The following is a 72,089-nucleotide window of genomic DNA, read 5'->3' on the forward strand; positions in this document are numbered from 1 at the left end:
AAAGCGATAATACCACATTGGCTACAGTCATGGGCGCAACTAGGGTAAAATTTATGGGAGTGCTAAAATCTAAAGCACAATATGAGAACCCCCCCCCCTTGTTTTAAAATCAGAAGTGTTACTGTCACCGATAATGTAAAAATCGGTACAGAAAATTTGGGAGTGCTAATTTTGATTTTGGGAGTGCTAAGCACTCCCAAGCCCCCCCCTAGTTGCGCCCATGGCTACAGTTAATGGTTTTCAGTTAAATAAAGGTATTTATAAACATTAAACGTATATAAAACTACCACGCCTGGTAAAATATGCGATTCATTGGCAGTAAAAACATAATATTATATATTAGGAATAAGTATTTTTGACCATGGAATCTAATATTTATCCGTTCTTTTATATTCTTATGTGCGAAAATCATTTTTCTTATAAGGTTTTTAATATTATTTTATAATTAATTATTAAATTCATAACATTAAATCGTATAGTAAGTGTATGATATAAAATATAATGCATGTATTATGTATTGTTCACGAATTACTATATTCCATATAAATAGGTAAACATTGTAAAAAAGGAATAAAATTGATTTTATAATACTTAGGTATACATCGAAGTATTGGATATTATAGAAATTAAATATCGTATTCTTGTAAAAAAATATACCAATACTAAAGATTCTATATATAATGTATTTTTTATTGTATGGAGACGACATGCACAAAATAAACGAATTTTTAATTTAATTAACACTTTTTTTAACCTTCTATAATACCTTCTATATATAGATATGTAGGTAGTGAACATAGTATTGTATATTTGTATCCGGTAAAATGGTATATAGTATGTAACTATATATAGTTATAATTTAATATTTATGTAGGAATAGGTTATCTATATATACGATATAGTGTGAGAAACGATCATGATTTGATGCAATTCTGCAATTCAGTAGTAGATATGTAGGTAGTGAACATAGTATTGTATATTTGTATCCGGTAAAATGGTATATAGTATGTAACTATATATAGTTATAATTTAATATTTATGTAGGAATAGGTTATCTATATATACGATATAGTGTGAGAAACGATCATGATTTGATGCAATTCTGCAATTCAGTAGCCAGCATGTTAAAAACTGTTAAAATTTAAAAACAATAATAATACGAATATAACATTATACGGTACAGTAAATTATGATATTCGTCGCGTCGGGTGGTTGATAAGGGAGGGAAGGATCGACGACGGTGACAGGGTGTTAAAAAAATAATAATAATAAAAAAACTTTTTAGGGATTTGAAATTGAATATCCGGTCGCCGCCACAGCCACCACCGCCGCCGTATTTAATCCATCATTTATGCGACGGCAAACGGCATACGTTTAAGTGTCGATATGTCCCCATCATCGAGTAATTTTTTCTCTCTCATTCTCTCTATCTCGCTCTTTCTCTATATTTTTTTACCCCCACGCATCCCCTCACCACGACGCTAACGTCGATGGTCCTTCGGGGGCAATGGCTGCTGCCACCGCTGTTGTTGGCCGCCGCCACGCAGTATATACGAGCCTTTCGTCGAGCAAAATGGCCGACCGACTCATGCACGCACGCACGTACAAACGCATACTACACATCTAGTACGCCTCTCCACTACCACCCCTACACGTCCTTACCTACACGTCAACATCAGCAGCAGTAGAATTTTCCCCTACTTTTATTTTTATTTTTTTATTGACGCCTTTTTCGCTTGCGCTCTACAAGCCAATTGTTTCCCTACATAATTATTTTAGTATATATAGCCATCACCACCTACATAATAGAATATACGTAGATGATGCATATATATATATATATATACGATATGCATACGTGCCGAGTTTCGTGTCTCCGGTATAAAGATATTTACCATTCAATTATAATTACGATTATAATATATATATTTATATTATATATATGGGTAGGTAGGTGTGCGTATTTACGCCTATTGTAGAATCACTATACCAGACGATACGACACGGTAGTCGAATCGCGTATTCATTTCTTTTTTCACTTTACCGTCTCCCCTTATACATGCGTAAAGGTACCTATGCCACTTTACCTATATGTAAATACGGGTGTGCAATAATCCTATGTACGTGTATGTGCGGTAGAAATGTGTGTGTGTATGTGTGTATGGAAATATGGTAATTCACACTGTAACAACGGCACATGCGATGTGTATGTGTATATAATATATATATATATATATATATATATATATATATATATATATATATATATATATATATATATATTGCGACTTGTGTAAATGAACTCGAAAAAAATCGTATACGACGCACATATGTATGTACATATGTATAAAATATTATACATATATGTGTGTGTAAGCGAGTGCGCGCGTTTAATAATTGTCTGCAAAAACCTTCCGGGTCCATCGAGTGCGGAAATATTACTCTGCAGTTTTAATAACTACCACGTCATCAATACACAGTAAAAAAATAAATAAATCATCAATCCTGGGTTAAGGGATGGGCGGGGGAGTTAAATATACCAAGAGGGAAAGAACATAGTATTTTTATTTTATTTATTTATGTTATATATTTAAAAAAAATCTAAATCGTAATAATGAATTTAAATGAAAATAAAATTTAATTGTCGACGACAATATAATATCTTATCCAAAACGAGTTTCATATTAAGAAATCTGCGGAAAAGTTATAAAAACCTTAAATGAGTAATGCTTACGAATCGATCTATTTATCATAAGACACTCATGATTTTTCAGAATACACTAACGTTTTTGAACATATTTATTTTATATAATTTAAATTCATATCAAACTAACAATTTGAAAATAATTTATAAATTGTATCGTTATATAATATTGTAAGTTTTTTACTTTCATGAATGACAATCGGCAGCATAAATACACTTTTTGTTTCATATATCATATTTGCTGCTGATCGATAATTTTATTCGAAAAATGTTGATCAATAAAAATTCAAAAATTCTATAAATTACTGTAAATTATAATTATTAGTACTGATAAGTTTCATAATATACGTATACGTGAGGTGGATTTTTATAATATAGTTATAAATTAAGTAAAACCTTAAGTTTTTTTTATTTGAGTTAAATACCTAATGTTATTAACCTATACATCCTATACCTAGTGCTTTATATGTGAACTAAATTTTATTTATAATCCACATGATTAATATAAATGACCCAGAAAGAGGTAAGTAGACTTCACTATTCATTGGAAATAAAACTTCACTTGCTATGGTCTCTAGCTGATATATAGTTAAGTTATTATATTATGTACTAATTCAAATAAAGCTGTAAAAAATAAATAAGAACAAAGGAAAATAGCAATTATTCAATAAATCAAAATTTCATAAATACGTATACCTAGTATACGAGCCGTATATAATAACAATAATAATTATTATTATTTATTTATTTATTAAAAAGTACGGGATGGTGAGCTACCAATGATTACTTTACAATGATATGGTTTAATATAAGATATACCGCACATAATATTATATTCTTAAACTCAATTAATAATGCAAGTATAATATTTTTAATTTACAATAAAGAGAAATTGAGTTCTACATTGGCAATCAGTATCATTGTTATAAGAATTTACGCTGATAACGCTATAAAAAATAATTATGATTAGCTGTATGCAAATTATATGCTACAGAAGCACATTTCAAGATGGAGCGTACACTAAGGCACTGTATAAAGAACAGTACTTAATAAGTGCTATTCATTTGTACTGAGCATACACAAGTTTTACAAAACCAAGAATGTTCTACGTCTTATAAGGTACCTACTTTCTTAAGTGAATAAAATGTATATTATTGTATATAAAATATGAGGCGATGCGAGCGCGTATGTCGGATCGACGATAAATATTTCGAGTAAATATACACAATTAAGTTTTACCTATACACACATGTGAGCTGCACATTTGGATAGAACCCATATAAGCACTATAAGCACTGTGTTCTAAAGTCGTGATGGATATTAAATATAACACACACACACATTGTATATATTCTACATAAGGTAGCTGTTGATGGTGGTTAGGGGGTGTGATACATATAGGTAGGTATACTGTTGTAGTATATACTGTTATACTAATTATACATGACTCGTCGACTCAAAAGCATGCAAATTGTAGGGCTACGCACCGACGTTCTATATACACAAATTATGTGTGTGTAGATGGGTGAGTGGATGCGTAGGTATATAATACGTGTACCTATGTATATGTGTGTAGGAACGCGAAGTTGGAACTCAATCAAGAAGTCAATTTAAAATCAAGTACCAAACCTACAATAAACTGACGAGCTTAGTATTGCTGCAGAATCTACCAGTATAGCAAAATATGCGCACAACAGGTAATTACGTTATGTGTAAATATAAATCGAGAAAAAATTGTTAATTTGAAAATATTATGCATATATTTTATAGCCGGATATATTATAATATATACTGAACGAAAATATATAAATGGTATGTTATGTATCTTAAAACCGTTTACATACAATTAACCTATGAGTATATACGACGTGATAACTGATATTATGTGTATATTAATTGTATCGGTTGGATAAAAGTGTGGCATAACGTTTGATTGAGTGTTAAAATTACACTGCACAATAGTACCTATTCCATAACGAATGCTATTAGCTAAATACTTTAAGCACTAACGAGTAGTGAATAAGAAAGGAACATACATAAGAGGTAAGCAAATAAAATAATATATATAAATATATACCTATGTATCATGCAAACATAAAACCTTCTGTATATGACTTAAAAATTAATAATAAAAAATAGAAGTAAAAAATGAATGTTTTTAATTGTCAATATTTTTCAATTGCGTTAGAAAGTAACGAGCAAGTGAACAAGTATACCTAAATATCAAATTTATTCACAAATTTCTATGGCGAGTGTAAGTTATTGTTAAATGCATCACCATCGTTTATTTTCAAACAAATAGTATAATGAATATTAACTCGATATATAATATAATATATAGGTAACTCGATTAAATAGAAAAACTTTGATCAAATATATATAAAGGCATTATACAAGTATGGTACCGGTATTCTAATAAAATTCTTATATTAATATTACAACATGGTACATAAATCCTTGATGACTTCATCGCAATAAAACCAAATGTTGAATATATATTAAATTTTATATAGTACCATAAAGTATATGGTATATATTAATATTACATAAAAACTCAAATGTTTTACAATATAAATAGAAAGATTAAAATTTAAACCAGTGATCCGGTTAAAATTTGTCATGATCTAACTTAGTTACACAATATGAGATAGTCAGTGTGTTTAGATATTTTTTTTTATCTAGATAATATATTAATATATCTAACCTAACCTAACAAAATAATAAAAAATTGATATATTTAATTATAAATGAAATGATTTTGTTTTACACTTTATTTTTAAAACATAATATATGTACATATATATATTTCTTATAATATATAAAATATAAATTCTAATACTAATCTTGTATGATATGCATAATATTATTATTTTAAATCACAAATAGGTAATTATTTACATAACATGTCAAATATACTTTAAATTAGCATGTAAATTCTACACAAACGGCTATAAATTCATAATGCTTGTATCTTAGAAATCAGTTGATACTAATTTTGAATTTAATTTCTAGAAAGTGATATACAATTGAATGTAGCTAGTGCATTAAGCACTCAAAGCACTGAATAATTATTAATTGTTAGTAACAAACTACTGTCCGTTTTGACCGTTGCATTGTACTGCAATATGTACGGGTATATAATACGTTGCAATTTTTGTGCGAACTCTCCCCTCAGCGCACATTATACGCAGGTAGACGCAATAATAATAATAATAATAATAATATATACAGAATAATAATATAATACATAATATTATTTAGATGGCAAGTTGCAACAAAAGGCGTCTATCTGAGGCGTCTCCACGAAATTCTCACCGCCCCCGACCCCTTGAAATATAATTTTATACACACACACAACATATATGTAATATAATAATATATAAATGCACGCATTATACACAATCGCATTCTATTCACCCGGCTCTCACCTACACGCACTCCCACGCCGGTTATACAAGTACCCACACCTACAATATTTTATGTATGCGTATGACCATAATATAATATACAACAACCGGCTCACCGTTTCGTGGGAAGAAGTATTACCATCGTACGCGCAGACAAGTCTCCCCCGCAACTGGTCCACGTCTTTAGCGCACAATACCTATCCGCGCATAAATTAAAAGAAACAAAACCCAGACCCTGTGAACCCATACACGTGACTGTACCTTTACTAACTGCGACTATCTATTGCTCTCCATAACACATTTCATTATTATTATTGTTGTTATCGTTTCATTCGCCTACGCGACAACATCGTTAACGCACGCTTACATCGTCTTCACCGTCTCCGCTCAGTTCTGCAATTTCCGTTCTCGTTATTATTAGTCTTATACCTAATACCGTTTCTCATAATAATAATATTTTAATATACCTAATAATAATATCACGCTCAATACAGTATGCCAGTAAAACGTCGTCAAGAGTTGTGCCAAAATCTTTTTTAATATCACGTAATTTCCGCCTTCTAGCAGAGGTGAGTGAAACATATAATATATTTTATATATATATATATTAATTGAAAAATAATATAGTAATAAGTTAGGTTAGGTACAAGTGAATTCCGATCGATATCGATTAATAATAAATCAAATTAAGCAGATGATATAAAATATATAAAATTATAATTTTCGAAAATTTCATTATATTTTCAGAATAAAAACTTTAAAACTATTTCACTATATTGTAATACCTATCTGATAATTTAATGAGAAAATCATATTCAAAACGATCAAATACATAAATCAAATATCAATAATATACGTAATAATCATTAAGTAAACCTAATAATATGCTTCAATAATTTTACCCCTCCAAAAACTATTATAAAAATAACAATGCGACCCGTCCTGGCACACGAGCTACCTATACTGTGTAATATTTAAGTTGTTAAATCCCGCGGCCGATTTCGGGAGGGTTCTCCAGTTAAAACCAGTTAATAGGACGGCACGCGTTCACCTCTGACTCGTGGCCCGCGCTTTGGGTCGTTGCGTATACTACACGCCTATATTATATTATATTGTAATATTATCGTGTGCGCAGGTCGTCCGGTTCGTACCCTTTCGGACCTCGGAGTCCGGTTTTCAACAATGCATCGCCGACGGTATCATGTTTTCATCATTCAAGTACAGGAAATCTAATATTAAAAGGACACAACACCATCTTCGTCTTACAAGTGCGTAACCTAGCAAAAACTGTTTTGCACGGGAAAGAACCACGAAGTCTACAGTTATAACTAAGAAACCAAATTCTCACCATGAAAAAAGAAGAAGTGTCTCTGTGTAATATAGTTTTTATTTTTTTGATATCATTTATACAAAAAAAGTTCTTATTGTTTCATAATACATTACTTTTGTGTTTTTAAAGCATGAATAACTTATTTTATATTTGTGATATCGAAAAAATAAAAACGATAGCGCACAGACAAAATTATCCTTTTTATATCGTGAAAATTTCGTTTTTTAGTTATAATTGTAGCTTTCTCGGTACTTTCCCGCGCGAAACAGTTTTTGGTATGTCACGCACTTGTAAGATGGAGACAACACATGCGGATGTGGTGTCATCTTAAATGTTTTCATATTATTATTCTAAAAACTCGTCATTGTTATCACCACAGCAGTGTAAATAATAAAAATAATCAAAGCACCGACCGAAGTACCCACGCGTAATTACACCGCTTAAGAATACACAGATATTTTTAAGGTGATAAATGATTAGCTTTAGCAAGCAGACACGATCCAAGTACCACTAACGTTTTCTATACCATTGAATTGAAAAAAAAAATATAATAATAAATATAATAAGCTGATCGTAAAAATAAATGAATTTATAAATAAAAACAGCTACATATCCACCAATTTTCGCTTATATTAAAAAAATACAATTAACCATGACTTCTCCTTCTTTGTTTCAAGCATACAGCACACAATAATTCTCACTGGGTTAGTAAGGTTAAGTTACATTTTAAATATCCCAAAAATAAATTGGTATTAACTTGAAACATAATATTATTCCATGATAATCTATATTTTATTAATTCTCAAAAGAAAATGTACTATGATACCGTTTAAAAAATGTTAATAACAACTTTGTTTAATGTATTGAATTTCTATTGTTTCATTTGCCATATTTTAACTGATGTGTATAAACTACTAAATTATTTCCTCAAACATAAGTATAAACAGTATGAACTATGCATTATATAATACAATGACTATATCAAATTATTAAGAATATTCCTATAACTTAATTTATTCTTTAAGTATAATATATATGTAGGTATATGTATGTAGAGTATATGTTGTTCCTATTATATACAAACCTAAATAATTTTTTCGATTGATAAATGTTTTATTTCTAATTTCATAATTTTATTTTCAGGAATTAAATATATCTATTAAATTCAAACAAAGGAATATTTAAAGAATGTACCTATTAATTCATTAAGGCACTAAATCAATAAATTGAAGGCAAGTCTTAATAATTTTTTTAACTAGATACTTAATAGAATATTAAAAATTGCCCATGAAATGTTTAAAATGTTTTGATTAATTTTAATGTATTATAAAAACATGAAAGATTTTATTATGCGTCATTCGTGATAAATTGTTAATAAACAACTTGTTTTTAGTAATCCAATATTAAAAATATTATGAAATAGGTAGGTATGATAAAACATTAAACGGTTATTAAATTTTTTTTTAAAGTACTCAATTACAATGGCTCAATCACTATAAAATATGGGTGATTTATTATCCAAAAACATACAGAAACATCGCATGGAATATTCATAAAGCATTATTTAGAACAAACAAGTATCGTGATCCATATCGAATAATTTTAGGACAGTCGGGATGATAAAATATATCGAATTCGTTATGCAAAACAAAATATAATAAATAATAACATATAAATACTTACATATTCATATATCATATACATTGAAAAAAAAACTTCAAATTTATGCCGGAAATGGAAATTATAATCCCGTTAATATTTTTTTTATTTCAGTGTTAAATCTAATAATATAAACTACCATTATGAATACTATATATTATGCAGGTACTCTAGATTTAAAACATCTTTAATAATTTATCTCTATTATGTATATTAATTAAATATTAACAAATTTTCGTAAAACTCTTGTTCTTGTGCCACAAATCTCAATATTTAATGACTCCCATTACATAAATCTTATGACCAATATTTTACCATAAAATATAATATTATATTATATGGTATGTACCTTCCTATATTATTATATACTTCATGATTTACTACCATACAAACATTGATAGGTGGTTAAGTTATTTTTATAATATGAAATGCGAAATAGTTGGTGTATGACATTATACTACAGACAATACAGTATACACTGTAATATATTAATATAGTACTTCAACTATGAATTTCTATCTACACCATTCTTAAAATTTGAAAATATATAAATCTACTGCAGCTGAAAGCAACGACTGAGACAATTGACAAAACAAAATTAATTCCAGGGTGTTGTTAATCGTGCATGCATATTCATATTGTATAAATGGAGGACGAATTTATACTGCAGCAGACCAAAAACGTAATTATTTATAATAGGGGTTTTTCGACGTGTTTCGTTATATTGTGCAGCTTATTCCGGATTTCTGAGAGGAATAAATAACGGCCGGTGGCTCGGAGGTTTTTCCGGTTGAATAATGTGTCTCGCCTAGTTTTGCCACGAGTTGAATTAGAGACACATAAAGAAATGGCAGGACGTTTTTGTTGGACAATAATTCTGCCAGGGCCAACGAGCTTTTACCCGGGGTTTCTCGCAATAAATTAAACGGAAGTGAGCTAAAAAAAAAAAAACCGCTCGGAGCAGAAAAAAATCGCATATTAAAAAATCCTGCTTACTGTAGCGTTACGTTAATGACTGCCGGGTTGAAATTCTTGCGCACAAGTGGAGTAGGGAGGAGTGAACCCTTTTTTTCTGCTAACGGGGCAGGGTTGACTGTGCAAACATTACGGCGTTATCTTCTGGTCCGGGCAAAAATAAATCGCTTTGAACTGGACCGAAAAAATCGAAAACGAAACGAAAAAGGGTAGGAAAAAAAGCCCTTAGTTTAGCGATCCTTTACAGAGGGACCTCGGTCGACGTGTGGAAGAAGGGGTGAAGAGAAATGTAGGAGTGTGGTGGTATTACGCCCCTATCCCTTAACAACACAAGGGTAGTTTTTAGGGTAGAGCCGCTGTAGCGTCCGCCATCTTTTAGTCGATAACGCGGGCTGTGTGCGGGAGCTGTCTGCGCAGGCTCGCGGAAAACGCCTGCGAAAAAAAAAGTTTTCCTGGCAGCGAAGAAGTATGATGCTACCCTGCCGACCTCTCCGGTGTGTATTTTCATAATATACATGGAGTATGTAGCCGTATAGTGCGCGTGTACGATTAAATTCTCCGAGTCTTATATATTATAATATCTACACAACAGCCGGGGTCGTGGATTGTAATAATATTTTATGCACATTTGGTCCTTAGAGGATTTTTTTTTAAATATATATATATATATGTGTTTGTTTTCATTGCGCTTGATAATAATTGCGATTATGATAATGTCTGCGTCCGTCGCATTTCCCCATATTACGAAGGTATATGCATATACATTATACAAACGCATATCGTTCTTTTCTCTCTCTCTCTCGCATTGTCCATCTCTCTCTATGTGTGTGTATATATATACATAAATGTGGGCATGCATATCGTTTCCCGTATTTCAAACACCCTGGATTATATTATCTGACCAACAGCAAAATGAAAATAATATACCCATCACGTTTACTCGCTCGCTAGATCGAGAGCTCTTAAAAATATGCTAAAATCGTTCAAAACGGCCTCGTGGATTTAAGAGGGTCAATTGAAGTATTATACACGCATACATATGATTTATATTATGTAGATATGTAAATTAAACAGATACAATATCTACAGATAGAAATTATGGCCCAGCGTGAGAATCCGATTCTTTTTTATATTATAAAATGTTGTATATTTGAATAACATATTTAATCAAATTGAAACCTTAGAAAAATTTAACAGATTATAAATAACAGAAGACAAATAATTTGGTATAAATATGTATAAATAAAAAGCAAAATGCCATATAGTTTGGAATGACGGAATGCAATAAAATATTAATATTATGCTCGTTATTAATCAAAAATACAATGTGAAATGGATAAGATAAGGTTAACAAGAGGTTTCGAAGAATAATATTCAATAGCATTCATAAGAGACTAAGTATAAATTAATGTCTTATTTTGATCTAATTTCCATCATAATTTATTCATACATATCAATTATAATAAATATGTTATAGTGAATATTATAATTTCATAAATGTGATTCATAAATTAAATTTTGTTTTTTACTGATTAAATTAATTTAACTAATTTAATCATTCGAAGAGCACACAGAAATAATGTTTATGAAAGATTTAATATATTTGAATTTATAAATAAATTAGGCGTATTCCTACGACTGGTCAAAATTTGGTACGTTATATTTTTATTCATACAATGTTATCAGTCACTGCAGCCTAACATTTTTTAGAGGCTTGTCTAATAATATTTCACTCGACCTGCAGCACTAATAAGTAATAACCCTATAAAGGCATTCACTGTCATATGAATTATAGCTTAAAATTTGTAGGGAATTACCTGTCGTAGTTAATACTAAATATTATAAATTTTTGATCGTCACCCACCCACCAAGCCATTTCCGTGTATCCTTTCCAATTATTGTAGGTAAATGTGTCAAAAATCAAAACATTAAAAGAAACGTATACTAATATTAATATATACTTAACAAACACGCCTGCCATTGGAAAATTCTATACACAAATTATTTGCCCATCATTTCATTATTGGTATATTTATAAGCAAACACCTGCCCTAGTTCTGGAAAACAGAAGATTTGTTAACTGTTTGAGTTAAGAATCTTACTATAAAATGTATTGATTTCAAATTGTTAAATGTTATATTAGATCAAAAGCATAAATATATTATTTTAAATATTTAAAGTTACAACAAATATTTAACAGGTATAGGTATATAGTGGAAGAATACTTAACTATATAATATTTAATTAAGTTAATACGACATTTGTATTATTATATAATTGGTTTGAGAAGTTTTTAGTGTATTTCATTATATTAAATTTACATACACATTTAACGAGAAAACTTTTTAATAATTATAAAAAACAAATTTTATAAAAACGAACTGGCTTTCATCGCTACTGTGGAATTTGAATACCTACTAAAAATCAGCTAGGGTATGCTAAATGCAAATACTCAACCAGCCGAGTCCATTAGTAATATATTAATCGGCTGAACAACATCCCAAGAGAATAAAAAGGGAAAAAGCGTTTAAATTGTCGATAATTGACCACTGTATATAATATAATAAATAAATAAATATTTTTAAAATATATTCATACATGTAATGTAGCATTAAAATATTAAAAACTATTCTTTAGTTTGTGTATTTACACAATTTAACGCATTAAACTAAGGCTATAATATAAATTAACTATTAGGTAGCTAGAAAACTATAAGAATTAAAAAATATTTCAGAATCATATTGTACAAAGACTAACTACAAATATTATACCTACATTATTGTATGAATTAATAATGTATATTGTGTACATACAATATATAGTTTTAGAATTATAAAGTTGCAATAGGATTAAAGTAAATGAGTAATGATAGATGCTGATATAAAATTGTCAACAAATAAAATGAATGATAAAATAAATTAAAACGAAAAAGAAACTATATTAAACCAGCATAAAAACCCGTGTAAAACTATTATATATTTGTATTATAAGTATAGTAGTTAAATAAAAATTCAATAATAAAATAGTAAAATTGGTCATCTTAATTAGACTTAATGCATTTTTAAATTAAATTATCTATAGATATTCTATTGATCACAGAGTATTAAGTTTAAACCACGAGACTATAAAGACATAAAGCTGGTATAAGTATATTTGACCAGTAATCATAAAAATTTAACTTACTGCAACTAAATAATAATAACAATTATTTTCAAACATTGGTTTATTTTGTTTATACCATATGCGTAAAGAATGTAAAAACTACATCATTGAATAGAACTGTAAATTATATTATGCATAATATTAAACATATAAATAAAATATTTTTTATGCCAAATTTCTTAGATGTTTAAGATAAGTTGAAATAAAGTGGAGGTATAATAATTTTAGATTATATTTCACATTTTACGACTTGAGCGTTCTCAGTATTGTATAATACGTACAGGCAAATCAAAATAAACTAGCACCTAAATATTTATTTATTTTATGATTAATCAGTAATCACCAATAAATAACTATTATTTAAATTAAAATCTCAAGTCGGTATCCAGGACCTCTAAAAATTTGCAAAATTAAGCCAATAAATATTATACCTTTATTTACAGCATTATTATACGCGTTGTCGCTTTTTTTTAAATCCGAATTTAAATGCCTATATAGTTAAATTATTATTAATCAATCTTTGATGAATGTTAATTTATCGGGTATTTTGTTCGCGAATTTCGATAGATTATTATTAAACAACAAATTTTTTATATTACTATAATTTTTTTCTTTCAATTATGTGACTATTTTAATATAACGTGATAGTCATGAAGAAAAAATGAACGTTAAACTAAATACAAAATATGTATATATATTGTTATAATTTTTGCAACCACGTAGTTTAAAATAAAAGTATATGCTTACCAGCTTACCTATAAATATATACTTACAGATATTTTGTATTTATTTAACTAATTAAGTTGCACAAAATTATGTTTTAAAGTTCTATCTCCCACAATCGGCTATTTTATCACTTCATTAAAATATTTATCGAATGCAGTAAAACAGGATGAAAAGACCTGACTCGACAATATGAACGGGTATCTTTTTTTGCGCGTAAAATCATTGATGTGTTAATGAAGTAGGGGATTGAGGGAGCTTTTTCGTTATACTAAAAGCCAAAAGCCAAAAGGCATAATATAAAATATATAGCTGATGAAATCTTTGATACCCAAGAGTGTTAAATATTACCTATAGCATGGCAGCGTCATAATTTGTTTCAAAATCGCACAATAACAGTGCTGTCATGCAAATATTTTTATTTGTATTTAAAATACACTTTATGTACCTAAACGCATTCAGTATTCACCTGAATACATGAATTCAATTTGTATATCGTTCAATACGCGTTCATTAAAAAACCAAACTTGTTTAAATCGCAAATGAATTTACTTGTTAGATTACCTATATCATGTTTATACGAAAATTAACCTAAATTGTTTTTAATACACGCCACATAATAATCATATATTTATGTATAATATACCTAATATTATACTTTTGTACTTAAAAGTATCACATTTCATATATCTTTATAATATTTCAAAGTATATGTTTTGTGTTAAACTATAACATGTATAAATAACGTAATAAAAAATGCAATTCAATAATTCGAATACGAAATAAAACTAAAATTTTTATTATTTTCCATCTGTCCAATTATATCTTTATCAACAATTTATAAATAAAAACAGTTTGATATAAAGAACTTAAAAAATAAATATTGAATGGACTTATCACCTGAAGTTTTCATATTAATTATTGATTGCCCACATAGCCATATTATTATTATACTATGTAGTACTAATATTAATTAATAACGACCTTTATTAATAATTATCTTATTCATATGCCAATATACGCCATACCTGCTAGTACAGACAGTACAGTTTAGGTAAATTAAGTCAATCACAAAAAATTTCTAATCGAGTTTTCATGTTTATTAATTTAATTTAAATATACTGCCCAAAATATTTAATAAAATTGTTGTTGTTTAACATTGTTTAATATTATGTAGGCGTGTAAATTAGTAAAAAATAATACATACCTAAATAAAATTAACGTTTTGGTCGTTATTGAATTTTAAGTTACCTCCAATGCGTTTAGTATATAGAAAAATTAAATTTATTGCCTTAATGTGACCTGTTTCCATGAAGTACACAGTTATGAGTTAATGTTCTAAAGAAATCAATAAAATATTTAAGTCGTATGGGCATGGGAATCTAACGTCTCCATAATATGACATTTAACTTTAAATATCGACATAACTAGGGATATACTAAATATCAATGTGGGTATAATGGGTCATCTCCTCCCCCCCCCCCCCCAAAAAAAAAAGACTTCCAACATGAAAAAGTATTTTCAATAAAAGTATAAAATATCTCTCTTCATTTATGTTAGAAGTATGTAATTTCAGCAGAATTATTATTATTATTATTATTATTATTATTATTATAAATACAAACCCTTCCAAAATAAATTCAGTGTACGCAAATGACTTATACAAGTATTTTATACCATTATATACTATATTAGGCACAACTCTAAAGTATTTTTTATTTTATTTCTGCTTGTAGAAAAAGATTCAGATTGTTAGATATTTAAATTAATTTAATATAACATAACTTCAAAAATTTTCAAGACTACAAATTATTTAAGTGCTTAAGAGGTACCGATGCCTACAGTTTCTAATAAGTTCAATATAGTCAATTTTCTTTGTATTCATCGAGTCTTGTAAATTTATGCGTAGTAAGTGATCATTAGTGTGAGTAACTGTATACAAAATAAATGGCGAAGTGCTCCTTACTTGTACATATATATTAATTACGCTGTACTTTACACACTAATTATAAAATATGTGAATTTTAGTGAAACGCTAAATTGTAGTTTCATATTTCTAATAATATAGTTTACTTAATGACATTATAGATGAAAACTTATCATACAAATTGAAGATATGTTTATCTATGTCTATACATGAATCGGTTTTCGATATTTTATTTTAAATGTCAAATATTAAGCTCTAAAACTTGTGATAATTTTACTTTTTAAATTTGAATTTTTATTTACAAATTAATTTATTTTCTACACTATTGATACAAGGTGTTTTTACTTTCAAACCACTAAAACTATTTTCCATAATGAATTCTTCCATATTATTCATAATAATGATGGGCAAAATAATTACTTACATACTAGATTAAATTTACACTAAATGTACATCTTGTTTCCAACGACAGATTACTCTCCATAATAATTTACTAAATACGTTCAATACATTAATAATTATTGACTAAGAACACTGAATAATAGCCGAAAACGAATTAAACGGCGCGAAAAAAAAACGATTTGGTTAGGAATAGGACGCGGAGCAAAATGAACAAAGACACTGCGAGACTGACCAAAAGAAAATAGTATACCCATCACCGGGTTATATAATAATAACATCAACTGGTTGCTGGTGATGGGTATACTATTTTCTTTTGGTCAGTCTCGCAGGTTCTTTGTTCATTTTGCTCCGCATCCTATTCCTAACCAAATCGTTTTTTTTTCTTTCGCGCCGTTTAATTCGTGGGCTATTATTCAGTGTTCTTAGTCAATAATTACTAATATATTGAACGTATTTAGTAAATTATTATGGAGAGTAATCTGTCGTTGGAAAACAAGATATACTAATTGTGAGTATTATCATTTTTATATAACATTTAGGGTAAATTTAATCTGGTATGTAAGTAATAATTTTGCCCATCATTATTATGAATACTATGGAAGCAACCAGGGAACGAGTATAATATTATACCTATCACAAACATAATAATAATTATTGTACATTATAATTGACCGCGATCGATTCCATCGAGCAGATCGCGGTTTATGACAGCGATCTTAGAACGTCTTTGAAGTTCCCAGCCCACGCCATTGTCATGAAAATAGCCCCTATATAAAACCGCATTGCTATATTGAATGGAATATTAGACCGCGACGAGTTTTCGGTCATGAAATATAATTAATTTATCGAAATAAGCTATAATAGTATAATAATATTACTGTATTGCAATAAGACGTCTTCCATATTGGTACGGTACCTGTCACCCGCAACCATGGTACGAGTACAATATTATACCTGTCTCAATAATAATAATAATTATTATTATTTTACATTGTAATGGACCGCGGTCGATTCCACCGAACACATCGCGGTCGGCGACGGCGACGGCGATCTTAGAACGTCTTTGGAGTTCCCAGACCAAGTCATTGTCATGGAAATAGCCGCTAAAACCGAAATTGTTATTAAATAGGATTTACCGCGACGGTAAACGGTTTTTCGTCATGAAATATAATTAATTTACCATTAATAAAAATACGTTATAATATTATTATGCAATTAAAGTGCAATTAAACGTCTTCTATATCGGTACCGCTAAACCGTTCTTAAAATTTATATTCTCAAAAATTGCCGTCTATTGGCGAACGCCAGTACTGCCACAAACGCAATATTTCGCGCAATCACTGCAGAAAGAATGAAATCAAAACCACGTTTGAGAATAAAAACAGCAGAAAATTAAAAATACAAACGCCAATATGTAGGTATGTACTATATATATATATTATTATTATGGTGATAAAAATGATTTAATATTATTGCTCGTGTACGTATGATTATTTTATTTATGGTTTTTTCCGATCACTTTTCGCCGATATTGTCGCATATCAAATGATCATGATTTCTGTATTTTAACGGCGGTCCGCAGTATCGTTTTCGGCACGTTAGGTATAGCATAGTCGTAAATAAGGGTGACTGGGGGGCTAAGCCTCCCCTAAACTTTGTATAGCCCCTCATAAAACTAATGTCATATATACACCACATTATAAGTGTCAATAAAATGTCCTGCAATATAAACCTGAGTTTCAGCCGCCCGAAATTTCAAACACTATAATATTTTGTGCCTATATGTTTATAACGACGCATTAGTCTCCGATAACCCTTTTCTCGTTTAATTCCTATCAGTTAGACGTAGTAGCCAGTAGGTGTGTGATATTATAATATAATTTATTGCACTCGAATAGTGTGTTAGTGGTTTTTGAACTTTACAGATGAGATGACCCTAGCGCCCAAACCGAAAAAATTACTTATCATTTTTCATACACGTTATGAAAAATGATACGCGTAATAAAAAGAAAACCCCTCGGACAAAAAAAACCTCCCACTCACTCGCTTTATTGCCGTTGTCGTTTTTAGATTTTTATTTTTATTTTTTTATTTTTAAATTCCACACAACGCAGTCCAAGTTTGTTCCGTATATATACGTACAGTAGCCCGGTTTATATATACATATTATTATAATATGCGCATATATGTATATAATATTTTCCACGCCGCGCTCGTCCCAAGTAATTAGTATTTCGTGACCAGCGTCCGGGGGCTTTGTAATTAGACCCTCACAAGAGGGACGCCTCTCTCAGAATCCCCGAGAGAGGGAAACATGGCAACTCGTTTTTCAACCTTTTCCCGACACTTTTCCCGGGGTCTTTTTTTCCACGTATGATGTAGATGTATATATATATATATGTGCTTCCGCGCGCGCGAGCGAATGTGTGCATGCATTTTCGAACTCGCCTGTACAGTGTGTGTGTGTGTGTGTGTGAGTACCCCAGACCGGCCACGCCCAAGCCCACCCGCTACCATAGCCGCCGACCGATCCCTTTTTTTTTCATTTTACCTCCCCTCCTCGGTCACCACCGCCACTCCGCCGCCGCGCCCCTAGGATTTTTCTCTGTAATTTTTTCCATACTCACCATCCCTCCTACACGCGGGGCGGCAGACTATGCGGCGCGGGCACGATATATACCTTCTCCGGTCCGAGTTTTTTAATAGGGGAAAACTTTCTGTTGGATTAGTGACGCTGCCAGTATTCGACCCGTCTGCAAAAAAATAAAATAAAATAAAATAAAAAATAAAAATCTCTCTGTAACTCACGCGCGCACACACACCATCGTATACTATCGCACGTGCGCGGGCGCGGAGAAAAAAAATTGTATATAAAGGGAAAATGTTTCTCTCAACTTTTTACCCTCTGCCTTTACTACACGGGGCCGCCATACTCTCGAAATACGCATGCATACCTACACGTGAATAATATATGTATATTGTATTTACCGTGTATACGGCGAACTGCGTGTACAAACGATTTCGCAGGATTTAACGATATTATAAATCTTTGTTGTGACCGCGAACGCCGCTGCGGCAACTGTTTTTAGGCTAGCTGATTGGCGGTGGACAAAATTTAAAAATAAAATAAAATATAAAAACCTAAATAAAATGTGACCGCAATAAAACTTACTACTTGGAGCAGTCAGGAAGTACATAACATAACATAATAATAATATATAATAATAGTAATAACATATACATTGTGTATGTGTGTGTATTTGTATAATTTGTATATCGTTGAGTCGCAATGCGTTACCAAGGGTTGAATCGTATTGTTTATGATAACGCACGCGTGTAGTATATACAGGCATACACCACACATATTATGTACATATTATGATATATATATTATATTTTATTATATATGCATATTGTGTATACTTATATATATATACACATATGTATACTCTCAGAACAAACCAAAGCTGTTTTCAATGAATACTTAAAATACAAAAATAAAAACCCTAGCATACACACACAGACACACAAGTAACTGACATGACCGTAGTGTACGTCGTGCGCGCTTGTGTGTGTATTTTTACCAGAATCATCGTATACTTAGCGTCGGTCATTCTGCGCTCGTTGATTATAACCGGGTCGTGGTCCTTTTGTGTTAATATACATACACTATGATACTGATATGTATATTCTGTTATACGAGTTCACACAATTCGGTAAAACCTTTTGTTTTCATACACACACTTTCACGTGCACATATACATATATATAGTATATATATATGTATAATGTATACCATACTCGATAACGTTAATGCGCGGACTATGATTGTTTTAAAGTTGTATTCAGCTTTATATATTCACTATATATATATATATATATATGTGTGTGTGTTTGTTATAATATAAGCACACGTGTGAGTTGAAATCCTACCGCACCGGCACCGCGTTCATAAAATATATTTTTTATTGTTTCACAAAATCCAGCTTGTGCAATAAAGAATTTAAAATAAAACAATTCCGAAACATAATAACAATACATACTTTGTACATTTGACTGCGGTTAAACAAAATTACAGTTTAATATTGAAACTTATACTTGAACTTAATGATTCTGCAAGAAATAATCGTAGATAAATAATAAATATATAGATATATATGATATTATGTCGATAATTGATAAATATTGGAAAAGAAACTATTTTATACGGTGCTATAAAACTTTAAATTTTACATACCTATTTTTTACCTATTAGATATAGTTTATATATGCTTACCTATATTAGATTAAAAACAGTATTCCATACCTCCCAGAAATCAATTTTCTCAGTATGTCAATTTTATTTAGGATAGATTATAATATTGTTATATACAAGTTATACTCCATCTCAATGGTATATAATATTAAAACCACATACCTCATGCAAACACTTTTAAACCTACATTATTATTTTCATTTTAAAATCATAATGGAAATGGATTTCCATTATGTCAATTAATTTAATTATCTACGTATTTAAATAAATTATTAGCTTACTGACTAATTTTTCAATAACAAGAACCATATAGGTATATGACCTATAAACTAGGTTTTACTAAAAAATACTTATAAGTATTTACCTACGTTATATATCATCGCGCACTCTATATAATTCATGAATAATTTTCCACCATGATATTTCAAAAATTATAAATAATATATTGATGGGGAGCAATATTTCATGTAATATACATAAATATATTGTATTAAGTGCCTATAAAAGAAACAATTTACTTTAGCATCAATGTACTAAGTGCTAATTCATGTATAGTTGTACTCGAATGACATAAATTTGTAAGTTCTAATTAGTATTTGAATTTTGGACTAAAATCACATTATGCTGCAGTATTCTAATCAACATTAATGTGAATATGAACATAGACTATACCTATATCATACAGAGACAAAAAACAACTTTGTATGCATTTAGCTTGTTAATTATATAAATATTAAACAATGGGCAGTATTTCGAATGATTTTGTATATACTATATATATACTAGTATACGTATTGGGTAAAGTGAGATATATTCATGATATTATAGCTAAATTCAGGATATTGTTCGAAACTTTTATAACGAACACGATACGATATCTCAAAATATCGTCAAATTATACCTGTGAAAGTATGAATAGTGATACTATTAACGATTGATGTGAGTAAAATCTTATGATTGATATGATATGATAAAGTCACAAATATCGGCTTAGGATTGAGGAGCAGTTTAATATTTGAAATATACTTATATATTATATAAACCTAAATAATGAAAAATACGAATAAAATAATTTTTCATTTATTTCCAAATTAAAATTTGTTCAAATCGGATAAATTACGAATCTATTATGTAAACATTTTCTTATTGTATATATATAATATTATATTCTCGTACATTTTATCATAGATTATTTGTCTACCGACTTCTTATTATTCAAACAATATAATATGGAATAAATTGCATGTATTATTTATGTAAACGTATATTCGTATTCTTCCATAAGCAGTAGATATGTTTTTCGTTATAAAAAACAAATTTAAATACAATAATGCCAAACTTAGAGGTTTATACTATTTACTATTTTTTCGAGTTATTATGCTTTAAAGCAGGCATGTCAAACACCGCGGCCCTTGGCTCAATTTGTTGTAGCCCGTGGCTACTTATATATTAATGAACAAAAACAAAAAAAATAAAATATTAATGCCGTTTCACATTCATCTTAGATTCTCAGGAAATAGTTTATTTGGTATAAAATATTATACTGTCTTATCTTCTGATAAACTGTAAGAATTTTTTTAATATTTTTTTTTTTTGTAAATTTTTATGTGTGGCCCGCATAGTCATAGCTTTTCAACATATTTGACTCACTTGATACTATATGAGTTTGACATGCCTGCTTTAGCGCAAAGGACTTGTAGCCCTAAAAAACACTAAATATGCAAGCATCTACCTATGCACTAAATGATTTTTTTAAACGATTGATTTAAAAATATAAATACATAATCTAAAAACAAAAACCTAAAATACGAATAACAATTACCTTGATATTATTTAGTTATAATATGTTAGACCATTATCATACTAATAAAAAATAACTTTTAGACCTAATGGAACTTTTATTTATTCGTTAACTATAAAAATAAAATACATCGTAAACAGGATGCGTAGTTCAACCATTTAGAAATACACAGAATATAAAATGTGAATTTGTCCGTGACTGTACTTATATGGTTGCGAAATGCGTATCGGTTATATTTTGTGCCGTGACAATTATTTATCTATAAATAAAATTAACAAACAAACCTTCAGCGCTTCTAGGAAACCCGTACATACCTAATGATATAATATAAATTAAAAATAAATTTAACTCAAACAAAAACAGTATGAAAACATTTAGATTATAAAATATAAATGCAGGATAAAATACCAAGTTACCTTTATCTTAACATTAAACGTTTTTGTTTCTTACGTTGCTATTTCTATGATGGTGTAAAACAAATATGTAAATGTTACAAGTCCTCTGCCCTACGAGTGAGTTATGAGTTATGAAAGTTGTATGTAACTATATAATACTAATATTTTATTATAAAAAGTAGACTGATACACAAATATAACCTTGCTGAGTGATTCACCAGGCATTGTTATTGATCATCCCATTTTTATTTATTTAATAATGAATTTTTAAATATTGTTAGTTACCTTAAGTTACCAACTTTAAGACTTTAAGATTTTTATGAAACTTTTTATTATTATTATTATTTATAATATATACCCAATTTATAGTAAATTAGATGATAAGAGTATGGCGAATATGTGGTGATAGAACAACAAATGTTTTATTGAATTTTTAGAATAAGAAACTACCTATTAGTGGCACTTGACTAAGATTTATGAAACTATAAATAAATTTACATTAGATACATATTAATTTGAATATAATAATTATCTTTATTGTATACATTTGATATTAAAAACATGTAAAGAAAAACTAAACAATTATTAAAAACGAACAATAAGCACGATCTCTGATTAAAATGAAAGATTGTAATACAAGTAAAAACTAAGAAATTTGTTTTTTACCGATAAATATTTTTAACAAAACTCATTTATTCGATAGTTATAAATTAAATATAATTATTAATAATAAAGAAACTATTTTATTTTATTTTCCCATCAATATATCAATTGTAGAATTTTTTAAAAAGTTGGTTAAATTGTGGTTTTTAAAAAAATACAAAATGCATTTAGATATTAATATGAAGTAAATTATTGAATTTTATACATACTAAAAATTTTTGACTAGAACAATAAAAGAGATTTTAAAAGGTGAGAAATTGAAACTTAATTTGTATAAAATTGTATAACATTTAAAATATACGCTGATCGAAACACTGGAAAATAAAAAGTTGGTGTTTAGCATTATAATTTATAATACAACAATAATTTAGTTTATTTTAAGTGAACAAATAGAACAAATGAAACAGAAAAATGTATTTTCTCCTTTCTCGTTATATATACAATACATCCGAAATGTATTTTATTAGTTACGTAATGCACGTATGTGTAAATACGAAGCAAACAGTTTAAAGCGTTGTAATTAACTAAATGTTAGCGTTAGGCATTGTGACGTCGATGTATATGAAAGAATAAAACAATCATTTCCCCGTGTCCAATAAGTGGTCCATAAAATCTGATTTTTAAATATTTAATCAAATAAAAATGCCGGAAAGTTTTAGCTACGGAGAGTTTGAAAATTACTGAGAATCCTTTTTTAATTAAAAACAATCCGAACAATTTATACAGAATATATATGTGTGTGTATTTATTTTTTGGCTTGGTATCGAAATAACTTTAATGTGGTGTATAATTTATCTAGTAAGTATATCATAATATATAATGAATTAATAAATTATACTTATAAGTTATAATTAATAAATTTCCGTGTATATTGTACATACAAATTAAGTGCATAAAACAACTACATCAGTGTAGTCACAGTAATATAAAACTGTTCATGGATTACGAAATTATAGTGTGTTTGTGATAATAATGGTTTTTCGAATGAAATTATTTTTTGGTCTAAGAAAAATTGTTGCTAGAAAAAATCATAATTCGAGAAATTAATAAAATACATAATTTTTTATGAACAATAATAGAATATATACTCGTATTATTATCAAACATAAAAAATAGGCCAAGTATTCTCTTATGACATACTGATGCTTTAATATGCAAAATAAATATTTGCTATATGAACTCTGTGTTGGATAAATCGTCTACATTTTTCATCCTCGTAAAGTTGCATAAAGCCAGTCAAAACCTAAAGATCTGCTTTCTATAGTTATGACTTATGTATTATAACGACCGCGACGTCCGTCCACTTGATACGATCATCTTTGCGATATTCACAAAAAAACAATACAGATAACATTAAGAAATGCGATACTGATAGTTTTTAAATATTATTAAAAAATATCAACTTAATATTTCGTCTGGGGAAATAGTATTCAGTGTACAGTATGAACAATGGTTTTTATTTTTCAAAATTTATACCAGTTGAATAATGAATATTTGACAATATTGCATTTTTTAAATAGTTATTGTTTATAAACCATGCATAGAAGTGATATCACTCAATACTAGTTAACTAGTTTAATATTATATATTTCTATATTCACTCCATCACTTCCTATTGCGATTACCTACTTTTTATAGTTTGTAGACTAGAATGTTGCTTAACAAAATAAAAGTATAAGAAAAGGGAAAATTTTTGTATTTAATTTATCAATTAATCCTCTAGATTCGTGTTGTACCTATTTAATTTGTACGTTTCCGGAACACGTGCGTGTATACAATGTACGGTTGACACCCGGAAATAATTCGCGAGTACGGCCATAAACGATGAGACCAAAATTGAAAACGATTCAATTATTTATCATTAATCGGATCTCCGTCACTTGTACACATAATATTAACTGCTCGTTCCATATATGTATATTATATATGTTTTCATCGTAGCCTATATATACAGGATGTCCCACGAGGATTTACCTATTGCGATATCTCCTGAAATAATGAAGATATTCTGATTCTGGTATAAGACTCATAGGGATAAGAACTACAATTATTTAATTTTTAAATTTATTTTAGTGTTTTGGTAAAAAAGTTATAAAAATATACCTATTTATATTTTATTTATTTCCGAAAAATTCACTATAACCATTTGTAGTTTATTTTTCTAAAAATATATTGACATTCAAAAATTTTATTTTTATAATTTAAATTAATTTCATGATTTAAAATTTTTTTTTTAGTTTCAAGAAAAATTGCGAATTATTTAACACCGTAGTGTTTTCAAACATTGAAACACTGTGCTCGTATGGCCGGTTTCAGTATGCCTATAGTTATACCTTAATCATATTTCATTTCTTTAAGACTAGAAAAAATATTAAGAATCAGGAAATTAATGAAAATAAAATGTTGAAACGTCAATATTTTCGGAAAAATAAACTCTACAAAATGGCTATCTTTATTTTTTTAGAAATAATTAAATAAAAAAAATTATTTTTTAAATTTCTTACCAAAACACTAAAATAAATTTAAAAATGAAATAATTTTTTTGTAGTTCTTATCCTGTTATCCTTATGAGTCTTATTATAAAACCAGAATTTTAATATCTCCATTATTTCGTGAGATATTGCAATGGGTAAATCCTCGCGGGATATAATATACGCACATTACATACTCCCGAAAGTTCCATTATCCCTTAACTTATTTTATTCCGCTCTACAAACCTAAGCGCGATAAGATTATTTGGTATTCCATCGGGATAGACAATTGGCGATACTATGACGATATAATTAATAATAACAAGTAATAGGTTACATTGTGGCATAGTTCCTCCCTATAAAGCTGATATTATAGGTACCATAGCCCATAGGTATACCGTGCTGTAATGTTATACATATAACTAAATATGTACTTTTTAATTAATATCAACTATTAAATTTTTTTCGTTTTTGGTTATTTAGTTTTTTTTTATAACTATAATTATTATATTTATTTTAGTTATTTTGTGAATTGTAATTTCAAATTTTAATTTGATCACCACACTGCAGTTATTATTGTGTTGACGTGTGGTTTATGACATTGAATATAATTATGATTACGAAAAATTGTTACGTTATATGAATTGAAGATGCGAATGACCGAAGAAAAACGTTTTGAACTAACCAATAGTGTGTATATAACGATGACTTATTAATAAAAATAAATAATATATTATTATTTATTAGTTATATTAAATAAAAATATATAACACTGACTTAGGACATGATGTATACATAGTATGCCTAACCTGCAGTATTTAATATGGACAGAAAAAAGGAATAAGTCAATAATATAAGTTAAAGTTAATGATATAGGTACCTATTAGGTTTTAGTAACTAATATTAAAATTATAATATTTTTTTTCGGTTATGAGTGTTATGACTATTTTATGTTTATTCATTTACTATGGAAAATGTCCTACGTAGGTACAGTTTCATTGTCAAAATATATTTGATTTTTACAATTTTCTTTTCTTAAATCACCTGTGAAAAATTAGAAATTCAATACAGAGAGTTATAATTATCATGAAAAGTTGTGGTTTACTATTTTACCGTGAGGTATATTTTAGTATATATATAGTGTGGACGAATGTTGGCATCGTAGAAATAAATTCACATCAATTGTACGGTGTAGATATTACGAGCAGACAGGGTGTGTGTTCTTTGTAACGGAGTGTAGTATATTATATAATATAGACAATTTGTGTATCGCGCGGCGGTTTGCTACACGTAATGACGACGGTGAGTCGGGCGAGGGATCGGTACGAACAGCGAACGGAGAACTTTTGCTAAATTAAATTAATAATCCCGAAATGTAATTTAATAATAGCCCAAAGCGTTGTTGTATTTGCCGATTATTGCGCCAGCAAAACGTGTGCATAGTTTGGCTCTGTAATACGTAATAATATATTTCTACGCAATATATGTACGCAAAATACTAATTAACTTTTTTGGCGAATATTGTTTTATTCATATTCATTAATAAAAAACAATGACCATAATACATAAGGTACGATTTTGGTGAACGAGAGGTAAAAAACTCGTCTCTACCCGCCATCGTACTGTCAAGCCCCTTATAGTAAGTATGGGTAAATGAAATGTATAAAAGTAATATGTGTATAGGTTACATATAATACTATACCGTGAACCACGACCGATTTCTGATGGACATGAATTGCATTTTTTTATTTTAGATTCTGAGCGTAGCAAATTAATGTATTTTATATACAATGATATTGATGAGTGTTTTTTTCTGTCTGATATAAATATTTGGTATGGTATAAAAATTGGTTAGATTTATTGGTTGTGAGACGGGATGGTCCTAGCGGCCGATTAACCCAAGAAGAAGAAGAAAAATCATCCGATTTTCATAAGTACCTTTTCTGATAGCTACTACACTTGTTTTACCAAATACCAATACAATGTTTAAAGGAAAACTAAAACAGTATGTCTGTATCTATATTCTATATTATATAGTATAATATACATATAAACATACAATACATTTAATATATTATTATCTTAGCAATCACATTAAATTATTATGTGATGTATACCTAACCATATTATTATGTACACATTGTCTATGCATAATACTTATACAGTTATACTATACAAACATAATAATATGTATACTGTTATATTGTTTTTAAACATTAGAAAAAACCCTTTCAAGAAGAAGAAGAAGATACTTGATTCACAGCTAGTTAGGTGTTTGTCATTTTTAAGAGTTTAAACAGTTGAAATAACTTGATTTAGAATGACGATTGAAGTGATTGTTATTTGTTGATTTATTTAATATCATCAATTAAGCTGGACATTATTTTAAATCATGATTTTAAGATAAATATTGAATTTAGTAGTTGTAGATATAGTTTAAAAAGTATATAAAATTATGGGATTCTACGACACAATAATGATATAGTATTATGAATAATAATTATTTGTAAATACTAGCGACGGGGTGATAATTGTTTTTTTTTAACCGCAACCATTACAAATGTAATATCTATTCAATATGCACTGGACATTGGTAATAGTATGTAGACATTGATCCACTGATAATAGCAATATACCTAGCCAAATACTTTTGTATTTGTTTTAATAACAATTTATACTTTATCGTTCATAGATTCCATTCCTACATATTAAGTGGAATCGTTATTATTTTAGACGTAGAAAAAGTTTTAGAGGAAGTTGCCTAGGCTCAGACCCACTTAAAATTTTAAAACACAGTTAATTGTTAAAAAATTGTTTCTATTTTAGTTTAAAATTTTATTTTTGTTTTGATACGTACTAAGATTTATTATAATACATCAATATACATACTATCTATAAATAATAAGAATAAATTGAAATCGTATTGTGAAAGAAAAGGAGGATTGTATAGGCAACACATTCAACACTATAAAAAAACTGTATTGCCTTATATAGAAATCATTGTAAAGGTTCATATTATTCATTAATGAGCCATTGCCTTACAAATCAATATTTTAATGTAATATTAAAACTAAACTATTATTTCAAACTTATTAATATTGTCCGAAATATTTTTGATACAGAGAAATGTTGTGAACTAATCCGTCGGTCGTTGTGTTATTGTTTGACACAGAACTTCAATTTACGGTGTGGTTGAACAACAGAACTAACGCGATCTGTTGGCTCGAGTTATTGTTAACTTACAATGGAAACTGGTGATAAACACAGGAACAAAAACTATAATATTCCAATGTATGTACAAATTACGACAAACAACTGAAAATTACATTGGCGGGCGAAAACAAAACAAAAGTAATCGGAGGACAATTTAGTCGATCATAATAGGTAACGTAATATTAGTATTATTAAATGTCTTAGTTTCAATCAAAATTATAATATTTTATTTTCTGTTATATTATTTTAATCATTTTTATTATTTATTACTAAATTTCGATTTGGCGATGATAATTAATAATTATAACTAATGCAACTTAAATTTTCGTCATCAGCCCTACCGCCCTACCTGCATAGGAGTCAACCGAACCTAATCCTGCGTGGGCGTTAATCTCGAGCACGTACAAATTACAGTGAAACCAAAACTAAAGGCTTAAAAGATAATGCAGACGCATCGAAATAAATTGATTATTATTGCTTATCGTAAAATTACCTATATGTCTAAATTAATACTTTCGGCATACATTTTCTGTTGACTGAATTTTTTTTTTCAATCATAAACACGACGGAATAATGCAGACATTTCACGCATAATATTATCCTTAATATGTAATACATATTATAATAATTCTTGATATATCTAGAATACATAATAAATTATATATAATCAGCGGTGGTCAACTTACGGTTCGGTTATTAAAAATACAATATTTACTTATTACTTATTAACGATAAAATATGATAAAATTATAAAAATGATAAATTGTATTTATAAACATTTTGACTCTAGATATTTTATCCATGTGTTTAATAAGTATTTTTATTATTTTTATTTTAATAAGTATCCATGGCTAGTGGACGTATTCATGTTGGCCACCTAACCTAACCTAGGTATAGAATATATCAAAAGTAATCAATTTACAATATTAAGTGAGAGGTTAGATTAGAATAAAATCCATACGTTTATCTCCATCTCAAAATAAAATTATTGTAATTAGGTAGGTTTTCAGTTGTTTTTTTTTTTACAGCCAATAAATATTTTTTAATTTAATTCTAATTTATTAAAATTAACTTAGTATTCATACTCAATTTTATTAAAAAAAACAGTGAGATTTTTATAATTTTGTCCCAAACAGGCCATAAAAAAAAAAAATAAAAAAAAAAAAAATATGTATCTAATTTGAGTATTCTAATTTCTTTATCGATTTCAGTATTATTTAGTAGGTATTTTGTACAGGTAAACATACAATTTATTATTAATTTAAATTGAAACAATAAAAAAAATATATATATATATTTATTTCAACGTAGGTACGTATCACAAAAAAAATAAATTATCCATATAATCAAGAAATCTATTAAATTAATTAGTACCTATGTGTTTTAGTAATAACTGATGTATTCATTTACCGTTCGTACCACTGGTACCATTTCGCATAAACAAAGAAGAAAGTTTTAATTTTAGGAAATTATCATCGAATGGACATGAATACTATTGGTGTTCCTCATCCCTAAGTACAACTTTCACAAACATGATCAATCACAGCACACATTTATTTATTTATTATAAGGATATTTATATATAAAATCACTGTGTTGATGTATGTGAAATATACAAATAAAAATATTATGTTTTTTAATTCAACTGATTTTGATTTATAAAAGTTGAATATATTAATTTCTGGTGGTACAATAATTTTTTTATTTTACCATTAAGGACGCTTAATTAATGAACTGTTGAATACTCAAATTAATGTACTTAATAGCTAAATATTATTACTCGGTACTGCCCACCGTTATAATATTATTATTTTAAAAGTTAATACTCGGTGGGATACCTTATGCATCAAAACATATTTTTAAAACACAAATTAAAATTCAAAATGTAACAAAAACCCGTATAGTTAACGCAAAAGACAAACGAACTATTCACGCTTTAAACTAAAACTTTGATTTATTAAAATACTTATGCGATCGGCGATGTTAAAATAATGTTAATATTCTAATATTTTTATATAATTATGTTGTTATTTGTACGTGCTATGTGTGATTTTTATTTATCTATCTATTTTATGTTTTTGAATTATTCATAAAAAACAACAATGCACCACAAAAATTTACAACTAGCCCGCAATCTCTGGAGATTGAAACAAACAAAAACAGAATTAACCATCTTATTTTTTATGCATATAAAAAACTATAGATTAAAAATAACGAAGATAAATCATATACCTACCAATGAACGTTAAATAATTTTCAATGTCGCATTTCGTATAATTATATTCTTTAAGCCATCTTAAAAGAGTTTCGGTTTTTTTTTTTTTTTTGAGAGAGATACATATTATAATATCTCGAAAATCATAAAATTAAAATAATATATGTATATTATAAATTTCATATACGTAACAATATGCGTTGTTTGGTAACTCGTAAAATTGATAATATATTCGCCACTTGTGCTGCAACACTTTTGAGAGTAGGTATCTGTCCGCAGAGACTGGACCGAAAGAGCGAAAAAGTACCGAGAGAGAGAATGAGAGAGAGTGAGCGGGTGAGTGAGAAAAAGTGAGTGAGTGAGTGGGAAAATATATAATATTTCGTTGCCAGCAACTTTAAAAACAAAAAAAAAGTAATTAAGCCGGTCCGGGTGGTATATGTATAGCAGAAGCAGAGGAGGACTAACGAAAAAAAAAGATAAACGATATATATTTTTTCGTAGCGAAAATAAATGAAAAAAAAAAACAAAAATAAAATTCAACTTTTTTGCGGCCTTCAACTGCGTGTGGTTCTTAAATTCATCCAAGAGATTAAACACACACGAGTTCCCCTGCCGACTTGGGCTAACAAAGATTAATTCTTTCGCGACCGTCGCCTCCCTCGCCGAAGCGCGCGTTGCAGACCCCTCCAGAGCCCCTTAATTAATCATATATACACGTATAGTGTATGTGTGTGTGCCAAAAAGGAAAATGTTTTCGTCCGTCGTGTCGTAATGGGTTTTTATCCGAGTGCATGTTGTGTGCACGTGGTATATACGACGGCAGTGGCCCGACATGCCGCCATTGGGCGTTACACGCACACCGTGCGCAGCGTTATATACAGAGTGATTCACCGATAACACTCACCCCCTTCCAACCCCCTTTTACACTATGATTCCTATAATATTAAATTGAAATAATTACGGTGTTTGCAATTTTCAAGAAATACGAATCGACAAAGATATGTTTATTTTTTTTTAAATCCCAGAATTCACTAATTATACCGCCGTTTATAGTAGGCACGGCGTGTTTCTGTGTTTTATTTAACTTTGCATTCTTAAGACAAACAGTGATATGGTAACGGTTAGAAATAAAATATTAATATATTGTATTATGTATAATATATAGCCTTGATGATTTCGTAACTTGAATTTTGATGATATATAAGAACTCATAATATATAGGAGCTATGGAGTTCATCGTGTTTGAATTTCGGATTATGAATTGAACCATATAGGTAATTTTACAGTAATCATAAAATTAATTATTATATTATAATCTACAGGAGTATTTATAATACCTATATTTTTTATGTTCTCGAATTAAATTTATGTTGCAAACATGCAATATAGTTTATGTGCTCCCTTTTTAAATAAATAACTTCAATAAACATATTATAATATAACTGATGTACCTATTTCGTCATGTAATTATATTACACAACAACGAATTTTTTACAAATCTTGAAATTTCAAAATATCAATATGATACTCACATAGTCACATATCATTATATTACCTATAGGTAATCATCGAATCTCAAAAATCTATTATCGTGGATTTTTTAACTTCGTACAACTTAATAATAATCCGGAAACTATTGTAACGTAGTCGGGGGGAACGACCAGTTAAATATAAGATATCCAGCGAGAGTGATAGATATCAGAATCATAAATATATTTAAATAACTAGGATTTTATTTCAGTTATCATTTAGCTTTATTGTGTTACTATAAAATAAATAATAATAGTACAAATATTTACTGTAGTAATAACAGTGTAACTGTATCGTAATCCTACGGAGTACAAGTATCGGCAGTGTATTGCAGTGATCTATATAAGGTGCATATAAGAGAACTATAACTTACTTAAACATTAATTATTTTGTATTTTGTCCATAGGCCTTACAATTGTGTGTGCGCGTGTGTGTGTGTGTTAATATTATTGTATCGGTCAACAATTAATATTGTATATACATACTTAGGTATTATGTAACATAATATAAACATTTAAAATTGTTACTCTATATATATAATAGGTATATATATTATGTATTGTACCTATTAGTTCAAATCTATTTTTATTTTTGACTTATTATTATTATGTTCCATACGTCAACATTGTATAGGAAAAAATCATCTGTCTGTAGTAAAAAATAGCGGTCCAATGCTGATAAAAAGTGTGTCGTCACAGCTGTAATATAATTTGTCACTATTCGTTTATATAAAGGTTAGTATTTGTCATATGATATTATAAAACTAACTTATAAAAATCTAAGCAATTGCATAAAATATATTATGGTCTCAAAGCTCAATATAGGCATTATATATTATGTTTAAAAATTTCTAAAAAAAACAGAGTTTGAATAATAATAATAATGCATAATCGAAGGAAAACAAGCGCGGAGGGGGGGAGACAAATCGTGAACGATTTCCTAATCACACTGTATACACATAATAATATACGCATGCGCGTGTATGGGATAAGTTAATAGTGTAATATGTGTGTATGTAGATGATGATGCGACGGGGAAGTCGAAGCTCGAAAATGGTAATTTCGGTAGGGTAATACACCGTAGTCGCATAATGATATGATATACTCGTATTATAATAATAATTATAATATATATATACAACGGACTATACCTATATGTATTATTATTATATGCCTTTGGTCTTACGCCACCGCACACACATCGTTATACGTATATATTATGATAATAATAATGTATTCTTTAACTCCGTAAACTCGACTACCGTGCAGCATCATCTATCTACCCCCATTCCTCCTCACTGTGTACAACCCACCCCATCAGCACCCACCGAAATCGTCATCGTCGTAGTCGTCTTCGTCGTCGTATGTGAGCGCGTTACGGTCGTTCTGGCAGCCCCGGGTAGGTATACCCCGCGTGGTAGCTAGTGATATATAGCTAAATATAATATAACATGCGTTATGTGGTAGCAGTATACATTGTATAATAGGCGTCCAACAATCCCCTCGTGTAATTGTCGACGTGGATTGCAAAAACAAAAAAACAAAAAACGGTCGGATAAATTATTATTATGTTATATAGGCACCTACCTACGTGTGTGTTACTGCGTCAATTATGTGGTTCCATGTAATAATAACGTATAAATATTACGTGCATATATACTATATAGCCAACGACGTCTTTATGAAACGCCTAAGTGGAACCATCAGTGACGAGTATTTAAGAATTTGTCATGAAGAGGGTCCAGATATTTTTCAGAACGCAGAGCCGTGGGGGATTGTGCCCCTTAATTACTTTTGATAAATTGAATATACATATTATACCATTATATTTATAAGTCTGTAGAAAATTTTCTCACCAGTGTCATCGCGTGTTATATACAAGATTTTCAAGGAAGAAATCGAAGTGTATATCGATACGTGTCGATCTAATCTTGAGTTTTCAAGAAGTTACGCGTTCAATATACAATAGCGATACGTATAACCGACCTGTATCGGGCTTAGACTTCGGTACGAGTCGGTTCGTAACTATTCTTAGTCGATACTTTTTTTTGGAAATCTTGATTATCTCTCGCTATAATTTAATTAATTTTGATAACAGCGAACTTATTATTATCATTTACTATGCACAATGATATTACATTGTTTTAAATTATCATTTCCACAAATTTCTCTAGCTATATTTAAACCAAGAATGGCATAACTATGTCTAACGCGCATACAGTATATCTTCAGTTTTCTTTTTACATTTTATGTGTATTATATATAAGAGCAGTTATAAATAGGGATAGAAAACAAATATACATACTATGATCATAAATATTCCAATAAAATTGTTTTATTTTTGTATAAACGCGCATTTGGTTTTTGCCGGGTTTGATATTATTATATAGGCAATTTATTGAAATCTAAATCAATATAATATTATTTAATACTGTTTAAAAGTAACATAAAAATAATGATATTTTAAATCAATAATAACTCTTCCGTATTAGTAGGTAGGATTATACACAATTAAATAATATTTTGTCTCGTTTTCTGTTTATTTCTAAATACTAAATAGGTTTTTATTCAATGACAGTTTGGATATTCGACTAGGACTATAGGCAATGTTACATATTATATAGTTCGAAAACGATCTTATTGATACTCAAAATTTTTTTTTTAATAAACAATTTATGGACGTGTTACGTAAGAAAATCATCATAATCGATGGATTTGCGTTTTGCAATGAGCACAGGGCCATAGCTACGGAGAGAGTTTAAGGGATTCAACCTCCCTTTATAAAGTATAAAATGTAAAAATTTGAACTATATTCTAAAATGTAAAATGTTTATTCATATAAATCATTTTTTTTTTTTTGACCGAATAAATATTTAATATAATATCATAGTAAATATTTATTATAGTATATAGTACCCAAGGTGTATTGATAGTGTCTGTAGTGCATTGTGATAATTGATTAAAGTTTAAATAATATAAAACAAAATAGACACAAATTAGTTCCAATCATTGAATGCATCTTACTACATTTAATATCTAACGCAAAATCGGCGTGACCAAAAAAAAAATATAAATATAACAAACTATATAATAACGTTTTTTTATGTTTTATAATATATAATTTGGAGTAAATTTTACTGATACTATAACCACCCTCCTTCCAAAATCTAATTGTTGTGCTCAGAATAAATACTTGTCTTACCTTTCGATTAAAATCATAAAGACTATATTTTTTGTTACCATTATTTGAACATTTAAATACATCACAATAATTAGTGCAAATCATACAATACGATGTAAGTACCTACCTATGACGTTAGCATCAACATTATAAGTGGTACTATATATTGTAGGAATAATTATAGACTTAGCTAACGTGAATAAGAAGCCACTCGTTAGTTGACAATGGGCTTGGATTAATAAAATGGGTACATAATATATGAGTGATTTTAATTACCTACAAAATATACGTCGGTTTTAATTAAATCGACTCTTCATGTAATATGAATTGTCCGTACAATACATTTAAATATCATCACTTACACCTTAAAATAAATATAATGAAAAAATACGACACTATTTGTGTGTGCGCGTGTGTTGGTACCTACTCACCATAATTATATTGCATATGCAATATGCATATATATACGTATGTATAAGGGGCGGTGTCGTCGTCGGGACACCGTTGCGCAGCGAAAATCCACTCTCGATTTTTCCTTTCTTCCGCAACCCTTATATTACATAAAATAACCGTATAGCGTAGTTTTCCCCACAACCCCTCTCTTGTCTTCCATTTGTATAAAGCTCACATTTTCCCCGAAACTCGTCTCCACATCCGCATCGCGTCCCACGCAATTTGCATAATGCTCTATGAATAATAATTCAATTACACGTCAGCCGGCCGGCGGTATTCAGCTCTCATCTCTCTCTCTTTGCACATTCGCATTGCCGCGTCCCCGTTTCGTTTTAATTTCAATTTTTTTTTTTTTTACGGTATTCTGTTTAATTTGGTCGATACCACTCTGCAGTATATATACGCGGCACCATCATAGTCGGTCGGCCGGTCCCTAGAAATTCGGTTTGTACTTCTGATATATAAATTAACGGGGAAAAACAAAACAAAAAAAATAAAAATAAAAATCCTATACGGAAAAAGGATCCACTCAATTTTGCCAGAAGTGCCTCAAGATAACCCGGTCGGTTTTGTTTCGTAGCCAACAAAAAGGGTTTTTTTTATCTGCGTCTCCCTCTTTCTCTTTCACGCTCTCTTTTTCCACTCGTCCGTTTTTTCGCTTCCCTGAAGCCTTTTTCGGTTCCATATTATAATCATTCTGTACCCTTTTTTATTTTTTTATTTGACTGTACCACCCCCGCGGGCCAATGAGGGTCGGCGAAGTGCCTTGGAGGGGTTTAGAAAAATCGAAGACACGGACCCGGCAGATAACGACATTCATTAATTCCCAGCAGGGCTTCAGACCGCATCGCCAAACGTAAATCGACTCTGCACAACTTTGGCCATTATGTGTGTTTGTGTGTGTGTGTGAGAGTGTGTAGTTTTTTTGTTGTTTGGGTCTTCTCGTCCCCCGCGTCTCGTATTTATCAGGCAACATTTTAATGTTTATTTATTTTTTTTTTTTTTGAACTCCCCCGCGACATAAATCTCGAAACTCAAAAGAGTAAAAAAAAAAAAACTACTAAACTTTGTTCATTTCTCATGTGTAAACACGACTGACTGACCACCACATTATCTCGCGTTAAAAAATGTGACTACGAATCAAACACAATACTATATATACCTATTTCTTGAATATTATGCTTCAATCTTTATAAGAAGGTACATCAGACCAAATTCAAAATTAAAAAAACTGTGCATAGTATAATAATTATTTTGCTGAATAATAATATACATCAAAAATAATAAAATAATGTATACCTAGTACTATTTCATACTCAATTTTATTCTTCCTGCAAAGATTCGTCGAAAGATTCGACTTTTTTGAAAAATCTTTTTTCTTGGATAATTTTAGTCGTTAGAAAGCGAAATTTTTTGTCGTAATAATTTTAAATTAAAAATTTTTTTTAATGACATACATTTTTTTGACTTTATGTTTTGAAGTAGAATATTTTTCTGAACATTTTTTACCTATAAAAATCGAACTGTGAACGAGCGGCAATTAATTATATATATAGTTATAAGTTCAGATAATATTTGTAGTTGTAATCTGGTTGGCATAGAGTTGCAAATCCTAGTAAATCCCACGATGTTGGTCCGTTATGTCTTGTGCAATTAAAAATGTATGTTGCCTTTAAAAAAGCAAAGGCCATAGTCATTTTTCGATGAAATTAACGTACCTACCTATCACTTTAAAAGTATCAGCTATTATATATTATTTTATTTCTATCACATCGCGTAAAATATAATAACAATTGCTTCTACGACCATAATATAATATTATTTACTTTGATAATCCATTGTTTTGGACAATGGTAATAATAATAATAATAATAATATATAATCCATTGTAGCTTTTATATTATTCTAATATACCTATGCGTAATTGTATTAATTATTTTTAGACAATTCAGCGCAATTATTGGTATCCATCATCACTATACTATTATCCCTCGGTACGGTGTATTTAAATGTTTACTAAAAAGAAGGATTAGTAGGTACTTATGTATATACCAATAATAATACGACGAAACGGTTTTTGTCCGGTCCGTCGTATTATGATATCATTGGCCGAATGAATAACAAACGGTTTGGTGACATATAATACAGTCAAATCGTCATATATGTATGTCGAGACTTATTCTGCAGTCGATTATCCAGGTTAAGTGAACACTGCAGAAATACTATAAGGCGATAACGGGACTTAACAGCCAAAAGTCCCTCTCGATAAATAATTCCACCGGATTTTAGTCGAACATTACATACTGCATACCATGCGGCGGCGTTTTTCGTTTGTTTTTTCGTTTATGATTCTTTTTTTTTTTCCATTCAAAAGGGATGGACGGGGTGATGGAGGCTTACTACACAGCACGCACCGCATTACCTACACATGCAATTGTGGTGCTGATAAATATTAATCATTTCATCGTACCTACATGTAAATTACACTCGATTAACATCATCTCACGCGTTTGCATACAACTGCTGCAACGTGTTATTGCGTGCCGCAGAAAAAAAAATAGCACCCACGTCGAAGTAGTCTAGGGCGAATAAAAATTATAACAGAGCGCGCTATTAAAATAAAAAAAAAAATGAAGCTTATTTAATATTTATTTTTTATAATATTATACGCCACGTCTCATCTACTGCAGTGCGTTTTATCGTTTTGATTAGTTAGATTTGGTTAGGTAGGTACAATCGTACATATTGTATATAAATGTTTAAAAAAAAAATTAAATGTATTCTATAGAATTATTTATATTATTTTGTATATTATATAAACTTTGTATAAAAATATGAAAAAAATAAACTACGGCCTTTGCTGTCCAAATTATAGATCAGAAAAAAAATACCTATTTAATCTAATGATTATTACATAACGACATTTTTGTGTTACAGGTTACAAAAATTGGATACTCCTCAAGCGATCATTCGTAAATGAGAGTTTAGCGCAACAAAAAAACAAAATTTGTATGCGAACGTAATATTATGCTTTAAAAATAATTCTTATGATTATAATTGCATAATATAATACACAATACACAATAAACTTTATCTGTGTGATTTATTTTAAGGTTATTTTGCTGTTATTTCTGTCGTTAAAAATGTTACTATATTTAGCATAGTATACTATGTGAAATTATTTAAACATTTTGTTTAAAAAAGTTGAGGATACTCTATATTAATGAAACATCATACTATATACAGCCTCTCGCTAAAATATTACATATTTTATAAGTTTGTATGATAATTATGACTTTTAAACACGCAATTTTAAGTAATATATACAAATTATGCGCTACAGAGATGCAGTTGTACAATTTAGCTATTTTATTTTAAGAATCTGAAATTACTGAATTACTGTCAACGATTATGTAAATGCGTTATATCATCATATTTATAGCTGTGTATTAAATATTATTTTATTAAGTACCTAAATATAAAAATTTTTAAGTAAAATCTTAGTGACCGTCACATTGCATATACGCGTCAATTATATTGTAAACTATAAATGCTAATAATATTAATTTTTTTTACTTTTTTCCATAAGCAAAAATCTGATAATTTTTGTATTATATAACTTGTATGTAATAGTTTATGCATCTAAATTGTGATTTTAAAACTATATTATAATAATATAACAATATCGTTTTTTATTGTGCCAAAGAGTGCATAATATGTATTTAGTTTTTTTTAACTTGAGATCTGAAACAAACGTACCTCTATGCAATTTCATAGTGCATTTCTTTGAACTCTGACACTATAACGCTCATCTAAAATGACGACGTTATAGATTCTGCTCAGATTCAGGCGTTGACTATCCGATCTTCCTACATTGACGAAAAAACATTGCGTATCGAGTTAAATCCGTTGCCAAATATTATTTTTGTTGCTAATTCCCATAGTCCAGAGTATCCAGCATGGATTTATATTATTTTTATACACATAATAATATCTATACCATAATATGTAAGTATACCTATATACATGTATAAAGTCACTAGTGCGGAATAAGTATGTTATATTTTGATTAGAAACATTAAACTTCACACACACACACACACACACACACACACATATATATATATACAGTAAAACCTCTCTATAACGTACTCTCTATTAAACGGAATTCTTTTTGTAACGGAAAATGTTAATAGTCCCGGTGCAAATAATATATGTGATTTCTACCTCTTTATAACGGAAAAATATTTAATCCCGTGCGATTCCGTTATAGAGAGGTTTTACTGTATTTGCTTATAATCATAAAAATTAATTTAAAACGTATAAACCCTAATCCAAGGAGGTGTTACCATTAGGTTTCTTAGAAACCTAACCTAACGATATTCATGTTACTTTATTCTTTTTTATTTTATCTAATTTGCTTATTGAAATTATTGTTTACAGATTGTAAAATGTCTTTCTGAATAAAAAAATAAAACCCCTAATCCTAACTGTCCTAGTCAACATCAGTACCGACAATGTTATATCACCTCAATATACTTGACATATACGTAATGTCTATGATCATTATAATGTATTGATTGCCGATAGAATGTCGATAAACAAAACGTAATAGTGCATGTAAGTACCTACGATCATATCTCAAATACGAAATCGCTTGGAATCGTACAATATTTTTTCGTTATTTATGGAGTTTTCGTCTTACAAAAGCATTCCGGCTTTTGGTGAGATTGTACTGTACGTTTTCCAATATGTCGAAAACATAAAGATTATAAAAGAAAAAACAAATAAAGAAATTGGAAAATTAATTATGACGCATGATAGTCGCCTTATGTTAAAGCATATATCGCAATAACTAATACCTATAACAATATAATAATAATAACAGTTTGAATTATTAAAATAAATGTTCCAAAAACATAGTCGAGAAATATAGAAATGTTTTCAACACTGTATAAAAATATAATTTTTTGAACAGTTTAGGTGCGACGATTTACGGGACTGCATTGCGAAGACATTCAAAGAACGCAGCATATATACATTTAAAATCGTATAACGCATAATACACACATCTTGTTGTTCAATAACCGGCGGGCATTGTATACAGTATATATATGTAAGTCCCGATTTCATATTCGTTAAATAAAAAATACAAATATCGTAACGATAACATTACATATATGATATATTATATATATACATATATACATTTATGTGCCTATTGTACGACGCATCATCATGAGCGTGTGGAAACAGCCGTCGTCGTCGTCGATTATAATATATATTATTATGTGATCTTTTATGCGTATTATATTGTACACGATGGTCGTTAAGCGCGTGGGCCCAGCTCACTCACGCCGCCACACACTATATACATGTAGACGCATATACATTGTATATAATATGAGATATACATATATATTATATTATAAGTATCATAAATATGTATATGATGTTTTGAAGAGAAATCCGTTAGGTGATGCGCAAAAGGTCTCAGCGAACGGTCCCCCTCTGGACGGTTGCAAAATCTCCGTGAAATTTCCATGCGGGCGCGCAACGACGATATAACGCCGAAAAGACGAGGTCCTTCGCACCCGGTCGAATATATAGGGGGTGGTCGGCGGCTCGAACGGGGTGATGAATTCCGACACTGCTGCAGTATAATATAGATCCGGTATTCGGCGGCGTGCATAATATCATACGATTTGCGCAAGTGCGTGTGCGGCGGGCGGGTGGGCAACTATAACGACGGTGTGCGTGTGTGTGGGAAGAAGACACACACGCGCGGGAGGGTAAACGCGCGGACAATGCGGACCGGGCACCGTGGGAGTCGTCGGGGCGTTTGCGGACCGGGCGAACCGGTCCCGGACCTCATTCGCAGCAGCATCCCGCCGAAAGGTAACAAACATTTCGCACGGTTCGTCGGGCTATAACCCACATACGTATTATGCATACACGTACCGACACATCGTGCAGTACACCCCCTATCATACAGGTATATACATATCATCGTCGAGTGTGGGTAATATATAACGTATAATAATAATGATATATATGTATACATATACGGCGGTGGCGGCGGCGGCGGTTATTGTAATTTTCGTGGCCCAGTAACCTATATAAGCCATCGGGACGGTCTGTTTCCGTTTTTGTCCATCGTCGGATGCCGATACCATTCCGACGGCGTCTATATGTACTGCTGCAGCAGCAGCAACAAACGGAAGTTAACGGAGTCGACAACGAAACGCGGCAAGAGATTGTGTTCAACGTCATATTATTATATAGGTACATTAGGTAAGTCCTGTTTTTAACGTATTACAATATATTATATAATTGTATTATATAATGTGCAGAGAAGAGGACTTATGTGATGGTTTAAAAAAAAAATCAGCTACTTCTCCCACCTTACAAATTTAGGTATCCCTACCCCCCCACACCCACCATTATTAGTTAGATGTAATGACTGTTAATAATATTTATACAATGTAAACTACGCCAAATAACTAACAACCTTTGGCGTCGATGTTGTTAAAGTTAACAAAAAAAAAATAAATACAATGTGGGCCGTCATCGTTACGATTTTCGAAGCTTTTCAATCGGTTGTAGAATATATAAAACCAATAAGATTTATTACCATCAATACTACGCCACTACGGTAAAGAAAAAGCGTGCGGGATAGAGTTTTAGAGAGAGAGTTTTATAATTCCGAATGATATTTTGCTGTCTGCAAATAGTAGGAGTGTACGAATTTCGAGGTAGGTCCCTATACAGAAGCGCGAGGCTTTCCGCAAATTTTAATGCTGCCTACCCGTGACGACGGCCCTGGGATAGGTACTCGTTTATCTCGTCTGTTTTATATTATTATTATTGTATATATCGTGATATGTAGGCAAGCGGAAATCTTTGAAAAACGAAAACATTATTATTTTAATGCTGTACTTGCATAAGCTATTAGCGTTTATGTTATATATAGGTCACATGATATTAAGACGAATGCGATGAGAAATGTTGACGAAAAAAAAAACACTTATTACCTCGAGCATGATATATTATTGCAGTGATGCGATGGAAGATGAAAATTTTGAATTTCACAAACATTTCTTATATATATATATATATATTATATAGCGTCTAACGTCCTTAATGGGTATAGTTCATATATGGGTATAGTTTAACTGCAGCAGTACTTATTTATAACAAAATTATTATGCGTCGTAGATATATTTTTAATATTATTACGATAGGACACTATACGCCAATTATAATCATCATAATAACTATTAAAGACCTTTAGTCGCCGCGAATACCTATTCAATTGTTCTGTACCAGCAATTATTGATGAAACTTATAATTATTATTATTACTGACCTTAAAATTTGATAAAGTGATACGTACCTGTAATGCCGATTGCAATCGTTGACATTATTCTATTGAAATTTGAAAATCAATCTGACTTTAACAACAAACGACACGCTAAAAAAATATTAAGCGCCAATATAAATATACAAATCAAACAATCTGCAGATAACAATACATTTATCAGGACATGTGTATTATTATTATTATTATTATTATTATTATGTATAGAATTTAAGTTCTTTTTCCATACACAGGCGAATACGTAAATTAAATCCATGTATCGGAAAGAAAAAAAACAATAGCAATTTAATCGGACACGTCAAACGAGCAATGTCAAATAATATACTTATACAAGTAGGTACAATATGGGCATAGGAGGTATATATTTCGGACTCGCTAAATTAGACTTTTTACGTGTTGTCCTTTGAATTCACATGCATGTCATAGGCCATTTGGCAGATTGGTGTTTTTGCGAAAAGACTATTTGGCTCTTGGGGGGTAGCCCGTTTGTTAACTACTTATTAGTTATTATTTTTCCAAACGGTCTGCCGTTTTTCAGGCTCATTGCATACGAACTTTAACAGCACTTGGGCGTTATCGTGTGATATCGCTCAGAAAAATGTGTCATAATATCTATGAAAAACATATACTGATTTAATGGAAATCTGGTTTGATTTCGAGCCAATTATATTTGTTCATAAAAACATGAATTTAATTTTCATAAATTCGTGGTATTTAGTGCTTAACTATAATTTAATTCCAAATGTCATAATTATGAATAACTTCATACTCAGTTTAATTCTGTTGGAAAATTGAACTAACAAACTGACGTACTAAACTTAATGACATTATAATGACCGTTTTACTTATTTTACTCCTGAAGTTTAGTTTATTGAACTTGGAATATCGACTCAAACTATAACCTCCAACAATATCCTGCACGTATGCTGTTTCTGAAATAGCAGCTGCTGAAAAAAAAACAGTGATCAGAGAAAGAGCAATATATAGACTGATTAAAAAAGTGATATCACGGAAGTGGGCCGATTCAAAATATTTAGTTAAAAAGAAAAAAGAAAAAAAATCATTATGAGCGAATCGTTCGATTATATTATAGTATAGCACGCGAGAATGTTCACATACGAGTCGCCATTGATACAGTTTATAAGTTTTTGGAGGTCGTTATACAGTTTGAGTAATATCGACTATAAGTTCAACAAACTAAACTTCACACGATGATATAAAATAAGACGTAAAATGGCCATCATCATATCATAGCAAAAATACCAATTTGCCAAATGGCCAATTATACTATAACCTTACAGATTTCTCATTCGTAACGGGTGCGGCGAGTGAGTGCATCGCGTAGTACCTATATTATAGTGTTTTGCGAACACTGCACTCAGCATATATATACAGTGAAAACTCTTTATAATGAAACACGTTATAACGAAAAACTCTATATTACGTAAATAACATTAAGTTAACTTATAATTGTTGGTTTGATTTAAAACCTATTAATTACTCTCTATTACGAAAACTCTCAATAACGAAAGAAATCACATGGTCCCTTCAGATTCGTTATAGAGAGTTTTCACTGTATATATGTACATATGGGTAGACACACTGCAACTGCAGTGACGAGCTGCGTACATTATATTTTGTATAAATCAATTCTTAAGCCAAACGATGACGACCGAACTAGATATCATAATATACAGTAAAAACCGCACGTCGCATAGTCGTTGTCGATAGTAAAACATTAGGGCCCGGATTTTGTAGTAAAATAAATTCTTAAAAAAACATTTTAAATAGCCAAAAAAAGCAACAACCAAATTTTTTTTATTAATTTAATTCTAAAAAAGCAAATTTCAATTACACATAAAATTAAATAGGTATTAAAAAAAAAGGAATATACGACTATATATTATTTAGTCAAGTTACTTTCATTAAAACTCATTCTATTGGGTGCTAATATATTTTTGTACATAGATTGTCACTGATTGCCGATTTACCGGCCAACCAAAGTATTGGAACGTGCTATAAAAATACGAAGATATAGTTCAGATAATTTTCGCTTTCCTTGAGCCCTAAATACAACTATAGATAATTGTAGATAAAACTATTTCGGCACAATAACGACAGTTATTTTATCAGTCATATATTTATTACTGGTTTTATAATTTCTGGTAATAATAATATTATATAGTCCAAGACGTATAATGCACATAGAAATAAGCCAAGTTTGCAAGAAAAATATGTAAAAATCAAGAAAAAATAACCAAATAGGGGAAAAAACAAGTTTTGTGGAAAAAAGCGAGAACAATTTTACTTCATTAAAATCAGAACGATTCAAAACGTATTTATACATGAGAATTAATTATCTTTCTATCACACTATACCCTCAAAAGAAGCGTTTGCTACAAAATCCTAGGCCTATAGTAATCATATTATTATCGATAATTAATAAAATCGACCTTTCTGCAATTGTATAGTGCAGTGGATATTACGACGAATTACTATTATATCGGCGCTCGCTCTTTAGTGGTGCGCACGTGTGGGCATAGTTCATTCTGCGTTGACGCGATTTTTCCAAAATCCCGTAGAAACGGTGTACCATAATGGCGCGTTTACACTTATATACATAACATAATAATATATTGAACGCCGTAACAACGATATAAAACGTGTATAACACCTTTGTTTTTAGATAGGTATATATTATATTCGATGAAAGACATAATATAATTAAGCGCCAAAACGAGATAAGAAAATAAAAGTCGTATCGTAAAAAAGCGCCAAAATGTTAGGTATACACCTGTGTGCCACGGTGAATAGATATTAAATAACAGATAATAAATTTAGAGCTTACCAATTTATTACATTTATATTGATTTGCATTTGAGTATATCATAGTTTACTATTGACGTTTTTTTTTTTTTTTTAGTAAAATCGCATGTTGGGTGTATCAGGTATACAATAAAATTTCTTAAAAATTACTCAATACTCTAAAATCATATTTTTAAAGAAGTTATTACGTTCCAAATTAAATTAACCAAAAAAGTATCAAATTTTAAAAAAGTTCTAAAAAATAAACAAATCGACTTCTTTTTTACCATCGAAATTATTCTTATAATCATATTCACAAATTGGCTATTTTGAATTTATCCAAAAAAATTTTTAGTAAATTTCAATTTTTTATTTTCAGTACTATACAAAAAATGTATTAAACATTCAGTGTTAAGATCACGTCTTAATGAACATAAAAATAAAAAAAATAATATTAATTTGAACAAATGTTATTTCGAAAGTCAGTTCTATCTGTTACACCTTGTATATTATATATATGTATACCTAATATTTTTAAGCTCAACAATTACATCTTTCATATACTTTAATAAATGCAATAGTTATTTTTTGTATGCACTAATGTATATAAAATAATATCTGTATCTATATATCGGTGTATATTATATTTCATAATATACCTATAACCTGTATACACACACACACATATATATATATATATATATATATATATATATTGACGATATAGAATTCATTATTTGACAATACGACAATGAACACTTTTTTTTATTTTTACCTCTTGCGTGGGACTTTTTATTATTGTTCGCATAAGTTGTACCGATATGTATGGTAATATAGTTGTCACCCTCCAACGTGATATTTATATCGGAATTCAATATCGCCGTCGTCGCCGCATTGATATAATATTATAATAACAATATGTACACACACGAAAAAGGAAATATAATATATTTTGTGAAGCGAATTTTTGACGTACACAGCGTCCTCTGTGCCAACTTGTTTTTCAAATCGATTGTTCCGATTTCATTAAGAGAAGAACAATTTTTATTCATTCTATATGTAGATAATATATAACCTAACCTTTACCACAGATGGAAATGAAAGTAAATTATTTTAAACTATATATATATGTATAGGTTAGAAATTTGTCTAGCCCCTTGTGTAATAGTTTACTGTTTCATACGTCCATGCGTGAGAAATCATATGTTTAGTAATGTGGCGAATAAAACCATGGCTTTGAAATTTTGTGGCTAGATTTTTAAATCTACCGTTACTTCATATTGACTTGGCTAATAATATTAAATCTGAACATGTTCTTAATATATTTGCCCAAAAAAGTCTTATAATATATTAGGTATTTATTTTTTTAAATGGTTTTATATATATATATATATATATATTTAATTCAAGTACAAAATATGTATTTGATATAATAATACGATGTATATAGTACAGCGGTTCTCAACCTTTTTATAGTCACGTACCACCTACACAATTTGAAAATTTTTACGTACCACCTGACAATTTTTTCGCTTATTAATAATGTATACGTTTATGTTATATGTATAGAATTTTGTTATAAAGGTAGATTTTCTTCACGTACCACCTATGAGCTTTCCGCGTACCACAGGTTGAGAACCGCTGGTATAGTATATTATTTATTCATATTTTACTTAGTAATGTGCTTCTTTAGTCCTTTTTACATTTTGTTCTTTTATTACAATAGCCTTTATGATACGAAGTAATTCGCAAGAAGTTACGGTATTGTCGTTAATATCGCCTAAAAAAAAAAAAAACTATAGCCCCCATCCAAAAAAAAATCATTACGCTGCGCCCATGACAAGATCCACCGACCACGTATTATTACAATCAATCTTGTTCACATCGAATAACATCTACAACGCAACATCGACCAAATGAATAATAGATGTTTCTAGGATGTTTTGTTTATTACATCTCAGAGATGTAAATACGATGATAATAAACTATGTAATATACACGTTGAAACAACACGAATAGAATGTCATAGAATTTGGACAACGGCCGTTACTACTAACTTAAAGTAACAATAAACGCACCGCCACAAGTTGATTTGAAACGTTTATGTGACAGAATATTGCACAGTGGGCAAAACGTCGTTGTATAGACGTTGCGACGATGTTTCGTCGCTCTAAGGATCACTCTGTATATCATAATATTTTAGCGTGTTTGACGGCGGCGGCGAAGAAGCGGCTTCCGAGAGAAGGCAAAATCGCGGCGGCGTGGAGTGAACTGAACGCGGGAGGCGTGTCAGGCGACCAATAGACGACGGTCGCGACGGCGGTCGGCCGCGACGGTTCCCGTGGCTGACCGACGGCGACGGGGACGGCCATTTTTCCAACCCTCGCAAACGCCGCCGCCGCTTTTTTCCGCTCGTTCTCGACGATCAAAATAATTATTAAAACAAAAAAAAAACGTGTAGACCGAAAACGTCGCCGCCGCGTTTAACTTCACTCGATATACGCAACGACGGCGACATCTAAGAATGTTTTTATATTTATTACTTTTCATATAACATAACATTTAATAAAAAGCTGTTATCTGACGTCATTGACTGTCCTACCCTCCTCTATCAAATACATTTTAAAGTCCCACACCGTCCGACTAGACATACGCCACATACTCCTTCATTTTTAATTCTATTTTCTTCTTCTAATTACTTATGCAACTCCCCTATTAACCGTCTTATGCGAATTGCTAATGAAGACCTCACCTACAATTATCCTTAAAAATAATATTTCAGACACTATTATTTTTTTGTTTCATTGATAAGTTGTTAATTGTATTATGTTTGTTCTTCATTCATTTTTAAGTTATTCTAGATTACTATTATGTATTCATTATTATTATGGGCCCATGCCTGTATCGTATCAAAATAAAATAAAAATAATATAATACAGTTACCTTTACCTATATATTGGTACATATTGGTATAGCTCTGGTAGTCTGCAGACATAGATGATAGACGACAGAAATACTGATCACAATATATTTTGCATTTAATGCATAATATATATTATATAATCAGAGTTATGAGTATAAAATATTTAACACGACATTTTCACTCGAAACTTTTGCTTTTCCTGAAATATTTCTTCAACGAAACATCAGGTCCCAACTGAAAATATATATTTTTAATATTATGGTTTTTATCGTATTACAAAATCATCACTAAATGACTAAATGATTAGACTGATTTCATATTATACTTGCAGAATACATGCAGATTATCAATATTTAATTACCGATCACGATGAGGGTATAGAAGATATATAAATATATAATAATAGATAATTATTAAATGTGTAATTTTTATATGATGGTGTACGGTGTAAGCAATATTTCTAGAACATTTACCTCTGTAAAATTGTCCATACTGTATCTTAAGTATATGTATATATTTTTAACCAATGATTTGGCCTCGTCTCAATAGGAGGTACCAACCCTACAAAAAAATATAAGTAATATCTACGTAGGTATACTAAATACCTGCGTTGTGCAATCAATTCATATATATATATATATATACAATAAGTTTTCCTTACTTTTTTATTTTCAAAATAAAAAATGAATTAGCTGCGGGAAAGAGTAGTTTATAATACCTACTATAATATAACCTACATAAAGGTTATACCTACAAAATTTTATGAATTTCATACAAGTACGTTTTTAACATGATGTTAAATAATACGTAGCAGTTTGTGTATTAAAATAAGTTTAATAAAGCATGACTGGTTTGGAGTTTGAAATTAAGTTCTCATAAAATTATTACCACAAAAATGTACTTGTATATATACTTCTAAGCGCCTATACATTTCCCTCTCGGTTACTATGAATACTTTTTAAATGGAAGTATATATACTTGAGGTATACCTCATCTACCTTATTGCAACTTTTTCACTTTGGCGTGTATAATATAATATAGGTACACCAACTTCAATAGTTTTTTAGTTTATCAAGAACTCGTAATTTTAGATTATAATAACTCTAGTGTTTCCCGGGGCTCTTAGCGAATTATGCATATTTTTGTATATTTTAAATGTTATATATATATATATATTTTTTTGTTAATTTTAATACTTTTTGAGAATATTTTGATTTTAAAACGAATAAAAACCACAAAACATATTATTACGATGAAGATTAGAAGATATATCATACTTATATTTAGAAACATATAAATAATTGTACTATTTACAATCTGCAGTATGAAAATCAATTTTAAAAAAAATTTTGTTTTATATAGGCGGTTGTCTAATAGTAACACAGTGCCTATACAGTATACATACCTAATTTTCAGATATTATTATGTCATTTGTTGTAATAAAATTTGAGAAATTTAATTAATACACACATATATAATATATATATATATATATATATAGTTTAACATATAGTAAATAAACATGGAATAAAAAAATGTAAAATTCAACACTATATTTAATGAACAGTAAATCAACTCTGATTAATTAATGCTAATCGTATATCGTCAGTTATTTATAGAGTACAAATGTCTATGTATATTATATTTATTATCGTGTCTTTCATTATTTCTAAGCAAATTATTCCATAAGATTAGTCCTCTATTACAGATATTTTCAAACTGTGTTACGCGTGCACCTTGGGGATGGAAACTCAAAATTTTTTGAGTGGTACGAGACTGACCAACAAACTTTTAGATTAAAATAGATAATAGTAATAAATAATATATATTTTAGTTAAGTAACTAAGAAAGGGTACCCAAAAAATGTATTAGTAAAAAGTGGTACTCGCGTTGTAACTATTTAATGGGTATATCGATATACATATATGTAGTGTTTCGTTTTCATATTTCCATTAAACAATTATAATTTATGTATTTATACTTTTATCACTTCTTTTTAAACGTAACAAATGAGAAATGTAAAATGAAAACGTTTCACGTGTAAAAATTTACTTTTATTCTTAAGATCTTCGTTTATAAATCGCAATGGGCCGGAACAATGGAATTACACTATACATAATAATCACGATTTTTTTTCTTCAATTATTTGAAATTGTGTTTAAATATTTTAAACATAATAATGATGATAATAACTGCTCATAAAACGCACATATATACACGATACATCTGTTCAAAATTGAAACATCTACTTACCTATAGTATTAGTATATCTTATTATTTTTATTACATTCTGACGATTGTTTTCAAATGCAAAGTTTGATAATATCTAGACATTATTATATATATTTTTACCTAATAATTTGTTACCCGATTTTAAGTGACGATTAATATATAATATGTATTTCTGACAAAACAATATCGAAATTTCTGTTTCAGATTCAAAACAATGAAAAACCACGGCGAAAACATCGACTGCAGTGTACCACGTTATTCATATTTTCACACAATAATAAATTATATTACGGTGGCGTGCCCTGTTGGACTATACGGTAACGTAGCTGCGGGATTTTGTGTTATTTTATTATTCTTTTTGGTCCGCGTTTCATAATATATACGGACGACGATCGGGGAATATATATATATATATATACGGGGAAAAAACAACAACGACAAAAAGGTAAGGAGGGTGGGTGGGCGAGGGGTTGAACGGAGTGACAAGATTGGCCGGCGTGCGGTTCGGAGCTCCGCCGTTTTATGGATTTTCACTCGGTATCGACCCAGACGCGCGCGAGTGTCGGCGGCGACGACCGCCGGTACCGTGGGGGAAGTAAAAAAATAAAAAAAGAACCCGCGTGTTCATACGATAACATCGTACGATATATAATAATATATATACGGTGTACCTACAGCATTCTTGAAACCATTTTGGCCGACCCTTCGAATTTCATACTCCAAAAAGGGTCGGACTGACGATGCTGCACCAGTTATTTCGAAACGCGTATACATATACAAACCTGCACAAAGATCTTTAAAACGCATATTACACATTGCAGTTATTATTACCTATACAATAGCGCTAAACCGCTGCACCGGCATATAGTAATATTATTATTTATTACATATCATATTGTTCATAATCTTATATCCAATTTCATAAAATATTTTCCTTATTAGATTTTTAAGCGTTACGTCGTATATATATATATATATATATATATATATACATAATACATATAGGTAAACATCATAATATATTTTCAGTATTAAAAAATAAAAAAATATAGCGCAAGTTTCTATGAATTATATAGAAGAAAAAATTTTAAAATATTGAATAGGTACAACAAATTAAGTCGTTCCATATGTCAGATATATATACACAAGGTGTAACTGATAGAACTGACATTTGGACTATTTATGAATCTGATTAAAAGAACAATTTTGATGGTAAAAAGATTTATCTGAATCAAGCAGTTTATTTTTTAGAATTTTTTTAAAATTCAATATTTTTTTGGTTAAATGAATTTGGAACGCAAAAACTTTTAAAAAATATGATTTTTAAGAATTTGCTGACATGAGTATATTTCTTAAATTATTTATTCATCATATAATATTAAAAAAATTGTCATACGGTGAATTGGCATAATTTTTTTTTGGTCAGGTCTTTCTGTTACACCCTGCATGTATAGAATAAAAACCGATAGCGATATTTTAGTTTTCTAGCGTTTATTTTACAGCGCATGCAGTTAAAGCTATGATGTTTTATACAGTTGTGATGCGAACGAGCTTTCGATATAATGATTCAATACGAATAGACATTTTATTATCATACACAACATCACTTGGACAATTAACTTTTATAATGATATAGATACCTAATATATATATATATATATAATATATATATATATATTGTGTGGGAATATCAATTTATTTTATCACTGTTTATCATCATAGTTTTTTTCTTTAAATCATAGTAATTCATTAAGATGGCTAAAGTATATAGTCTGCGTTACTAAAAATTATCACAAAAATAGTAGTTGATATATTTCATACAGCATAAATATTATTCTATAGTTTCAAATGTACGCAAAGATCTTTAAAAAAACAACTGCTTATTTGTATAATGCAGTTCTCACTGCATGCATCATATAATATTCTTCGTAATGTTACGTATATATGTAGGTATATACCTAACCTAACCGATGAAATTTCTTTTAGAATCTGATCATTTCCCAATAATAGGTTTTGAAGTAATTACGCTTGTTATACATATTTTAAAAACCGATGTTTTAGATTTTTTAGCGTTTATTTTAGTGCTTACATAGTGTATATATAACACAATATTGCTTTAGTTGCGCGAAGTCGCTTGTCGCTTTCAATAGTTCAATACGGACGAAAATGTATTGTTCAACAACGTATGGAAAATGAAGTATATTATGTATAACAGCGCCTATAACAATTAGTAGGCATATCAATTTATTTTATCACTGTTTTTTATATTTAATTTTAATTTTTTTTTTTTTTTTTGAAATCAAAATAATTAACGACCTATAGATATTGCTTAATTCTTAAATGGCATCTAAACACATATGTAGATTATAGATTATAATTGTATGTACAAAGTATTGTACGTTTGTCCAAGAACTGTATATTTAAAAAATTAAAAAATATTACACGATATTAAATCACAATAGTTTGTATACGTTTATAATATAATTTAATACATTCTATACAATTTTCGTACATATACTTTGTATAAAAGGTTGTAAGTTATTGTAATTGATACTATTGATTATAATAGCATAAACGTAAATACTAATAAAGGTATAAATATATACATAACTGCTATTCATTATCAAGTTCACTAATTAAAGCTTTAGTAATATTTAACAATGCATGTGGCATAGGTATAGCTATATAATATACTATAGTGTATTTATTCGACTAATACCTATAGGCTATAATAAATAGGTACTCTATTGAATATCGAGTTTACTCTATTTAGGATATTCTGTATTTTAAAGTGAAATATATCGTATCGAGACACAATAATATAATATCACAATTAAACTGTAATTAAATATTAATAGTATGCTAGCTATTACTGGCCCAATAAGCTTAAGTTTAACAAGTTCAAAACGTTTGATACGAATATAATTTTTTTGGTCTATATATACGTGTTAAGCCAGTTTTGGCCATCTGAACAAACTTATGGTTTAATAGCATATTTTTTTTTATTTTTTTTTATTGCAAAAAAAACATTTATATACAAGTAAATAAATAACATTAAGATTAAATTTTACAATAAATTATCTACCTCCCTTAAGCATATGCTTGTGATGGAGGTAGAGAGTTACATATATGATGATAGACACAAATTTATAGGTACACTATTAAATGTTAAAATTAAATCTAAGATTGTTACATATAGAAACAAGAAAAAGTATGTGAAATAAATTTAATAATGTTGCATTTTAATCTTTATACACTTAATAGAGAAAATAACCATAAGTTAATTTGCTTTTTTATACTTGCAATTTTAAGATACCCAGTAGAGTAAATGAGTTTTTTTAAATGTAGTGGCATTCAATTAAAATATTTCGGAACTAAATAATTAATAAATTTTTGGCCAAATGCTTTTTTGTAATAAGTTATATTCACACCAAATGCTCTTACTTCTCTTATTGTACACATAACATCCAAAAGGCGCATATTAATATGCTATATGCGTGTAGCCTTTCGCTTTACTAGATTTATGCACCTCTAAACAATGTTTTATTGCACTGAATTTATTTAAAAAATATTGGGAGTTTTGAATTTAAATAAAACTCGGTTATTTAGTTTTTAGTCGAATTCACAATTTGCTATTGAACATGATAATTCATGTGAGATTTTTGAAGTCGCCAATAAAATTTATTTGAAAGACAACGTATATATACACTAGACGATTGTTTTTTAATTAGGGAAATATTATTTTCCATATAGTGTGAGAAAATGATAATTCGTAGTTTAAGTTTTAGCTATATAGTATTATAGTTTTTTTTTTTTTTTTTTTTTAATTTGCTTTTTATATCTTAGTTCAGTATCACTTGTTATATGTTGTATCAGTTGATAATGCATTTAAAATACACGGTAGAAAGAAAAAATACTATAACACAAAAAAGTTAAAATAATTATTAACTATTACAGTTTTTGAATTAAAGATGGCAAAAATCGTAAAAAATATCATTAATTGACAAAAATTATTATTGCTGCAAGCGTGATCAAGAGGGACTGCGTTTCCGCAGTTATAGTGATGATGGACTGAAATTTCATCATAAAAATTTGAGCATTTTTTGAATAAAAAAAAGGAACGACTAATGACAATAATTTAGAAAGCAAATCTAGAGCATAAATATCACTGTTTGTTTAATAAGTTATAAATAAACGTAACAACATAAACTCGTCTTTCAAATAAAGATACAAAAAGAACCTAACCTTAGATATTGGTGTAACTCTAAAACCAATTACCATAGACACTAGAAATGTTCACTGAATGTTTATACTGGCACTTTATGTACTTGATCAAATTTTCAAAATATTTCAAATCATTTAAAGTTATTTGTAGACATTTGAAATTATCAATTGGGTCAAAAAACATGAAAATTTAATAAAAGGTTCCCAATAAGTTGATATAATAGCAGTTGGAAAATATTAAAAATACATAGGCACGTTTTTGTTTATAACCGTTTAAAGTTCAAATGTTGACAACATATTTTATTTAATTGAAAATTTATAAATTCTTCAGTGGTTAAAAATTTATGAAACGCTTAAATTTTATAGCTAAAGATTGAAAATTTAAAACAAAATTCCACGTAAATAGTTTATTCTACTGCAAAAAGAAATTTAAAAATTATACAAAAACAGCTTTTTTTATAGTAACTTTAAGTTCAAATTTGGATGAAATCACATATTAAATAATCAAGAATAACAATTTTAGTTATAGTTGAAATTTAAAAATATTATTCGTTGGTACTAAAATTTCTAGAGTATACTATATATATTCTTATATAATAGCTAATGTTGTCATTGACTTATATTAATTTTTTATAATTAATTGTACATTCCTAGTATGAATGACTGAGTGAGTTGGGTTATTGGGTACATAATGAATAAATGATTTGATTAATTCGGAATTTATTTCATAGGTATTTACATTTTTTTTTTTTTTAATAATAACAATATAGTTTAACATATCCTAGAATGATAAACCGTCTCCAATCAGAATCGTTTTTCATATACAATGATATTATATCATTGAATTCAAATGTATAATACTATCCATTTTAGTAACCCACTTGTCTTGTGACATACTGTACAGCTGACCGACATCCACTTATTTACCCGATTTTGTTGTGCATTATTTTATCGATCACCCACCTAATATAAGATATTTTATATAGAAGCCAAATAATAGTCGCGTATTCGTATAAAACATCATCGAGACACTTCGTTCATAAATACATTAAATTTTGCACAAGTGTTGTTACTTACGTTATTAACACAGATCACGGAAGTCCCAGGCACATTATATAATATATATTATCTAATCTTATTTATATCTAAATAATAATAATAGGTACCTACAATCACTACATAATATGATATCCTAAGAATTTCTTTTCGATAATAATATGTTTTTATTAAGTTATAAATAATAAACCAATTCACTATTCAAAGATGAGCGCTAATAATTAGATATTTGAATTACGATTTATACGAATTTATTTATTTTTTAGATAATATCTAAAAACCATAATATTATTATAACACACGTAAATTTCTTACAACCGAAATCGTCATTAACCGCTTTTCATTTTAGTAAACAATTTTAGATTACCTATACTGTGTAGTTATAGTCAGAAAAAGTTTCGTTTTTAAATCGACTGACGAAATATAACATTTGATTAAAAGTTGAAATATTATACACATAGATTTATTTATCTTACGTACCTACCTATTAGCATTCTATCGCATTATGTTTAGAAGTTAGAACCGTGCAAATAGATGCGAACTATACACAGCAAACGAATATGAACAGATTAATTGCACATTGTTGCGGCTTGATCGAAGTGTTGGTTTGAGTATATAAATGTTTAGACGCGTACCTAAACCTACCTACGTAATTGTTTGGCTGTAGAGGATTCGATTTGTTATCAGGTCGAGTGTTATTTCATTGGGCGATTGTAAACTCTCCCGATTTTAATGACATGTAAACTCTACCGATGGTAAACTCTCCCGGGTTTAGTCCAATACTACCTGACGGGAACATGTAAACTCTCCCGGGTCTAGTTCAGTACTACCTGAAGAGAACATGTAAACTCTCCCGGGTCTACTTCAGTACTACTTAGCTAGCTGGGGAGCATTGGGTATTATTGATTTTACACAGTTAGAATTGGTTGAGCCATTATAGTCGATATATCGTTTTAAATATTTAAATTAAAAATACTCTAACGGTAATTAAATATTTAAATGACAAATACAGGTTAACGCAAGATAAATATAGATTAAATACGGTAATACAATTCATAATAAAAATTATAATCACAATCTCTGCAGTGTAGCCAATTCATAGAGTAGCAATAATACATTTAAAATAACTCGGGAGAATTTGCACATTGCTTTCAGGTAAACATAATATTGACCCGGGAGAGTTTACTAGTTTTAAAAATCGGGAGACTTTACCACCGCCCATTTCATTTGAATCGCGCCTTACTAAATTCTTCGTGTGCAATTTAAACGTTCAAACCATATTCGAACGGGTTTAATTATATTCACAGCCTACGATTTATCAGCAAATAATGCCTTGTAATATGTTAGCTATACAACTGCTCGGTTGTTGATATTATTGTAACGCGTTAAACTATGTATGTTGGTAAATTATTGCTGTTACGAATAAACACATTATGACGTAGGTAGTTAATACTATGGAAACTTTTATAATTAAAATTAAATAATACATATCGTATAATAATTCACAATAGTAGTAAAATTATAAATTTTAGAGCCATGCACATTAATACACATAATCTTAGTTGCAGTAAACCAATTTCAAATATGAATTTTAAATCGACGGTAAAAATTGTTAAAATATTGCATTAAGTATTTGTGCAATATAACTCTATTTATAGTAGAATAGAAAAATTATTTAGAGCACCTGGCCCATGAAAAGTATAATCCTACATGGCGCTAAATAATATAATCATTAATCAGTAACAATAATAATTCAAATGTGAATTTTACATTTTTCTTCTTGGATTTTTTTTTATAAACAAGCTTGGGTATATATTTTACATGCACTCAGAGCTTACTTGTGGTTAATCAACAGGGATTTATTGCTCCCGCTTTATAGTAATCCCATAATACACGAATAATGCAGTGTAATGAACATTAGTTGCGTTTTGTTTAATTTAATGATATATTTCGATTCGAAAAAAATTAACATCTTAAAGCGTTATAAAAATAAAAATAAAGTAGTTAATGTAATTGTTGTTTTGTATGATATCAAATATTTTGTCGATAATTATATAGATTGTTATTTATCATTAAGTATTTGTTACACGTATTCAAAAGTTTGTTTTTCTTTTTTTTTTTATTAAATAACTGCACAAACAACACAGTATTGTGGCTTTCGTTCATTGCAGAATAAAAATATGCTTCAAAGATGATAGGATATATGTTAGATTATTAGCAAAAAAATTGTTCACAATGAACTTATAACAAATATTTGATTTGAATAATTGCAGTAACATTGCGTATAGAACTAAAATAGTTTGTCAATTTACCGAATTATGCATTTGTATTTTAAATATTTTAAATACCACATTTTACGTTATAGTGATAAGTAGTCGAATTGTTCGCAAATATATAGCTTAATGTAGATAAGCTTTATTGTAGTATTTTTAATTTATTCAACTTTAGCTATTACTTATCAATTATATATTATTATATAATAGTATGCATCAATTAAACTTATTTTATACGCAGTACGCACCCTATTTCACTCGAACTACTTCTTGAGTTATATACGATTGTACTTAATATTATGCTGAAATTTAAAAAAAAAACAAATACATTGTCCCTGATTATAAATAAAAAACAAATTAAAATTAAACTAATATATTAAGAATAAAAATAACCATTTAAATCACAATTGGTATTCCATAATCTATAGGTACACTAAACAGTTATAGATCTTATTATAAATGAAATCACTATATTAGCTGAAATAATAAATCTATACAGTATAATAAATGATGATAACTATTACAAAACAATGTTTTAATGTTTAAAAAGTAAAAACCTAGTTGGACACATCAATTGACGTCAACGAAGGAAGTTGATTATTTATGTATGAAAAGTAATGAACTTTATGTTTAATATTACACCGAGAATGTGTAAATATAGCGTAATAGCGGATGATACATAAAATACCTTTTTACCCGATTATTTATAAAGTCGAGTTGACGAGTGATGGACAGTGGTAGAAAAAATTCGTTATTCGTCGGCATCGTTGGTCAAAGCTACAGCGATCAAAACGCAAGCAGTTCGTACAATATGTTATTATTTATGTTTCGAAGCGCACAAGTCTAAATTATTAAATATTTCTATACGGTTGAAAACAAGTTTCATAAATAACGGCTAATTAATCGGTGCAAGAACGTATACCCAATATAGGCACGTGTGTATATGCCCATTTGTATGTATTTTAATCATAACATTCGGGACGAAGCTTAAAAATATTTTAATTAGTATAGGTAGTAAGTGCATCGTTATAGAAGTTAAGTAATCGACAGAGGAAAAACAAGGGTTTTTTTTTTCAATAAGTCTTGCATGTTCTGCATCACTAATAATAAATCCTTGTATAGGGATTATTTTTAGAACAACGTTGAGTCTTCAGTGTATTGGGTTAACGCGTACTATACATTATAATATTATGTATATCATAACATGCGTATAAACACACTCCCACACAGAGCCACAGTGGTCCAGGTTTGAATGTACAATTTTTAGTTCAGTAAAATATAATATAAGGGTGGCTACTGGTTTCTCGAGAATTTTATGACCACGATGATGTATATATGATTTTAATTTTCGATCGACGATAATCGCGATAGAAATGAATTACACCTTTACTTGCCTGCATGCAGTTATCATTATACATATTATACTAAACGTTTATAACGATGGCGTTAAAACGGTTTGAAATTCTTTAACTATACACAGTGCGAGCGTTTTAATTTTTAAAACGGTTCACATTTTATAAACCGTTAACGTAGTAATAGTCGACAATAACTTTTATAACACCAACTAAACTAGGTGGGTGTACAACACCAACCGAACTAAACCGATAGGGGGTGTAATATATCATAATTATTATATTAAAACTAAACACACACACACACACCTTGCAGCGAGTGACGTATATAATATAGGTACGCATGTCGCATATACATCGTATAAACGTTAAGGCGAAAAGTACGCGATATCACGTGCTTGTATGTATTACACGCTACGATATTATATTACGCACACACGCATATATATACATTATTACACGTACGTGTATGCAGATAACAAGGGTAGAGGGAAAACTCTCGCGGGTGTATATACGGCGAATACTCGTTCACGGACACACGCCGGGCCATAATAATTTATTCGGCGGCCTTTGCAGCAAAAACCGCTTTGTACCTGCCCCCGTTTCTGGGGCCGCCAGCGGGTGGGTTGCGCAGCAGATCTCACCTCGTCCTCCACCGCTCTCGTTATCTGTCTTTCTCCCCAGTCGCAGTCGTCGTGTATAATATTACATAATAATAATGCGATGTAGGGAACTACACTCCGTATATATAGGTACATAGTACATTATATATACACCTATATGTGTGCAGTGTATAATATTATATAGGTACAATACACACTCGACACTATACAGCACCGTAGGTGGGTAGGTACACCTTTTTCGAGCGTTAGGCCTGGAGGACGACGTTATAAATATATATATGTAAAGGATTGACGGGCACGCGGAGGAGAGAATCGCTCCGTCGACGACACTGGTGTTGGCCCGGGGATTATGTAATTTACAATTCTAATTATTTCGAATATCATATACACGCGTACAACAGAGTCATAATAAGAAGAACCTGGACAACGGTCATCGGTCCGGTGCTCACGCAATTTTCACACAGCACACAATATTATTACATTATCGCACCCGCACCTATATTGTCCGGACTTCTATATGACGCCGCCGCTATATTATAATATTTATAATATATTATATAATAACGTCACCGCGCAGGATTATTCATGAACACGCATAGCTAAACACTTGCCTACACCGCAACATACATGTACTTTTTCATAATGCAGTAATCAGAAAACTTTCCTATTGTGCGACTGAACTCGCGTGTGTGTGTGCAGGCCCCCGAGATGTGTGCGCACACCCCGCGCACCTTTGGCGTTTTACTCTCTTGACGTTTTTTTTTAATTTTTTTTTTCTGTTCAAAAATTTCTCCGCTCTCTTTTTTTATTCTTTTATTTATGCGCTGTACCCGGAAGTTTGTGTTCTATAATGAATGCTTCCAAAACACTTGAAACGAATAAAACAGCTATATTATGCGATTATATAAACATACACACGTATTTATACACCTAAATATATATATTTAAAACATTACTATATGACATGCATTGACCGCGTGTTAGCAGTATTATATATATATATATATATATATATATATATATTATATAGGCGTGCATTTACATAATATATATATATATATATATATACCTATATTAGGTATAAACACACGCACGCAGCACGTAGGTGTATATACCGCTGGAATATAATCCCTTAATTATCGTCATTACGCATTATTGTGTGTGTGAGCATCGAACATTATATTTATAGGTGAAATGTATTACGTATGATATTAGGTATATTGTATAAAATGTACATCAGGTTGTATAATGTAACTTGACGATAGCACTAATTACCATGTGATGCCAGTGTGTGTGGTGTGTGATGTGTGATGGGAGGTACACTACGTAATATTTACGTGTATATATGAGTCTTGGGCTCATGTTTGCGAAACGTTGTAACATTTTTCTTGACAAATGTTATTGGAGTTTTATGAATCCATCTATCAATCCCTATCGCAAGCAATATACCTATATATACGCGTATACTATAGCGAGATTGTTTTAACCGTAGTCTATAGTAATCACTCTTATAACTCGACAAAATTTTAAATGCTTTAGGAAAATGTTTTGAAAAAAAATAAAAATATATTTTGAATTCACAACACAAAATTTAGAAAACATTAAATTTTCTACTATTTTCAATAATTTTAATTCCTTTTATATTCAATTTTTTTGCATTGAATGAGAATTATTATTATTTCGTTTCGGTATATTATGAAATTCAAAATGTATTTATTTGTTTAACCGATAGCTCGCCTTCAAAGAAATTTAAAAGTTTAAAAAAAAACTCGATGAATTAGGCATAACATACAATATAATATTTTAGGTACATATAATGGCTAATACCTATAATATTTATTCCGAAACTGTTGCAGTTTTTCAAAGACTTTTAACTTATAATATAATTTTAAAAAATGAATATTTCTAAAAACATAGAAACATATTTTTCAAGATAATAAGTGTCACCAATAAAATATAACCCTGTAATTCATATACATAATATTATCGCATTTTCTTTATGTTTATTAAGCTCGTTAGATAAATTGCACTGATTGTTAATTATACTGCTACAAAATAATAATAATATGTATAATGTAAATTAAACGTATTTTACAAAACCATGATAGGCCACAAAAAATAAATATTAGGATAAAAATATTGAATAACTAATATTGGCGTTGGTTATGACACAGAACTAAAAAATTATTATTTACAGGCATATATAATACATATTTCTTTGAAGATCGGATGAATATGACAGCGTGTTATAAATATTATATAAATAATTTTAAATTTTGAGGAGATATAAGTTATAGCCTTATAGAATAATATAGACATCACCTATACATAATTTTATAAGCTTAAATTATTAAATTAAATTTTACATTTATAGTAGAACCAAAGACACGCAGGTACTTGCAATATAAATATACTCGTTAACTATAATTATGCGTAACTATATCATCATTAATCGTCTTTCTGATTCAGTTGTAATGTTAGTAAACACTATATACTAAATAGCGTTGAAGGAATTCGTCTAATTTTAAATGTTTTTAAACTTTTTAACGTACTGCATGTAAAATGTATATGGATTTTAACGCTATTATCCACGGCTAGAGTCCCATACAAGGATACAAGGATAAGAGTTTTAATGGTCTGTTTCCGTCTTCAGACCAAAGTGCTGCACGAGTGTGTATAGATGTAAATTGTGTTCATTGCTAAAAACCTATGTGCATTTTGTTTCATCCTCACGTGTGTACGGTACTACGGTTCGTATGTATAGGTAGGAGTGTAGGACTGTTGGTATGTTTGTATATATGTATAGAGGACTAGGGGCAGAATCCTATTAAAGAACCGGACAAAAGGGCTTGCAGGAAAAAAGCTCGGCTCGCGCATTGGGGAAAAAGCAGAGCATGCAAAACTCGTGTCCTTTGTAATTAAGAAAATAATTAATGTTTTATACGCAACAACTAGTGAAAAACCAATGTTATAAAAACACACACGCGTACATATATATATATATATAATACACACGACGGCAAAAGGTCGTGGACTAGGTGGTATATGGTGCGGGACAATGCGACAGTATGTCAAAATCAACTGTTCACCAAGTAGTAGGTATACACACAATTTTACATTTCAGTAAAACCTATAATGCACTGACATCATGTTATTTTTTTGTTAACTCTAAACGCTTTAACGAAAAAACTACCGACACACAAAGTTTGCCATAATATACTAATACAATTAATATTAATTGTAATTAATAATAATTGTATATGTGTATGTATACGTCATAATATTGTAAATACCTATTCAAAATTCAAACATAAAATTCTATCGGCATTTGTTTTTCTGTATATATAGATAATATAACGTGCGATCAAATTACATTTGATGTTTGCATATATAACTGAAGTTTACTGAACGCGTTAATTAGGCGATAACTATTATTAAACACATGCGAATATAGATAAATTTATCTGTAAGTATTCCTAAAGAGTTTAACTTACGACTATGATTTGGAATACTAATGATTCACCTCATCATCGATTTAGATTTAAAAAACATGTAAACATTTCTCTCTGTTTAACAACCACATATAATAATATTATATTTATCATGTTTTACAACAATCCTTTCCATGTCCTACCACGCTAAATTAAATGCGCACGTACGTAATATTGGGTAAAAGCCCAACCATCATTATCGTGATTTAAACATAGGTATATACATTATAAATACCTACAATCTATAAATGTTAAATGATATAGCATATAATATATAGGTAGGCATATGGTCATATAATCAATTGGCGAATAAAGAACATATTAGTTTACATTTTTAACTCTATTACATATATTTACATTAATTTTTATGCGCATATTAGTGAGAAATATCTGAATCTCATATAATGCAATATTTTAAAGCTCAACCACTAATTTTTGTATTAAATTACAACGAAACATCGCGCAAATATGATATTTTAAAATAGAAGCGGTGCCAAATAATCACGAATTTAGGAATGGGTTTGCAAGGAAGGTTTCCCTTCATGCGGTATTGCTTCACTTACGAGGACTAAACATATTATTATTTTTATCACCTGCAGTGGCATAGATATTAGTCTTAATATTATATTATTAAAACACTTACTTGCTTTTTTTTTAAAAAAACATATTTTTTCATATGTTGACCTTACGTTAAAAAAATTCTAACATTATCACTATTTTAAATATACATTTTGGTTTTACCTTATTATACATCCATTGTAGTTCTAATTTTCTGTTAATTATTATGCACATAAGCCGCCATAATCGTGACGGGTGTACAAAACAGTCTGTTCAGTGTATACGTTAAATGCAAACAAAATACACTTTGAAAAAAATTTATATTACTTTGATTTCACTAAAGAAATTTATTTTGTTTAAAAACTAATTTGTAATACTGCAGAAGCACATGAATAACTATATTTTTAAACATAATCATAATTATTATTCATAGGCATTTATTTTCTATTTTCCAATTTTATTTGAAAATTTCAGTCTTGACTCGTGTTTTAGATGAAAGAAAAAACTGATGAACTCCCACAGTATGTATTATTATTTCATTAATATATTATTATTATAATATACTTATAAAATTTTTTTTTTTTAATGTACTAAAATCCATCGAGTAGGTATATAAACATTTATTATGCGGTTTATGTAATAGGATATCGTCGTATTATTTTCATTTAGAACCTATGTCAAAATTCACAATATGAATATTACTATATTATAATAGTTGGTATTATAGTGTATTCATCTAATAGAACGGTACACGACACAAATATAGAAGCATCCACCCTTCACATAATAATATACACATAGTTGTTAACTACAAACGTTGCTTTACATTATTTACTTTAGAACATGAGTAGGTGTGCAGTCTATATATATATATATAATATGATATAATATAATATTAAGCCCTCGTATAGTTCGTATATACGTTCGAACACTATCCATTTAATAATAATTATTAACTCGTCTAAGATAGACATGGCGTTCTCGAGTGTACCGTTTCCCATCATTTGTATTAATGCCCTGTACAGTGTACATATACAAATATAATATTGTACGGCGTGCTTACTTAATTTACATAGGGCATATATATATATATATACACATGGTAGGTATGTATAAAATAATAACAACCTGTCGAACGAATAACTTCTAACACACAACGATACGTGGCAGATAATAAATGTCGATGAAACACGTAATAGTTCCAGTAAATTGCACGCACTAGAGATTTTATGATGAAGGGCCAAAAATATAATATACCTATAATTTAAGGTCAATGATATAATATCGTATTCCAGTCATCAAGTCAAACGATAATTATTGGTAGGTATACCTAGTGAAGTTTAAATTCGGTTTCCACGATAGAAGATAATATATTATAATATACCATTTAACCCGTTCGAACCGTTTTCGTGATCAATTAGAATTACAAAAAAAAAAAAAAAATGCAGTCACCGAATTTTTTCGTATACATGTAATAAAAATATATTATTATTTATACTTTATAATGCAAATTTAAAATCAAAGTTTGTTTTATAAAAGTAAAAGTCAAGTAGGTTATAATTTAAGGATTATACAAATAATACAAACTGAACAAATTCTCCGACCAATATTTAATTGCATTTCGTTCTCAAAATTCTATAGATACTACATTGCCTAAACTTTAAAATAGATACATTCTTAAAATCTAAAATATCGATTAATGGCTAATGCAGATATTTAAAAACAAATGATGTAATCCCCAAATGTCAAGGTCTTAAATTGTATTATTATTATTTTTAGCTCACTCGTATGCATATTGTCAATTTAAATTTGAACAAAACACGAAAATCGTTAGAAGTAATTAGTTTTTGGTAATCCTATATCGTACAGAAAAATATTAACATTTAGTTTAAAATCACGAGCGCACATGGAATATAAAAAAAAAACCTAGTACATAAATAGAAAGAAGTTAAAAAAGTTTTGAAAGGCAAATTAATAGTCTAAAAAATACAATCTATTTTTTAAAACAATGAAGCTTTTAAAATATGAACTACTTGTATACAAAATAACTTACAAACATTTTAAACCCATTCTTTTTGTTTAAATTATTAAGAATTTAAGGATTTTGTTAAATTAAAAACCAGCTAATTGTCAAAATTGACTATGTGATTACGCATAACTCGCTTACTAGCCTATAATCGAAATACATACAGAACTTTGAAAAGTGTTTACACCTAATTTTATAGCCATGATAAATGTACAATTCATTCTATTTATTTTGCTTTTGTAGTTTTTTTTTTAAAAACTGTTTCAACAATAATAAATGCACGTAAATATGAACTGTAATGAACTCATTTTCAGAATTACTTTTTATTAGCCAATTAGTAGCTATGTTATTACAATATTAGAGAAAACTATCGTAAATATATTTGTATAATAGTATATTAGATTTACTTTTAAAAAAAACACTAATAATTGCGTATTTTATGGTCTGTGCACTAAAAAAAAAGTAATTAAGTCCGATATTATTTGCCCACGATTCACGATATAACATCATAATAATATATTATATACTCACAAAACTTCTACGAAATATAAAGCTTGGTTAAAGCTGACAAACCACACGCTACGCCGCACAAAGTAAAACGAAATATTTAAATATTATTATTGTTGCTTTTATAGCAGTCACCTGCAGCACAGTAGTTTGTAGAGAAATTATTAAATCGTTCACTAATCGCGTATTTTTATATTTGCATATTTATTTTGAAGAAAATGATTTACTTAATCGACAATTCAAAATACTAGCAAATCTCAATAAAACACAAGCGCGTATATCGACGACGTTTCCAACGAAAAGGAAAATTATAAATCAACCAAAGACGTTGTATATGTACAATAAGATTGAGTCGGCCATCTTCGCGGGAAATTAAAAAAAAAAAAACAGTAATACCAAACTAAAAAAAAAAATCGTAAAATCGAGTTATTTTTTCTTTTCTCGTTGGTCGTGTCATCGATATCTGCAGAATTCACAATTTCGCACAGCTAAAATGTAGTTTATGTTCAAACAATAATAATATTGTGCTTGTCATGAAGCGAAGGTAGATATAGAAACAATTAAAACCATAATCGTAAAGTATAATACCTATCATGGCATTCGTGCGTGTGTGATGTTGATTACAATTATAAATTTATAAAATAATAAAATTTAATGTAGTAGAAACGAGTAATTTTTGTTTAATTTAATTCCTATATAATACTCGTAGAAAATCGCAAATACCGTTACATTATAATATATGTTATGCTATTATGTGTGAGAAAAATTTCAGCGAAAAACAACTGCTTTTGCATTACGTGTATTGATATCGCCAAGCATTGTCTATTATCCAGTTTGAGAACTTCTGCAGTTTGAATGAGCATAATATTATTATGCGCTTTACATTCCCATCTATAATAGTAGCTATACACGAAGGTACCTATTATATTATTATTTATCAATTATGTTCTCGTTAAACTTTGTTACCTAAAGATTTCTCAATTTACGAGCATAGCCTGCAGCTGTACGAATTAATTTCGAATTGTTTCTATTGCACAGCTGTTAATGCGTAAACGACAAAAGAAGACGAAACCGCCGCCGTGAACAAAACCATAAAACATCATTTGTTTCGAGCAATCAGACTTCACTGCAGCATCTATACATATGCTAAAAGGTACGTGAAAACATTATAATATGATCATTTAAATCAACTGGCAATATTATTCAATATTATAATATCGTATTATATATAACATTGTGCATATTATGATGTCCATTGTTATACATTTCGTGGTTCATTGAATGAAAAACTTTTAACCAAGTAGGATGTGTTATTGAATAGGTATGAAATGTAAAAAATAAATAATATTGAACCGTCTGAACGTTCTATTAACACCTAATAAGATAGTGTATATAGGGCGTAGTTTATAACAAATAAATAATACCGAATGTAAAATACCGTTTAAAAATTTAAAGAAACAAAAAAATATTTATAATTATTTTTTTTTTTTTTTTATTGAACTAAAAAAACATCAACAACAAAGGCTATTAGTTTTTTGTTAAGATACAATGTTAAGGATATTACAATGTTTATATGATGCTAACTACATATGGTAACTATTTAAGTTAATGTTACAATTTTTTTTTATCAATATGTTTAAATTTTGTTGTATAAATCCGATCCTTTGAGAAAGGCTATCATGTTCGATGTGGTCTCGTTGCTCGGTCCCAGAGCTCCATACAAGTTGGGTGGAATGTTGTATTTCTCCAAAACTTCTGAATATTGATGACACTCTGTTATTATATGTTTCACAGTTAGTGTAACCCCGCAGGCTGCACATTGAGGGGGTTCTTCTTTGGCCATGAGGTGTTTATGTGTCATCCTTGTGTGGCCTATTCGGAGACGATTTATAATAAATTTATAATTATTAATGACCTACTCTCGAGCAGTATAGTAGCCCATATATAGGTTTTGTTTATTTTTGTGATATTGTTTTTAATTGAACATTTATGTTAAACGCGAAACGATACGAGTGTAAAGCTCATATTAACTGCAATGTTATTGAATATCGATGATATAGGTATTACATTAAATAAATCAACTTTTTTTACAACGGTTTTCATTTTAATTATTGAATGTAGCCACTATTTTTGAATTACTTATTCAATATACTCTGTAGTTTACGCATCAATAGAATCGTCTTAATCACTTTTATAAATTTATGGAATATTATTATAAACGAAAATACTTTACACACACACATTATATTTATATATTATATAAATACATAAACAAGCAACTGCTGCAGACACGCGCGCAAAGGTCTTTGCGGCCCACCCGATCGATATATTATGCCGCCGGCGTAGGAGAAAACCTAATTAAAACCGACTTAGCAACGTCCGCGGGAAAAGACCCCTGTCGGATTGCGAAGGAAAGAGGTGGAGAAGAGATCCCTCGTTGGCTCTTGTTTTTATGTATATACGTGCAAATGGGGTGAAAACAAAATGAGGAAAAAAGCTAATGCGTATACGGTGTGCGGTCCAGGGGCATAGTAGTCGTACGCGCTCGTTCATCTTACACACGTCCCCGTAGGGTTTCCTTTGTGCCTGTGTGCCGTTGTAAAAAAAAAAAAACCCTCAGTTCTGTACTGCAGCGAAATATACTTAGCTCTGGGAATCAAATATAAATTTAAATTTTTTCTACAAAAATAAAATGATAATCGCGTACCCCAACGGCTAACGTACACCTACCGAACTTTTCATTTTCATTTTTTTTTTTTTTACCCACTACACTGACCCTCATCAAATTTGCATACGAAAACCTGTTTGTTTTTTACTTCAATCTGCGCTCTGTGATAATATTAGGTGAACCGGAAACTATCACTCGTTTACCATAAAACCACTATGATGTTCATCAGAGTCAAAAAATAATTTTATCTCTTAATTATTTAAAATATATGCCTTTCATATATTTCATACATAATATTACAGTTGACTTACTTAACGATTGTACTGCAAATACCTACCAAAATCAATTAAAAGTAATTAAGTAAAACACACACTGACATTTTTTTATATTATCTTATGCCTAAATATATATTTTTGAATATTATGCAAAAGTGCTAACCATCACAGAATCCAATATGTAAGTGCACTGTAATATCTGAAAATTCTAGTAGAACGTTATATTATTTAGTGTTGGTTACTTTAAATGAGAGCTATGATGAAAACCACATCCAATCTTGGTATTTTATAGATTTAAAAAATGTAGAAGGATTTGGATCAAAATAACCACCCATTTTTGTCGAAATCGTAAGATGATTTTAAATTGTAAAAAATAGAATTACAAACGGATATTAAATGATAGTATGAAAAACAGTGGCGTACTGGCTCAGCCAGGATTATGAGGGGGAGGGAAGTTAAGTATAAATTAAAGTAACTTTGACGCCACCGCAAAATTACAAAACTAAAGTAAATAATATTGTACAATTACATATTAAATATCGTCAATACTTTGATTAAAAAATAACATGTTAATTCATAACATTTTATATACTTTTATTTCAATGTATTACCAGCGTTATAAAATCTATGATTTCTAGTTTGCTAAATTTATTTTTTACTAGGTACTTAAAAAAATATGATGATCCATAATAATATACTAAATGCTAATAAATATAGTAATATCGCCTACAAAAAATCAATAATAATTCAACACAAAATGTTAAAAATTAAAATTAAAAACATAATAGTTTAAACAATATACATAAAATGTTTATTGATAAATCTATGTGTTTAAAAACATTATTTTTTGTCCAAATATCACCGGAATAAAGATAATCTACATGACTAAAATAGTTAGTTCAGATATTATCACATTCAGATATGACATAAAACTATAGTAATTATTATCGATCTATTTACTTTCTATTAGATAATATTAGATATTAGCAGCCTTATTCGTAAAAGTGTTTTTTTCAATATATTATATATTAGGCATAAGAAAATTCACGAAATTATTTAAAATAATTCGATGTATTTCAAAGTTAATACTATAACACAGAATACATATAGGTAATTATAAAATTACGATGGAAAAAAATCTTGAAAACCTTTGAACCAAACTGGACTTATTAGTTATTACTAACTAAACTTGGTATTATTTATTGTTAATAGGTACAACCGACTGGCT

The 72,089-nt window shown here is 29.3% G+C and overlaps 1 long non-coding RNA gene across 2 annotated transcripts; it reads left to right on the plus strand.

Moving 5' to 3' along the window:
• Positions 1 to 6,415: 6,415 nt before the first annotated feature.
• On the plus strand, positions 6,416 to 39,585 carry LOC149054969 (uncharacterized). 2 transcript variants are annotated; one of them, XR_016192177.1, is made up of 4 exons: positions 6,416 to 6,680; positions 8,585 to 8,673; positions 28,997 to 29,258; positions 39,406 to 39,585. It is a non-coding gene; the product is annotated as an uncharacterized LOC149054969 (long non-coding RNA). The 2 variants fall into 2 exon arrangements; XR_016192178.1 differs by having other exon boundaries at positions 6,417 to 6,680; positions 29,047 to 29,258.
• Positions 39,586 to 72,089: the final 32,504 nt, after the last annotated feature.

The sequence above is a fragment of the Diuraphis noxia genome, unplaced genomic scaffold (assembly GCF_037042655.1).
Source record: "Diuraphis noxia isolate RWA-SAM2 unplaced genomic scaffold, SU_Dnox_SAM2 contig0005, whole genome shotgun sequence".
Taxonomy (NCBI): domain Eukaryota; kingdom Metazoa; phylum Arthropoda; class Insecta; order Hemiptera; family Aphididae; genus Diuraphis; species Diuraphis noxia.